At 36.1% G+C, this 72,089-nt stretch overlaps 3 protein-coding genes across 9 annotated transcripts; all 3 read left to right on the top strand.

Annotated features, from left to right (window-relative positions):
- Nucleotides 1–1,157: 1,157 nt before the first annotated feature.
- On the top strand, nt 1,158–3,698 carry LOC132303995 (geraniol 8-hydroxylase-like). Its single transcript, XM_059801471.1, has 2 exons — nt 1,158–2,304; nt 2,778–3,698. Exons 1-2 carry the CDS (start codon nt 1,312–1,314, stop codon nt 3,399–3,401), a joined length of 1,617 nt encoding a protein of 538 aa, XP_059657454.1. The 5' UTR covers nt 1,158–1,311; the 3' UTR covers nt 3,402–3,698.
- Nucleotides 3,699–46,852: 43,154 nt separating this feature from the next.
- LOC132303994 (uncharacterized) lies at nt 46,853–51,183 on the top strand. Of its 7 annotated transcripts, XM_059801470.1 has the most exons (4): nt 46,855–48,141; nt 48,401–49,004; nt 49,777–49,935; nt 50,044–50,675. In XM_059801470.1, the coding sequence occupies exons 2-4, from the start codon at nt 48,450–48,452 to the stop codon at nt 50,056–50,058; spliced, it is 729 nt and encodes a 242-aa protein (XP_059657453.1). In that variant the 5' UTR covers nt 46,855–48,141; nt 48,401–48,449; the 3' UTR covers nt 50,059–50,675. The 7 variants fall into 7 exon arrangements, 4 of the variants coding, with proteins under 4 accessions (XP_059657453.1, XP_059657451.1, XP_059657450.1 ...); XR_009481467.1 differs by lacking the exons at nt 49,777–49,935; nt 50,044–50,675 and having other exon boundaries at nt 46,853–47,701; nt 48,063–48,141; nt 48,401–49,764; XM_059801468.1 differs by having other exon boundaries at nt 46,855–47,028; nt 49,777–50,675.
- Nucleotides 51,184–52,731: 1,548 nt separating this feature from the next.
- Nucleotides 52,732–55,456, top strand: LOC132303993 (flavonoid 3'-monooxygenase CYP75B137-like). Its single transcript, XM_059801466.1, has 2 exons — nt 52,732–53,856; nt 54,613–55,456. The coding sequence occupies exons 1-2, from the start codon at nt 52,864–52,866 to the stop codon at nt 55,234–55,236; spliced, it is 1,617 nt and encodes a 538-aa protein (XP_059657449.1). The 5' UTR covers nt 52,732–52,863; the 3' UTR covers nt 55,237–55,456.
- Nucleotides 55,457–72,089: the final 16,633 nt, after the last annotated feature.

Below are 72,089 nucleotides of genomic sequence, written 5' to 3'. Positions count from 1 at the left end.
CTCAAAACCTCCCGACTCGCCCAAGTTGCAGTCCTACCTAACTGTAACGAGTGAGGACTTGTCCATTTATCCAAAAATTCAAGTTATTGAGTAGGGTTGTATACCTACTCACTTTTCTATCTGGATCCAATGTGAGATAAATGACCCTTATTACATTCTCTCTTACATAAATTCGTAATGTCTTTATTGCGGCTCGAGTCACTTTGCCTACCTCGGTGAGTCACTCGGACGCCTTCTGGATTGGGCGCTTAACGTGGTGGTATCAGATGAAGGAGGTCTGGCTCTAATACTAATTATAATGATCAAACATTTATTTATTTATTTAAAAATTTAAATTATTAAATAAAATTATATATTTATTTATTTATACTCAATCACCTCTTCATTCAAATTTAATGGAGGACAAGTCACTTTATTACACTAACCAAATGGACAAAGAGTTAAAATTTTATTTCTCTGCTTTACAACTACGCATGTCATCTATTGTCAAGATGTCATTCAATTCCTGACCACGTGCGTAACCTTATGTGCAAAAAGTCAAAGATTTTTTTTGTTTTTTTTTCCTGCCATACAGTCAAATAATCTGTTTTTTTGCATTCATACCCCCCTCAGAGACACGTACTGCCATCTTTTCAATCACAGCACCTTCAAATACTTCTTTCAAATTAATTGTCTCCGATACTCAAAAGCTCTAAAAAAGACAAAACTAAAACCACCTTTAGATAGCTGCTTTATCTTTTTGATTGCAAATAGGAACGCTTCATTGCAATCCTTGGCAGCTGTACTAACTTACAATTTACAAACACCTAAAGTTGAAAATCTGTTATACAACAGCATCACAGGACACATCATTAATGCATGCAAGTACTCCTTTATTATTGATTAGCAGCGTTCTCAATTTCTATAAAGAAAAACAACTACATCCACAATTTTTCAATTATCAAAAACTAATAACAGTGGCATTTAATTTATTTATGATAACAATTAAACTGACAAACCTTAAAAGTTGTTGTCCCACACCCATACTTACTCATGTTATCTTATACATGTAAATTATTCAACCATTTGCCCGATTGTCAATATATCATTCAATTCCTGACCATAAGTTTAGCTTTCAAGTGCCTAGCCTTATCTGAAACTTTGTTAAAATATCTAGGATTTTTTTTTCTGTGTGTCAATCTTCAATTATTAGATCCTTTCTTATCTAAATTAACACTACCATTTAGTTCAATGCCTATAGTATGCTCTTCTATGCAGAAAATTTTAAACTAGTTTCTATAATCTAATTTTTGAAATCAATAGTCTGCGAACATGAATTCTGATCTTCTAAACGAGACTGCACATACAAGTTATGAACAATGGACATGGTGGTGGAAGGGCAGCAACAAAAAAGATGAGCTTGCTCGATCAATTCTCACTGTTTCAGGGGTGATTTTAGCGATCTTCTGGTACCTATGGACATCTGTGAAGTCAAGAAAAGGAGTGGCTCCATTGCCACCAGGGCCTCGTGGCTTGCCAGTTGTTGGGTACCTCCCATTTCTAGGCACCAACCTGCACGTCACATTTGCAGAATTGGCTCATCGTTATGGTCCAATCTACAAGCTCTGGCTCGGAAAAAAACTCTGTATAGTTCTGAGCTCACCCTCCCTTGCAAAAGAGGTGGTTCGCGACCAGGACATAAGTTTTGCTAATCGTGATGCGACCATTGCAGCATTGGTTTCCTCATTTGGGGGGCTTGATATCGCATGGAGCCCACATGGCTCCTACTGGCGCAGTATGCGCAAAGCGTTTGTGCGAGAGATGCTGAGTAAGACCAATCTTGAGGCTTGTTACAATCTTCGAAAAGAAGAGGTTAGGAAGACAATTAGAGATGTGTATGCCAAGATTGGCAAGCCTTTGGATATTGGAAAAATAATTTTTTCGACAGAATCAAATGTTGTGATGAGCATGTTGTGGGGTGGCACACTAGAAGGGGAGAAGAATAGTAGTGTTCAAGATGAGTTTCAGGAGGTGATCGAAAAACTCATTGGACTAGCGGAAAAACCAAACATATCTGACTTTTTTCCGATGCTGGCAAAGTATGATATACAGGGTGTGGAGCGACAAGCAAAGAGGCTCGTAGCATGGGTGGAACGAATACTAGATGCTGTCATAGCTGAACGGATGAGATTGGACAGTTGCGAGGGAGCAGGTGTGTCCGAGGACAAAGAAAGGAAGGATTTTCTTCACATTCTTTTGGCACTGAAGGAGAAGGAAGATACTGCAAGTCCACTCACCTTGACACAAATCAAGGCCATATTGATGGTAATTTCTTTTGCCAACATTTATGATACTGCATGTTTAGCAGATATTTAGGCACATCCTTACAACGCAGTAGGTCTCACCTAGATTTTATACTTCTATAGTTCATCTTATGGGTTTCTTCATTTATTTTTAGTTTCATTTAGTTCTAGTCATTCATTCTAGATTTTATATTGGATGGTTAAATCTAAGCTTTTAACCAATGAAACAGACTTGCTATGCACTTGATTTAGATGGTATCCATCACATGATTGGTCCTAATTGTAGAGTTAATACCAGAAGATTTTATCAATCACTTTATCCTATAATCGAATTACCTTCATAGAGAACTAGGCCTATTCATTGCACTTGATTGTGCTCTGATGCCATACTAAACAAATAGATCAAAAAAATGCGTCATATCCTATAGTAGAATCAGTTTATGCAAACTTATGATATTGAGAATTGAACTTATGCTAGCAAAATGTTTGTAACAGGACATTGTGGCTGGTGGGACTGACACAACAGCAACCATGGCTGAGTGGGTGATGGCAGAGCTCATGTACAATCCAGGAGTAATGAAAAATGTCCAAGAAGAATTAGCAGAAGTTGTTGGAATGAACAATGCTGAAGAGTCCCATCTGCCCAAATTACAGTATTTGGATGCAGTTGTGAAGGAAACATTCCGGTTACACCCTCCACTCCCTCTCTTACTCCCAAAGTCTCCGAGTAAATCTTGCACAGTAGGTGGCTACACCATACCAAAGAACACTAAGGTCTTTCTTAATGTTTGGGCATTGCATAGGGACCCTCAGGTTTGGGATGATCCATCTGAGTTCAAGCCTGAGAGGTTCTTGAGTGAACCGGGCAAATGGGATTACAATGGCAACAATCTTCAGTATCTTCCATTTGGATCTGGAAGGAGGATGTGTGCGGGCTTACCTCTAGCAGAGAGAATGCTTATGTACATATTGGCTTCGCTCTTGCACTCATTCGAGTGGCAAATGCCAAAGGGCGAAGTGCTTGATCTCTCAGAGAAATTTGGGATTGTTATGAAGAAAACAACTTCACTGATTGCTATTCCCACCCAAAGGTTAGCTAGCTTGGAGCTGTATGCATGATACAAAGTACTTCAGAAAAGAAAAAGAGGCTACAATGACAATAGTGTGGACAGATTCCTCACTTGGTGTCAAATAAGGTGCTTCTTACAGCTGTTAGTTGTGAACTCTATAAATTTTCCTTCCATAGCTAATTCCAATTTAGAAATATTGCTTAGTTTGCATTTTATGAATGAAAATAAGTGATGCATCAGTTTGGATTTCAGCACAAGTTGTATGAACGTTTAGTGTACCCCTTGCTGAAATTCTTAATGGAACATACTGTATCAAATTATTTTCATGGAGCACATCTTGTATACATATATAATATTTTCAAAAATTTAAGCAAATACACACACTCATTATATATTTTTGCTCTCACTTGGGCTCGAATACTCAACCTCTCAAAAAGAGAGGAGAGCATATACCATCTAGCTGGAGCCTATTGTCATGAATAGATATAACCGTAGATTTAGTATAAGTTGATAATGAGAGTTGATCAATTTGAACTCCTGCAAACAGGCTAGCACTACACCAAAATACTGATGTGGTGGCAAAATTTAAACAGCAATTTTTAAAAAATGCTGCTATTGATATGTTTGTAACAGTATTTTTTAATAAATATTGCACGTGACTGCTGTAGAAACATGGGCCCATTTTTTTTATTTTTTATTTTTTATTTCTTATTTGTCCATCGGTTCCCCCTTTCTCTCTCTACCGCCACTCCTAGTCGCTCATCACTTTCTCTCTCTACCCCCGCTCCTCTCTCTCTAGCTCCTCCACTCTGGCTTCTCGCTCGTCGCTCTTGGCTCGTCTCGTAACAATATTTTTTAATAAATATCGGACGATTCCTATTTACCAGAAAAGAAGAAAGAGAGGCTAGAATGGTACTTGGGAACGCTATTAATTTCTTGGCAAAAAGCCCCCTAAATTGTACAATAGTTGTATAATGCCTAAAAATTATTTTTGGAAGCAAGTTACCTCCCTTAACTATTAAAAGCAAATAAAATACTCCCTTTAAAGCTACAATTACTAATTTATCCTTAATTATTAATTTATTATAAAAAAATATAAAATTCTTGAATGTGAAATACCAATAATACTATAACGACCCTAAACAGATATCAATTATAAAAATAAAAAAAATCAGCATGACCTTTGCTAAAAAGGGACCTACAACAACATGCTTTAATAATAATAAAAATATGCAATGGCTTTTCTTGACCCTTCAAGACTAATCCAACCTATCCCAACACACAATACAAAAAAATATAATACATTTCCCAAAACAACATCAACAACCTCCTCAAGATGGTCCACCATCATTATCCCATTTAATACAAAATAATTACATAGTCTTGCTTCCCTCCAAAGTACCAACAAGAGTTATAGTTTACAATACATGACCATGGCTTGCAAAATGTGTACACTTCACTATGGTTTTGAGACTTTACAAAAGTGTAGCAAAATATAAAAGATAACAAAAAATAAAAAATAAATAAAAAAAATATATTCATAGTCCTCTTTAAGTTTGTGATGGTTCAGTGTCCACAACTTCTTTCCCGAATCTTGAAAAAAAATGTTAAATATAATGGGATGAGTAAATTGCTTAGTAGGTGGTGCCTAAGACACACCTCTTGTGGCCCCGTGAATCGAAATAATGAATAGGAACAGAGAATAGGGGCCATGCTATGCTGGAAAAGAATACAACATAAATTCCAATTTCAAATAAACAATGCCATGCCATGATATGCAATGTCATGTATATCGCTCCCCATTTTCAAAATTCAAATCCATCACTTTTCAAGCTGTTAATATAACCTGTCCTTTGGTGACTCCGCAGCAACATGAGAGAAGGATTGGCTACTGTCCCTGACCCTTGGTACCCCCGTGGCGTCATTTGGGGCCCAGCTAGTACAACCACGCTAGGGCGATCTCCTTAGTTCCCTCTAGGTTATATTAACACACCGGCCCTTTGGTGACTCCGCGACGATCGATTTTCTCAAAAACCCGTTTTACCAAAACTTTCCTCAAAAATCCATTTTTCATCATTTTCAAATCACTTTACCCTTTTTCATGCTCCATGCCTTGAATGCATATACATGTTTTGTCAATATTATGAGAATGGGGAAATTAATATCACACAATTAACACGCTTTCTCATAACAATTTCTAACAATTTTGTAATGTTTCCGATTTTTGCCATTTTTTATTTTCTGGAATTTTCTGTTTTTGCGAGGGCATTTTTGTCTTTTTTTGTTTTGCGTATCGGACACCATGGGGTGTGCCAGGTGTGTCCGGGAGCTGGTTGAGGTATTTCATGGAGTTCAGGAATCTTTGAAATGCAAGTGTTGCCATTTACGTATTTTTCCCTTTTTCAGGCCGGACGGTCTCGGTTAGGACCCGCTATTGGGATTCTTGTGTACAGAGATTTTATTTTGGGTCCATTGCATTCCATGCATATTTTTATGGTTGTGTGTCATTTTGTGTGGTTGTAAAATAAGTAGCATATATATATATATGAATTTGTCGTAAAAATTAATGTTAAAAGAAAATCTTTTTGGAGGGGGGCCCACCATCACCCATTTTAGTGTCATGAGACCATGTTTGGTCTCATTTTTCATTCTCTCTCCCGTAAGCCCTCTCTCACTCTCTCATTTCTTGGTTTTTCTTTTTCTTTCCTTCACTAAATTCAATCCTTGATTACTCCCTCAATTTTGTGAGTTTTTGGGTGCCGTTTATAGCAAATTGGAGAGCTTGTTGAGATCTGCATATTGATGCAAGCAATTTCTTATTTGGCCAACCATTGAATTTTTGAAATTAGGGCTTGAAAATTGGGGGTTTTGCATCCTAAGAGGTAGGGAGTGTTCTAATACATGATTTCTTATACTTTTGTGAGTTTTATAACTTGAATTGATGTCTAGCAAATTCAATTAGTTTTAATTTTTGTAAAAATTACTTAAATAATAGGTATGGAATATATGTGACTAATTGGTAGTTGTTTTATAGTGTTTAAATATGCTTACATGAAGTTGAATCCATATCTTATATGCTTGTTATGCAAAGTTAATGTTAAATAAGAACTTTAGTTATGTAGCTTAGAAATTTGCTTTATATAGCATGTTTGAGAGTTTTATGGTGGAATTGATGAATTGAAGAATGAAACATTTCATGCATTCATTGGGATAGAAAAATGGGAAAAATGTTTTTAAAATAAGTGAAATTGTTTTGGAAAAAGTTTTCTTAAAGTGTTTGTGAAAACCCGGACGCCTAGGAGGCGCCTAGTGGTCCGTGGTGTTAATGTAGTCTAGAGGGGAGTATGGTTGAGCTAACTGGGTTGGATGTGACGCCTTGAGGTGCCTTGTGGTCGTGGATGATTAGTCAATCCTCCTTTCGTGACGCCTTGGAGGTGCCTTGGGTCAGATTACGCTAACGGTTTGGAAGTTGAAACGGAAATGTTTCGGATATGGGGAGCGACATTTGCATGACATTGCACTTCATTAGAGTATATGGTGTGTATGTGTTTGGATGACAATTGTTATATACTTGTCGTTGTAGTTGTTGCCATGCACCTTCTATGTTATAATCCCGTTTTCTTTCACCTATTCCTTACGTGGATTCACGGAGTCATAAGAAGTGTGTCTTAGACACTTCCTACTGAGCGTTTAGCTCACACCATTATTTTAACATTTTCAGGTTCGTGAAAAGAAGTGGCGGGCGACAATCTACCACAGTCTTAGCTTGAATTAGAAGAATGTATCTTTTTGCTACCTTTTGTATTAGGCCTCATTTTGTAAAGTGTTGACCCAAAATGTATCATTTTGCAGCATGTGAAATATTTAGATTCATTTTGTATATGACCATTAGGGAAATGTAATGAAGTTTAATTACACTAAATCATTTAGTGTATTTTATGTAACGTGTTGTAAATTATGTTAACGTTGTTGTTATTATTGTATTAAATGTTGAAATATATTTAAATATGTACGTGAGTATGGTGGTGTTGGGTGGTTGGTTACCAATGTTGGTGAATCTCGGGCAGTGAACATTTTGAGTATGGATAACCTAGAACCAGTCGACGTGAAATTCCCACACGTTGACCAGTATCTTGCAGAGAGTTTTCTAATGTACACGTCTCAAACCAGTTGACGTATAACTCCCCATACATCGACCGGTTCCTGTGTAGTAAATGTATGTGACTTATTTTTTTTTTTCCATTTTGCCCTTAACCACTCACTCAAATGTATTGTCACACATTATAAGGCCCAGTAAAATACAATAATTATATTTTAACCATAGAAAAGACTATATTGCCCCGAACTTTATCTTCTTCTTCTTTTTTTTTTTTTTTTAATGTGATACGAGTAAATGACTATTGTGCCCCTTTGAGTTTCAAACCATTTGAATTGTAGCAAATTATCACGTTGTCCTTTTTGGACTTTAAAATACACATTTAACGTGAAAGGACCATATTACCCTTGGATGATTTTGGGTCAGGTAAGGACCAGTTTAATGATCCGGATCCAGTAGATTTGGGTCGTTACAAATTTGGTATCAGAGCTTTAGGTTCGAAAACCTAAGGACGACAGGTAGGGCTGACCTAAGTAGGACTTGAGTTGATTTGGAAGTTTTGACTGTTAAAGTGTTTAATGTTTTGAGAAGCTTGCTTATTTACTACTTGTTTATATGTTTACAGTTTTGAAAGTATGCCTATTTGCTATGTGCTTACATGATTAAATGTTAAAAGCTGTGTTACATGGCCATGCATGTGATATAGTTATATAATCTAACTATGAAAATGAAATGTAAATGTATTTGAAAACATGTTATGCATGATAAGATGACAACGTGATAAGATGGCAAGCTGTGAGCACGGATTGTGCAAGTGTGTATTATATGAAATGATGATGAGGATGGAATGGATGTTTAATTTCACATAATAATTTAATGGACTTATTGTTTAAACTTATGTGATAGACAAAGTCGTGTCAAAGGTTATGCTTCGGTTATTGTGTATATCTATTTACCTTATAAAAGTGTACTCTATTTGTATTTTTAATGTACACTTTTTTGCAATAATAATATATTCTAGATTTTAATATTTTATAAGCATCGTTTCAGTTTTAAGTTGTTTGAAACTTTACAACTGTTAATTTTATTTGTATTTTTTATATACAATTTTTGGTAATAATAATAATATATACTCGATTTAAATATTTTATAAGTGTCGTTTTAGTTTTAAGTTGTTTGTTTGAAAATTGAAAATTCACGACTATAGAACTTTGCTGGTTAGAACTTATATAATGTCAATTTTACATTCATATTTTTTATAAATCTGTATATATCTTATATAAATGATATCTAAGTTGAACTCATGTTGCAAACTATATCTCCCTTTTTACTTGTCTATGTAAAAAGATCTTGTCTCATGTTTTTTTCTAATGTTCAAACTACAACTTTGAAACATGAGAGTAATAATTTGGTTCATGTGATCAGCCTTATTTTTTGGAAGGTATGTTTCTTGCAATGTTTTTAATAAAGAAATCTGTTTCTCCTGTGTTACTAGAATTTTACGTTGTGAGTTTCAAATAATTTTTGATAATACACAATATATATTAGCATTATTCATCTTAAGAAAATAGATAACACTATTGAGTCACAAATGAAGATGAGTTTCTTTAATTTTTTATTTATTTATTATTTCTTACTTTTATTGCACATAAAATTCATATGGCAGTTTTTTTATTTCTTCTTCAAATTTTAAAGTGCTCACATTATAGAAGGAGACACAATATTAGAGCATGAGAACTTTAAAGTATTAAAACAAAGAAACAATTGTGTAATGTTTATTGTTCTACTATTTTTATAATTTTTTAGTTATTTTATGTTGTAAATCCTATGAGAATAAATTATAAATCTTTTATGAATTATTAATTATATATTTTCATTTGCATTTTAAAATTCGTTCTTTTCTGTTTCGAAAGTGAACGGTGAATCATTTTTCTCTCATTGCCAATCCTAATGATCAGTATCAATGTTGCATAAATTTTTAATATTCATACACATTTAAACTATTAATTTTTATTTTTATTTTTTTATAAATCTATAGCTTTATTGGATTTATAAAATTTATATACATTTTAAAGTAGATCTTTAAATTTATCTTTAAATTTAAAAATTATTTATTTGTATTTTTATGTTTTAAGAGTTACATTTTTAAAATTAAGTTATTGGTGGTCTATTACAACTACTAACTAACTATTATTTAAGAGTTGTGTCTTTTTAGATATCTTTCTAATGGTTATCAATCAATCATTCTTTCAGAATTAATATGATTATTTAGAATTTAAAGCAGTTATTTTAATAAATAATTGTTTTGTGACTTTTCATGTTTTAAGAGTCACCAATAATTTGGGTATTAACTGCTACAAGAGTTATGTGTTTTCGAATATTAAGAGTTGTGTGCTTTCAAATATCTTAATATTGAAGAGTGGTGACTTTTAAAAATTTATTCCTAATTAGTATTTAAGTACAATTGTTATTTTTATTTCTTAATAGTTAGATACTAACGACTATTTAAGAGTTGTGCATTCAGAACACTAAATTTGTTACTATTGAGGAGTTGTGCCTTTTATAAATATCTTTTTAATTAATATTTAATTAAATCATTCGTTCCAACATCTCTTAATACAATCTACTATAGTTGTTGAACCCTAGGCATTTGGGTGCAAAATTAATAAACCTATCTCTCAAGTTTGGTTTTCTTTTTTAAATTTTTATTTCCTTTTCTAAAGATAAGTATTAAAAGGATTTTATAAATTTGTAAATTTGACCCACTTATAAATTATATATTTTAAAGAATGGCTTATTATTGTGATATGTTATTTAATCAAAATTTTAAATTTGTTTTTTTAGATCATCATCAAATCTTATGTTATTATTAGTCCACTAGACCTCGACTTGCAAATCCTCATTGGTTAGGAAAAACATCTCCACTTCAGGTATCATTCTTTATTGCAATTTTCCTTTGCTTGTTCTGTTTCAAATTAATAAATTGATTGTGTTGTTTTAGATGTGTGTAGCATTTTTACTCTTATTCTCCAAAGCTTCATTTTTTTTTTTTTTTTTCATTTTAATTTCTTATTGTTAAGGAAAAATCTCTATATTTTTTTTTTTTCCCTTTGTCGCGTATCAACCATAACTCTCTATCTCTTCAAAGTTTCAATGTTTAATATTCTATATATAATATTTTTAACAATCAAGTGGAGTAACATTGAGTTTGACCTTATAATCCAAATAGTTGTCCTTTTACTAGATTTTAATGTCTTTGTAATTTTATAAAGTTGATTCTAATATATATATATATCATAATTTTTTATTTTTGAAGGCAATTTTTTACACTTTTCTTTGATATGTATAAGCAAACAAAAACAAACTTTCTTTTAACTCTTCAAAGTGATTTTTTTTAACTAAATTTTGAAGGTTGTTATGATTTCATAAATTTAATAATAATGTGATATATATATATATATATATATATATATATATATATATATATAATATTTCATAATATTTACAAAATTTTATTTACGTGCATTTGCACGTGTCATGCCTTTTTGTTTTTATGATCAGAAATTCTTTCTTGATTTCCATTTCAAATTGTTCTCTGGACTTTTTATCAATATGAGGTGATCGCCTTTTCTAGGAAGGCGAGGATAAGGAACTTTCTGAAAGCCTTGGCGAACCACTATTTGCTTCCAGCTCTGTACATGCTATCCCCACTAGGGTTAAAAGCATGAATGGTAATGGAATTACTAACGGATCCTTCTGTCAGGGCCGGTGCTCATTTGCGCGTGTGTGAACCAACCCAATAAACAAGGAAAGGATGCCTCTCGGGGCATCTGAGAATGCTTCGAGCACATTATTCGTGGGAGTGCTATATTCCTTGTTTAGGTCTTGATAATGTTTACAAAATTTTATTTACGTGCATTTGCATGTGACTTTTTCTAGTATATATAAGTATGTCTTGGGTGTATACCTATATTCTTATGGGTATATACGGTCGAGCATGGGATGGTCGTATAAGTTTTGACCTGAGTAGGCAAGGCGCTCGGTTGCTCTAGGGTTGTTTGGGTGTCAGTTCTTATTGAACGAGTGGCTTGAATTTCTAGCTCGTGGATTGAACTATTCAATGTGTGGTCATCCTGATCCTCTTGTTGCATTTTGTGCTGTGCTTAGAGCACTATCCTAGAGCGGGTTCATATTTCATGGCATGGTGCCTTTGTTGCGTGTAAGTTTTATGTATCGGTAGATGGGTTTCTGTGACCGCGGAGGTCAGGTGTGCTAGTGAGGGTTTCGAAGGAGAAATGTATGACATTAAAAGGTTGGTGTTTGTGACTTAGGTCCCTGTTTGGTACGGAGGTTCTTTTTGAACCAGTAGTGGTTGGTGTGACAGAGGTTGTTGAGTCACGAAAGTCGTTTATGGGCTGTAGATGTATATTGCGGGCGTTCTGATATGGTCTAAGGAAGTGTGTTGGTTATTGTTGGTTGAGAGGTGACTCCCATTTCGGGAAATTTCAGGGTGTGCCTCAAGTAATCGACTCTCGGTGAGTCAATTGCATGGCTCGGTCGATGAGTGGGGTCCTGGGCTGGCACGACTGTCTAAAAGGTCTCAAGGTGAGGTATAGTGGTTAGTTTTAGCTGTGTAGTGTAGGATTGTAAGATAAGGTAGGTAGTATGGGGTCATTGGAGTACTGGGTCATTTGCGGATGAAATGAAAGAGGATAGGTACTGTGTATTTAATGGATTGTGTAATACCCCTAATTTCAAAAGGATAGTCCTGGTATTTAATTTATTCTTTTAATTGGTTTTTCAATTATTTAATTGGTTAAGTTGCGTTTTATTTATTTAATGGTGTTTTTATTTGAATTTAAATTGTGAATTAATTTTAACTTGTTTGTTTTAATTGTTGCTTTGACTTATTTGACCTCCTTGAATTATTTTTATTATATGAATTTCTTATTTTTATTTGTTTATTTATTTCATTTTGTTTATTTTATGTAATTTAATGTATGAAATTATTTAATTAGAGATAAATGTTTTCTAAACTTCACGTTACAGTAGGGTTGGTTGCATATTTGGTATACACATAGGTAGCCGACATGATTTTAACCTAGGATTACTTATGGGCCGAATTATACATGGATTAGGGTTTATAGTAAGGTTATAAATAGGCTTATACGGTGGTTTAGGGTTTAAGAAAAATAAACCTATACACGTCTGTGGAAATAGCAGAGAAAGGAACAGAGGAAATTTTCAGTAGGAATTGCCGGGAATCTTCGAAGACGGCGTAGAGATTTTGAACAAAAGTCTCAAAGGCAAGTTCTGTCTTAACCCTCTCCCTTAGACTTCGTGTTCTTTGTATGCTTAAATAGTTTCAGGATGATTTATATGTTTAAAATAAAAAAACGTTATTTGTTTTCTTGATTAAAAGTTTAATTGTAATAAAAGCTGATATACATGTGTTAAACTCTCTGTTTAATCCATACTAGTGATATAATAAGGACTAAAACAAGGGTTGGAACATACTGGGATTTAGCTACAATTTCTAAGAACCTTGGCAGAAAAGTACCGGAGGTGAAAACGACGCCGGAAAAACAAAGCACGGAGAAGAGGAGGGAGAGAGCCGGCTCCTTTTTGGATTGGAGCCGGCTCCTTTTGGATTGGAGGCTGCTCCAAAGCACTTGGAGGCGGCTCCAAGTTTTTTTGGAGCCTGCTCCATGTTTGCATTCTTCAGTTTTTTACGTTTTGTTTTGTTTAGTTTCAGTTTGCAATGAGAAAGCTTCGTGGTGATGGTTGTTGAAGTTTTCTATGAGAGATTAAAATACTGTAATGGAGGTATTAGAGGTTGTTCAAAGTAGGATTAAAGTCTCAAGGGATGGAATAATACAGATTTAATCACTGAACTTTAATCGGTTAAACTAACTGGAAATTGTATGTGCCTTGCAGAACTGTTTGGTTTTGGATGGAATATTTTCTTAATTATTTTATAAGTTTCTGTGAGGGCTGTTCACTGCTAATTTTTGTATTCAAAGAATAGAAATAGATGCTAGGAATCTAGGTTATCTTAAGCTTAAGTGGTGATTAAATTCCTAGAATGCAGTGCATTAATCTGTTGAGCGGAAATTTATAAGTATGAGAAGTTACTGATATTTCTGTTGCATGTCATGGAGTTGAACGAGACAAAATCTATTTAGGCTCTGTTAATTAAGAATACTGGGAAGTAAATTTTGTATTTACAAACACAGCTTCACGAGGTCAAGTATTAATTCTTGTGATGTGTTTTTACGAGATGGTTTCTATGTAACGGTGTTATATAAGCATGTAAATATTATATTTATTATGTTTTCATACTTATCATGGAATGGTTGAAATTGATATTTATTTTTGTCAATGCTCCATCAACTGCTGGATTTATTTAGAAATTGATATTTATTTTTGTCAATGCTTCATCAACTGCTGGATTTATTTAAGCATAATTGATAATGTATTCTAAAATGCTTAGTATGGAATTGTTGATATTGTTATTTAATTGTCAATGTCTTATCAACTGTTGGATGGATGGAATTGTATGCACCGGTATGGGACGGTGTCATACTAGGTTGGGACAGCACAAGTTGCTAAAGTCCTACCTATCTTGGAGTAAGGGTACGGGTTATTAAATCAAACCCTCCTTACATTTATGAGTCAGTACGGTTGAATGCACCGAATGACTTACTGGATTTCTTGTGGATGGTTCGGAACGGAGTTTAGATATATTTTTATGATACCGTGTCATGAGCTTGAGTCTCAGTGTCGACGGTTAGGGTGCGTATATGCAATTGGATGTGTAGCTAACTGTGAGGGTTAAGGTATACCCTGTTTAGGTTTAGGTACTCATGCCTACTCAGGTGCGTATTGTGTGATGTTTTCTATCCAGGTTGAGACCCTCTTCATAGTCTAGCGAGAATCCAGTAGTGTGGATATATTTATGTATGGAGTATTAGTTATTATTGAACTATTTAGTATGTACATGCGTATCGAATCTTTGCTTGGATTGTAGTAGGATAGAACTTATTCGTGGGCCTGACCCACTTCTATTTTTTAGGTGTACGTCAGTTCCAGGTTTGAGCTTATTCGTGCTAAGCAGAGACGATCTTCCACTCTACCAGCGATGTAGGACTTCTTTCCAGATAATAGATTTGGGTTTTATCTTCAGCTTTACTTTCATTTCAGTTTGGGATTTTATTAGGGGTCCACTGGAGATGGATTCCCGAGTTGTTTAAATTATGGAGTTTTGGATTACCAGATTTAAGTATTTAATTATTAAAGAATTTTATATTTTAGTTTCTTCCAGCTTTTAAAACTTAATTCTTATTTCTTTTGTAATCTGTGTTCGTTATAACGTATTAATTGTTTGATATCCCTCGGGTTTGGGCCTGGGCATGATCAACCCGTGTCTCAGATCCGAGGGGTATCACACTTTGGTCCCTGTTTGGTACGGAGGTTCTTTTTGAACCAGTAGTGGTTGGTGTGATAGTGGTTGTTGAGTCATGAAAGTCGTTTATGGGCTGTAGATGTGTATTGCGGGCGTTCTGATATGGTCTAAGGAAGTGTGTTGGTTATTGTTGGTTGAGAGGTGACTCCCATTTCGGGAAATTTCAGGGTGTGCCTCAAGTAATCGACTCTCGGTGAGTCAATTGCATGGCTCGGTCGATGAGTGGGGTCCTGGGCTGGCACGGCTGTCTAAAAGGTCTCAAAGTGAGGTATAGTGGTTAGTTTTAGCTGTTTAGTGTAGGATTGTAAGATAAGGTAAGTAGTATGGGGTCATTAAAGTACTGAGTTATTTGCGGATGAAATAAAAAAGGATAGGTACTGTGTATTTAATGGATTGTGTTTTTGAAATTGAAAGCTGTGGACTAGAGTTGAATTTTATGTTATATCTGGGGTACAAGGAAGTAGTACATGTTGTTTAAGGATCCGAAAGGATAGACAGATGATTAGAATGGTTGGAATGAGGGTGATCTTGTAGATCTAGTTGGTAGCCCTATTTGACTTTTGTCGGGGCCAAGGGTGTTCTGAGGAACGGGAATAATGAGAAGTAATGATGTTGAACTTAAGGTATGAAGTTTTCTTGTTTAGGCATGTAGATCGTCTTAGGAAGAGTGGTTTGAGTGGCCAGTTAAGCGTTGGTGATTGATTGCATTATAGATGGTTTTAAGGAGACGGATGGGTGTTGAGCATTTTGGGTTTTATGCTCATTTTTGTTTTGAGGATTTGTCGGCATGGCATTGCCGTATGGAGGTTCTTTTCTGGTGGTAAATAGTGGCCGTTGTAAGGGAGTATCGAAAGTGATGCTTATTCTTTTGTTTTGACGGTGTTATCTTAAATGTGTAGGGAGAAGAATTGCTTGGTAGTGACTTGATGGTTCAGTGGGATGATAGGTTTGAACTGTTATTTAAAATGAGTGACAGTGAAGGTGCAATGGCGTGATGTTTAGTATTGATGAGCATAATGGTTTAGGGTATGATCCGAGGATGGATTAGAGATTGTAAGTTGTTTGTTATGTGTTGTTAGGTAGATGATAGGGTTGTGCACTAGTCGAGGCGATTGTAGACTGTTTAGCTATTTAGAGCCAGCGAGGATGATGTTGCCAGATAGGCACCTTTTTTTCTTTTGACGAGTCAGTGGGTTATTGTGACTGAGGTCGTGGGTCTGGTGTGCACGATGGTTGAGGCAGTATCATCTGGGAAGGTAGTGATGGAATAGGTGGTAAAGGGTCATTTTGTGGCATAGGGGTCGTCATTTAAGAGTGATAGGTTCCAAGTAGAACGGGACGCGGTGTTTGAAGGGCTATGATTGTTCCTAATGTTGGTATATTTTGAGCATTGATGCTCTTGTCTGATGGTTGTGTTGTGAGTTGTATCATCGCACTCAACCAATGGGTAGTGTGGATCTGATTGGCTTGGGTTAGCATGGGTATCGCGGTGTATCGTATGCGAGGTTTCTGTGTCGATAGTGTGTGAAGGTCCATTAGTGGCGAGGTTACCTGGAATCGAGGTCGTAGTCCAGTACGTGTTTCTTGTTGGTTATTCTCTTGGTGTGTAGGGAGTTCATTTCATTTCAGGTGAGACTGGGTGTCTATGGTTGGACGATTAGTGTGTAGCACGCGACAAGGTGTTAGGTGCATTTGGGTACGAGTCGTCGGCCTTTTGTGAGAGCGAGGTTCGTTACACTTTTCATTGTTTTAGTCCTGGCAAGGAAGTTAGTTGTCGTGAGTCTTGTTCTCCATTTAGGAGTTGTGCGCGTCTGTAGGTGGACAGACCTGTGTGTGTAGTTTGTTATGTTATTAGAGTTCATTAGTTGAGTTTTGGTTGATTTGGTCGACTCACTCCCACGGAGGGAGATAAAGTCATTGGTTTTTAGTAATGCTTGTTTTGAGAATGGTTTTGATGGCACGAGTTACCAAATAGGGGTTGTGTTTTCGGTGTTTGGTATTGTCGGTGATGGCTAGAGGTGTAACGTGAGACGTAAACTTGAGGATGTTTAGGTGATGTGAGTCATGTACTCGGGTGTTTTGTTGATGTTTGATTCGGATAGTGTCTTGAGGACAAGTGTTGGTATTGTTTGAGTATTAAGTAGCTAGAAAATGATTAAGGGATTCCATTGAAGAATAATGGGGATGATTGACTTTGGTTTTGAGGTTTTAGGCATGGAATGGTTGTACTGTGTGTTTTGAAGAGGTGAGAATTGAGTTGAGTAATGTCATCGAGTTGTTTACCTGGTATGGGTACTATGAGATCATTAGAGAGTTTTTATGCTGCTCGATGATTGCGATTTTTGGTGCTGTGTCATTTCTAGCTTGCTAGGGTTATACGATTAAAGTATTATTAGGGTTTTTAGAGTGAGTATGTGACTGTATAGCCATTATGGTTACGTAGAGTGATAGATGGTGGGTGAATCCCACGGTTGTTTGAGGACTGTGTGAGACTGTGTTTGAGGTTTGGACCTGAGGATAAGAACGACATCTGTGTTGAGACCGGATCAAGGATGAGAATGGTCTGGCCAACCATTTCTCCTAAATTAATCCTTCTTCTGCACGATGTCGGGTCAAAGGTCAATGATTATTTCAACTTGTCACGGATAGTGAGCGTATGGTACTGAACGTTGTGTCAGTGTGGATTTAGGAAGTTGTTTCGGGTGGCGAGGTATGTTAGGTAGGACCAAGTGTCCATTCTGTTTGATTATTAAGGATCTCATTTTTAGGATTTGTGTCCTGGGTACAAGATAGTGCGTTTTATTGATATGGTGATTAATGTTTATGCAGTTGTTGGGAGAATTGTTGTTTGGTCATCTTGAGGTTGATAAGTAAAGTGATCGTTGTATAGTGTGATTGGTAGTCGTTGGTGCGATGGTGTAGCTATGTGGTGGATAGTTAGTGCTTAGTCTGGCAGGGACGTGTAGATTTGAGTTGAGCTAGATTGTGAGATGGACGGGGTTCCTTATTTGGGGTTTTTTGTGTCCTTTGAAGAACGAGTTGGATAGGATGTTGCCATGTTCAGGGGTCTTGTGACCATTCTTCTTTCGGCTCTGAAACCTCGTGTAGCATTATAGAGTGGACCAATGCCCGTTTTTGAGTCGGGTATAGCGTAGGGCGTACTAGCCGATCTGGTGTTAAGAGGTTGTGAGTGATGAGTACCTTCATAGGGTGGTGAGCATTGGGTTTTTCTGGCGACAGTGTGTGGTTGCATGTTGACGTCTGGTGTTAAAGGCAATAAGGTTGTTGAGTACTTAGTTGTTCAAGCCCCTTTGTGGGGGTCGTTTTTTCCTTTAATCAAAATGAGATGTTTTATTGTGTGGTTTAGGAAAAGCCTTTTTGAAATAATTATCAAAGAGTCAAATTTAAATTTATAAAAACCACTACTACTATAATGAAGTATATAGTGAGTAGGGATCGAACCCAAGAGACCTTTGGCTTGGATTTAAATAAGACAATTGGTTTTAACAAGTGATTACCATAAGAGAGAGAGAGAATAAAAGAAATGGTTGGTTGATTAAGCTAGTGAAAAATTAAATTAAAATGCAATGAAAATAAACTAAGTTGGAGTTAAGGGTTTAAGAGATGGAAGAGAATTCTTAGGGTTTGTTGGAATCACCATTAAGCTCATGCAATTAACCACTTGCTTTCCATTAATAGGGAAAACATTATTACAATTTAAATGTAGCTTCAATAACTAAAACAACTTTCAATCAAGTATGTATGAATTATCAAATGTAAGTATGAATTGTCTACCAAATGACATGTAAACTAGGGTGTAGAACAACCCATCAGGCCTAAGCATACTCCATCAAACTAACCACAATTGCATCTAATGAGAGCATACATTAATCAAAAGGATAGTGGAATTTGCATATAATAAGTGTGGATTATCAATTCATGCATAGATTGTCTACCTAATGACAAGTAAATTAATTTGTAGCACAACCCATCAAGATAACTATAACCCATCAAATTAATCAGCAATCCCATCTAATAAAACTCATGCCATGGCCATCACTAAACCTAAATAACAATGGAATCTAGTGTTGAGTATAATCCTCTAATCACACATAGACATGCAATTACACAGAGAATTAATGAAAGAATTAATCTTTAACATCTAATCAAGAGCATAACCCTAGATTAATTACACATAGACATATAATCAACATATAGAGTTAATGGAAGAATTAAACCAACACAAGTCACGATTTGTCAAATCAAGCATGTAAATAGAAATCACAAGGCCATAACATCAACTACAATAATATATTAATCTCCCCAAAAATAGAAATACAAGGGTTTAGAAATACATAAACTTAGGGCTAAACCAAGCCCTAAGTGGAGATCTAGCCCATCATGGTTGTGGTAGTCAAGGTGTTAACAAGATCCTCCTCCATGCTTTGCTCCTTCTTCTTCTTCCTTGAAACTCTATAGAGATGAGTGTGTGGATGTTCTTCCCAAACCTTGTGCCTCCACTCTTCCCTCTCTTCTAACCCTCACCTCGTTTTCCAGAGAGAACGTGATATCTTACAGAAAAATAAAATGTAATAATCAAATAATAAAATTAACTCCCCAACTAATGGGTCATTATTTCCCTTAAGTACAAACCCTATTGGGGGCCAATAGTTCACAAAATAAGCCCCAACAAGAAAATACCATAGCCAAGTAAATAATAAATCCCGCAATGCTGCCAGGGGCATGGGGATCGATCCCCCAGCCTTGGGGATCGATCCCCAAGGGGTATTTTTTTGTACCTTGCTGCCAATAGTGGGGGATCGATCCCCCAGTACTAAAAATCTCTTTTAAGCCCCGTTTAACTTCATTTTGGCCCCAGGCTAATCGGTTTACTTTTTGATCGTTGGGAACATCATCAAAGGCTCGGAAAAAGGTAGAATTGACCGCTTTTGAAGGATAAGCGCACTATACGAACAATGGGCCGTGGTCTTTTTTTGCCATTTTCTAATCTTTTTCTGATTGTTTTTGCTTGATTCTGAAAATTGCGGTAATGGACCGATTTAAACCTGTTTGAACTTTATTACCCTGAAATACACATAAACATAAATTATGACTAAAACATGAAAGTAAGATAGATGTAAGGAATAAAATAGCGTAACTTAGGTGTTGAAATGTGCAACATTTAGCACTTATCACACCCCCAAACTTAGATATTGCTAGTCCCTAGTAATGAACTACAGTATGAAAATGCAATAAACATAAATACAACTATGAACTAATAAAGCAAATAAAGATAACACCACTTTCGTAGGGATCACGGTTGCATTTAACATATGCAAAAAGCCTTTAAACCCCTAGGTTACCCCTAGTGGACGAGTGAAGTCTCGTGAGGATTTCCAGAAATGGTACCCACAAATATCAACAACTCTTTTTTAATTTAGAAATAACGACACATAACAAACAAGTGTTAAAAGTAGACTATTTCAAGTATGCAAATTTCTGTCATTTCTAAGCTATTCTCAACATTTCAACATCATGTAATAAAAAATGGTCCTCCATACATTGTAATACCCCGATATTTTAAATGATTTATTATATTGTGATTAATTATTTTTATTTTATTTTTAAATGATTTATTTGATTTAATTTGAATTAATTGCGTTTATTTTAATTTTTAATTGATTTGTTTAAATTGAGTGCTAGATTAATTGTATAATTTTAATTAAGTTAAATTTCGTGATTATGTATGATGATTGATTGTTTTTGTACTTAATTATTGATTGAATTGTTGGCGTGTTGATTTGATTGGTATGGTGTGACTTAGTTGTAAATTCTTATTTATTTATATACTTCATGTAAGTAGTTATTTTAATTTAAGTAGTTATTTAATTATTTTATTTATTTAAATTAATTGGATTGGGCTTAAGGAAAGTTGGACCAAAGGATATGGTTTTGGGCTTGAATGAAGCCCTATTGGGTTAATTAATAAAGGCCCATGATTTTGTGATTATATAAATAATCATTTTTGTATAATTATAAATATATATTTAATTATATATAAATATAATTAATTAATAAGTGTTATGGAAGAATATATATATATATATATATATATAGATATATATATATGGATATATATAGGTATATATGATTTAATTAATTATGAAAGGTAATATGCATATATATATATATATTACATAAAATATGTGTGTCTAGATATATATATATTAGTTAATAATTATTAGTTTCCCTTTTATTTAGTAGTCATTATTGGAATAGGATTAGGTATTGTGTATAAATAAACACTTAAGGTTTTATCGATAAAAGTTTTGTCACGTTAAAAAAAAATAAGAGAGAAACAGAAAGCGAAGAAGAGAGGGCTAACAAGGAGGAGGCCGGATCTAAGAAAGAGGATGCCGGAATTGGAAGAGACAAACAAGGCTTGAAGCGTCAGTTTCGTTTAGAAACCTTCAGGCGAGTTCTTCTCTAACTTTCCTCTTAGAACTCATAAGGATTTCACCTTGAATATCAATGTTTAGATTAATTTTATTTGCTTAGAAATTATGGTTGGAACGAATTAATCAAAAAGTATTAAGTTAATTTTATTTGATTAAATCAGGATTAAATCGGAGTATTAAAAGCATATTCTATTATTATTATATTTTTAGAATTGTTAGATTTTAATCAGATATATAGGTTGTATATCTTTAAAATCAGCTGTTATAATTGATATGTGATATAAAATGATTAATTAGGGTTTTTGGAATTTTCTAGGATTTTCTGGAATTTTTCTATATTTTTTGAAATTTATTTGATTATGTTCCTATATTTATTTGGATAATTATACATACATATATATATATATATATATATATATATATACGATTTATATATATACTGGAGGCGGCATATGTATTACGGCGCATCAAAGAGAGGGTTGTATTCCAGTGCGGCGCGGTTTATGGTATAAGGGTGAGTGCGCTGATCTAGGCCATATGATTTATTTAAATATATATGGATTGATTCGGTGTGATGCGGGTGCATGGAGGCTCAATGTGCCACAAATTTGAACCTTAGATGTGGCTGATTGAAGGGAGAATTGATGTAATACGGCGCTAGTGCATGGAGGAGTATAGAGATGCGGTGAGATGATCCTGTGTGATGCGTGCATAAGGACAAGCATGCATCCAGTGAATGGAAGCATGCCACATCAGCCAAAAAGGAGGATTAGGCGCGTGGTACCACGTGAAGCGCGCGTGGGGGTGCGTGTTGACACATGGCAGCTTGTGATGGCGCGTGCAATGGGTGTAGGAGCATGTGGTGGCGCGTGAGGCATTGTTTAAGGTCCCACTGAGGTCCGGTGAATTTATAGAATTGGTTTTAAGCCTGTTGGAATTAAAAACAATCATTAGAGGAGGTGTTCTTGGTGTCCTGAAAGCCATAGAGTGTTACTACAATGATTAGTAGCATTTATTTTGCGTAAATATAATAAATTATTATATTATTATGGAATGTGGGGTATATATGTATATATATATATATATATATATATATATATATATATATATATATATATATATATATATATATAGGATTTAAATAATCAAGGATTAATAGGGAAAATTTATACACATATATATTATATATATGTCTGTTAATTAAGATTATTAGTATTAATTTTTTTATTTAATATATCTTGATAGACTGGTTGTTAAATTAGGGATGTGCTTATAGTCTGCATGAGATATCTATGTATAAATTAGTTATCGTTGAGTTTACAATTTGTACATGGATGAGTTGCCATAGGCATAAATACAATGCCAAAGTATTTGTATGAATAAAATACATACATAGGAAACATGAATGAGTTGTTAGTTGATTAGTATAAGTAAATATACTTAAGGAAGCATGGTTGAGTTGCCAATATATAAATAAATATATTTTTAATGGTATGGTTGAATTGCCAATGTATAAATATTGCCAATGTATAAATAGATATAGTCATAATGGCATGGTTGAATTGCTAAAGCATAATTAAATTGTTATGTGTATTAAATGATTAAAATTCATCTATGGATACTATATGTATAAGTTGAATTATGATTAGATATTCTTAAATTAGAATAATCTAGTAGTTACATGATAATGTATTATTTTATATATATTAATAAAATAATATTGGTAGAGACATGGGTGATTTGTCAAAGCCTAGGTATTAGTTGTATGATTTAAATAGTTCAATTCATTATTGGCTTTTGGATTAAATATAATTTTCCTTGGATTATATTTTATTATTTAAATTATTAAATAATTATTTTAAAATGGAGATAAGGTTAAAGGGGTTTCTCTTTAAAAGAGAATGAGTTTTGGATTAGTTTAGGTATGATTATATTCAATCAGGGTTTAATGGTTTTAAAAATTAGTGAAATTATTAATGGATGTGAAGGTTATACTGTATATAATTATTTAAACATATGCGTATCATTGTTAATTAAACTTAAAACTTTATTAGGGTTGATTTTGATCAGAGATGATCTACTTATTAGTTTTCAGAGGTATGGTAGAGAGAACTTGCTCGTAGGGTTTAACCCACGATTTATTTTTCAGGTTATTAGAAGTTCTAGTCTCGAGGTTGAGGATCCGCAGCTGGGAGACTGTCATTCATCTATTCAACTTGTGTACTTTTATAGTTGGTTGAATTATTGGATAATGTTTTAAGGGGTCCTTGTTACGAGATTCCCGAGTTGTAATTATTAGAGAATTATTAATTAATAAAATATTCATTTATTAGTTTTCTTCAGCGGATTATTTATTCTTTATTATTTATCTTTGTATTCTGTGCTTGTTTAAATACTTTAATTGTTTTGATATCCCCTGGTTTTGTGCGCGGACTTGATCAACCCGTGTTCCGAAATCAGGGGGTATCACACACATCAAGCAAGTTAATCATGCAAATTAAATCAATTCTATCATCCTTTTTGAGTGAACCGACATCAAAATGTGTTGCTATCATAACAAATCAAAGTAATGGCATAGCCTTACCCTCAAACTAGCATACAGATATAGTACCAGACATCAAGACATTGAATGAACCTTGTTATCCAATCAAACATTTTTATTTTTATTTTTTATAATTGATTACATATATATATATGTTATTATTATTATTTTTTTTATGTATGACCATGTTCAATGTCCAAGTTCCTTAAGCTCTCTAATCATCCCATGTAATAAGCGTTGAGCCAACGACTCCCAAACCAGATGGTCTTAGGGCGTTAAGTGTAAAGACACTCCTGAGGACTTAATGACTCAGAATTGTTAAGCTACGAACTCAAACTAATCATACATCTTATATTCTTTCCTTGTCTTCTGTTTTAATCAGTTGACATATTGAAAGAATGTAGTTTTTTTTTTTTTTTTTGGTTCCTCACCTTTGGAGAGTGCTTTTATTTCTTTTCTTTGCAAGGTCATTTTATCAAGAATGAAAACTTTCAAAACATACTAGCTCAATTGGGATAAACCAAGACAATAATCAATTAAACATGTACTCCACAAATTGAATGCTAGTGTGCGCAAGTACAAGTGTAGAATTCTAAAATCAACTCTCAAAACATTTTCAACCAACAAGATGATGTGTACCATAAGAGCAAACATGATATCAAAAATTAAAAATTTACTCCTAAATGGCATCCTAGAGCATACAAGAAGTATTAGACTCTAACAACTTGTTTTTCAAAGGCACCATGCTTCAAAAGTTTTAAATCATTGCCAAACACATCTCAAATCTCATCATGCATTTAAAGCTCAACTTAAAATAGAGTGAATCATGATGACCATACCCCCAAACTTAAACTGTATATTGTCCTCAATGTGTAATGAGAACAATGAAAAATGATTGAAAGAGTATACCGTGATGGTAAAGACTATAAAGTTCGGCAATGATCTAGTAGGAAAGATAGCTCCTGTGACGACCCGAACCCAGAGATCCGAACCATTAGCAGGGTCCTTGCTCGAACCCGAGGTCTCCAAGATTATACTCGACCTTTCTAAAGTCAAAATGCTGACATTATACTTGAATTACATCTTTAGAAAGTCTCCAACCCAATTCCATCATTGGACATAACAGATTCCGGGAGAAGGGGTGAAAAGTGACCAACTACTTCATTTCGGTCAACCGAAGTGGAGCTTTGGTCGGCTGAAATGAGCTCACTGCTTCGGTCGACCGAAGTGATGTTTCGGTCAGCCTAAATGAAGATCCTGAGAGCTACCAATTGGTTCTGTCGACTGAACCCCATTTCGGTCAACCGAAATGACTCTGCCGAGCCTAAAACCTGCATTATGGAGGCTGCACATGTGGAGCTATGAAAGGATTTGAATGAAAACTTTAAAATGATCCAAACTTGAAACAAACCATCAATTATGAGACATTCAACAATCGTAAACTAACGCCATCATTTAATCATCTTACAACATCACATATTACAATTTCACGGAGATAATCACTATGATTACATTAGTTTCGTTCTTATGTTACAAGGCCATGACCGGTGACTTAATTACATTTCCGGGACAATAGATATATAAAAGTATGGCCTAAGAACAAAATAACAAAATGAAGGCTTCCAATACTCCGTCAGTTTTGTGGTGGATTGTCATCCGCCAACTCTTTGCCATGACCTGAAAAATGTTAAGTATGTAGGGTGAGCAATTTGCTCAGCAGGTGGTACTTAAGACACACTTCTTGTGTCCCCGTGAATCCATACAAAGAATAGAGCGATGAGAATGCGGATCATACAATGTCGGGATAAAAACCACATAATGATCAATCACAAGTATACACAATATGATGCCATAGGAGTGCAATGCAAGTCGATGTCGCTCCCCAATTTCATTTAAAAAACTGTCAGTTTCAAACTGTTAATATAACCAACCTTTGGTGACCCTGCAGCGACATGAGAGAAGGATTGGCTAATGTCCTTGACCCTTGGTACCCCCGCGGCGTCATTATGGGGCCTAGCTAGCTCAACCACGCTAGGGCAGTCTCCCTAGTTTTCTCTAGGCTATATTAACCTTCCGGCCCTTTGGTACCCCCTCGGCGACCGGGTTTTCATAAAACCATTTCATCAAAGCTCTTTCCCGAAATTCCCCTATTTCATTTCAAAACAATTCCCTTCATGCAATCCCATGATGTGCATATATATGTTCCGTGTTTTCAATGACATAAAATCTAGATATTTATACCACACAATTTAGCATATTTCATATTCATCATCTCTAGTAATTTATCAACACAATAAACATAACAACACAACATCTAAGCATGCTTTTCTCACAAAACAACTCATACACATAATCATGGATTTTCTAAACAACATTACATCATCTTAAAAACAATTAACTTTCAAATCAAGTATACTTGCAACAATAAATAAGGTATAATTCACCAAAGAGCAAGAAAAACATGAATTAAGAAGCCCCTACTTGAAATTGAGCAAAACCCTTGAAATGGGTCTCCAAATTTCTAATGCACAAGGGAGTACCAAAACTGAAATTGTTGGTACTAACGCGTAGAGCTCGTCGTACTCTTCGTTTTGCCTCAAACGGAAATTGTTGGTACTAACGCGTAGAGCTCGTCGTACTCTTCGTTTTGCCTCAAACGGAACTCAAAAACTCCAAGGATTGAAAGAGTAATCTTGATTCAAAGTTTGCTTAAGAGAAGGAAAGAAAAATGCAAAAGAAAGAGGGTAGAGAGAGACTTATGGGAGAGAGAGTGAAAATGAGGTCAAGATGTGGTCTCTAGACCACTTAGTGCTTAGTGGTGGGTCCCTCCAATATCTTTTCTTTTCTCTTTTTCTTTATTCCTCCATTACGCACCATATAAACATATATGCACTACATACAAATACCACTAAATCCACATAAATTAAAATGCACAAAAATGCAAATGGACCTAACCACAATCCCACACGCAGCATTTGAAAAGTCATAAGTACCATTGCACCAACGAAATTCCAAAAAAAAAATGAAAAATGCTGAAAATCGGAAACATCACAATCTCCCCAACTTAAAAGGATTTCGTCCCCGAAATCAAGCCATACTTGGGGAAAAAAACAAGTCTGGGTACTTGGAGCGAACCTGCTATTCAAGCTCCCAAGTAGCCTCCTCAACTCCGTGGTGTTTCTAAAGAACTTTCACTAACTGTGCTGTTTTGCCCCTTAACACCTTTTGCCATGTATCAAGGATCTGCACTGGTCCCTTTTCATAGGAGACATCCTCATCAATGTCCACATCAACCCAATCCAAAACATGAGATGGATCCGGTTCATACTTCCGTAGCATCGATACATGAAAAACATTATGAACCCTGTCTATCTGTGGTGGCAGAGTAAGTTTGTAAGCAACCTCTCCTATATGGTCCAAAATCTCAAATGGTCCAATGAATCATGGCGACAACTTGCCACTCTTCCCGAACCTCATCAAACCCTTCCGTGGAGAAACTACAGAACATGGTCTCCCACCTCAAAAGATAGCGGTCGTCTCCGCCTATCCACATAGCTCTTGTGTCGGCTCTGAGATGTGAGCAATCTCTGTCTGATCAATTTAATCTTCTCAGTAGTCTCAAGTACAAGGTCGGGTCCTAAGGCAGCTGTCTCGCCTACCTCAGTCCAACAAACTGGAGATCTACAGGGTCTTCTATACAACGCCTCAAATGGAGCCATCTCGATACTCGTCTGATAACTATTGTTGTAGGCAAACTCAATAAGCGGTAGATGATCTTCCCAACTACCACCTAAGTCAAGCACACATGCCCGAAGAATATCCTCCAAGATCTGGATAGTACGCTCCGACTGGCCGTCCGTCCGTCTGTGGATGGAATGTTGTACTAAGATGTAATGCTGAACCGAACGCTGCTTGAAGTCCTTCCCAGAACTTCGAAGTGAATTTGGCATCCCTATCTAAAACAATGGTTACCGGGACTCCATGTAAGCTTACAATCTCCTTCACATAAAGATTACCAAGTGCATTTGCATCATCTGTTGCCTTAATATGCAAAAAGTAAGCCATCTTGGTCAGTCTATTAATGATGACCCATACAGCCTCGTTACCTCTCTGTGACCTTGGAAGTCCTGCCACAAAATCCATAGCAATATGTTCCCATTTCCATTGCGCTACAAGCAATGGTTACAATAAACCCACCGGCCTCTGATGCTTGGCCTTCACATGTTGATAGGTAAAGCATCTAGCCACAAACTGTGCAACATCCTTCTTCATCCCGTTCCACTAATACTGACGCCTCAAATTGTGATACATCTTAGTACCACCTGGATGAACTACAAAGCGGGAAGTGTGAAACTCCTATAAGACGTCCTCTCGACTAACTGTGGGAACCGCCAACAATCCCCTAAACCGTAGACCCCCATCTGCATGCAAGGCCCAATCTTTCACTGCCTCACCACTGGAGATTAAAGCGTGAATGGCATCTAAATCCAAGTCCTGTCTCTGTGACTTAATCACTCTTACAACAAGAGTAGGCTGAGCCATAAGACTAAACAAGAATGCCGATTCATTGCAACCATCGTCATCAACACAATACAATCCTATCTCCGCCAGATCATTAAGCATCTTCCATTTCCGTATAGCTAATCCGGTCAAAGTTCCACAAGATTTCTGGCTTAAAACATCTGCTACCACATTTGCCTTGCCCGGATGATACTGCAAATCAAAATTGTAATCTTCCAATAATTCAACCCATCGCCTTTGTCTGTTATTCAAGTCCTTTTGGGAGAAAAGGTACTTGAGACTTTTGTGATCCGAGAATACCTCGAATCTCTCACCATACAAATAGTGTCTTCAACACTTCAGCGCAAACACGACTGCCACCAACTCCAGATCATGAGTAGGGTAATTGTACTCATAAATCTTTAACTATCGAGACCCATAAGCCACTACTCTACCATCCTGCATCGACACACATCCCAACCCATTACGTAAAGCATCACAATATATCACATAACTCAAGCCACGCTCAGGTATCACCAACACTGGAGCTGTAGTCAATCTTGTCTTCAGCTCTTGAAAAGATGACTCACAGGCTTCATTACATGCAAACTTGATTTCTTTTCGGGTCAATCGAGTCATAGAAGCTGCCAAACGGGAGAAATCTTTCACAAATCTCCGATAGTAACCCGCCTGACCAAGGAAACTCCGGATCTCGAAAACATTCTTGGGTTGCTCCCAATTCAAAACTGCCTCAATCTTTGATAGATCTACTGACACTCCACCTTTCGATACAACGTGTTCCAAAAACTTCACCTCTTGTAGCCAAAACTCATACTTCTCATATTTGGCATACAATCGGTGTTCTCGCAAAATCTGTAAAATAGTACTCAAATGGATCTTGTACTCCTCCCGAGTCAGTGAATACATAAAAATGTCATCCATGAAAACTACCACAAACTGGTCCAAGTAATCGTGAAAGATGCGGTTCATCAAGTCCATGAATGCTGCTGGCGCATTAGTCAGGCCAAAAGGCATGACAAGGAACTTATAGTGTCCATATCGCGTACGGAACGCTGTCTTCGGGATATCCTCATCCCTGATAATAGCCAGACCTCAAATCAATCTTTGAGAAACAACTGGCTCCCCTTAACTGGTCAAACAAATCGTCTATCCTTGGCAAGGGATACTTGTTCTTGATGGTGGCATGATTCAACTTCGGGTAATCAATGCACAACCTCAACGAACCATCTTTCTATTTAGCGAACAAGTTCAGTGCGCCAAATCATCAAGTCGTTTCTTCAACTCTTCCAACTCAACTGGTGCCATACGATACGGTGCCATAGAAATCACGAACCACCTCCGGATAGTCTTCTCCCACAACATCATCTTCTTTGGCTAGAAAACTAGCCAAGAAATAATCTCCATGACTTCGTTCACGAATTCTATACAATGATAAATGTTAGGAATCACTTCGATCTCCCATGAAAAAGAAACAATCTCCCTCAGGAGTGCAAACTGTAACTCTACCTCTGTAACAGTCAATCATAGCATGAAATGAAGCTAACCAATCCATCCTAAGAATGACATCAAAGTTAGTCATCTCCAGGAGGATAAGGTCAAACACAAAGGTCCGTCCAACTATCACAATGGAACAATCCCGCACAACTCGGCTTAAAGACACTAAAACCCCAACTGGCGTATCAACACATAATGTCTGATCCATGAAACTAACTTCTAACCCCGATGCAAGTACAAATGATGATGATATGAAGGAATGAGATGCACCAGAGTCAAAAAGAATACGAGCCTAAGAACTAAACACTGGAAAGATACCTCGGAGAACTGACGGTCCAGAAGATGCGTCAGCCGGTGCAAGTGTAAAGACACGGCCCTGCGGTGCCTGTGCCTGAGAACTGCTACCCTAAATACCGGACTGTTGCACCGACACAGTAGGAGCATCTCTCCTAACTGGTCATGAACCCTGAGAAGACATAGCAGGTTGTGGTGGTGGCGGCGGTCTGAAACTGGACTGAACTGTAGCTGACTGTGACGGCCTCTGACGTGACCCTCTGCCACTACCAGTACCTGCTCCCTAACTAGCACAATCTCGAATCAAGTGACCCTGCTGGCCACACCCATAACAAGCCTTTGGAGCTGAAGAAATTGAAGACGATCTCATGGGATAACTGGACTTGTAATGCCCTGGCTGCTGACACTGAAAACATACGACTCCACTCTTGTCAGACCCAGCTGGTAAAGGAGTGGTAGAAGCAGATTGTGCGGACTGCTGCCCATGAAACTGAAACGAACAACCCTTGTTTTTCTTCTAAGAAGATCCTTCTGAAGATGGCCCTACACCTCTCTTTTGCTTCCACTGTTCCCTTCTTGCATCTTAAGCATTAAAGCCCTCTCTACTGCTTCAGAATAAACCTTGATAAACTGTGCCGTTATCAACGGCCTCATTCTGTCATGAAGACCGGAAATAAACTTCCAAGTCTTGCCAACTTCATCTTTCACTATTTTCGGAGCAAAGCGAGAAAATGAAGTGAATTTGTTCTCATACTCTGTCACTGACATGTTGCCTTAGATAAGGCCAAGAAACTGGTCTTTTAGCTCCCATCTTTTAGAAATCGGAAAGTACTTCTCGTAAAACAACTCTTTGAACTTATCCTAACTCATTTCTTCCACCTTATACCGACTCGTGACTAACTTCCACTAAAGCTTAGCATCCTTAGCAAACTTGTAAGTTGCTAGGATGATCTTCAAATGATCCTCTGTCACATCCATTAAGATCAACTGAGTCTCAACTTGATCCATGTAATCGTCTGCTACCATTGGATCTGCACCACCCTGAAACATAACTGGCATTAACTAAGAAAATCCCTTAATGATCTTAAGACGCTTTTGAGCTGGCGTTTCCTCAACTTGAACTGTAGGTTGTGGTGCCAGCTGCTGCTGAGCAGCAATGGTGGCCCTCACGGCACTTTGCAACAAACAACTCAACTCTAGTGCCGCAGAACCTTCACCCGCTTCTACGGGTGCTTCGACATTCTCCCTCCTTGTGGGGACAACTCTTAGGGGAATCAAGTCCCTAAGAAGTGTGTCCTCATCATTTAGCTCCTCCGGATTGGAACAACTTCCCTGGGTTCCTCACGCCGTGACATCGTGCTATAAAACGAGAAAATGGTTCAATAACAAGACACTAAGGTCCACTGTGGTTGACTCAACATGAAATGATGCCGCAACGACACTTAGTATGCACAACAATATAAGAAACATTTTAACATAAACATTTAAGCACGTAAGCACAAAAGCAGTTAAGCAAGCTTCTTCAAGTAATAAACAGGTAGCAAATAGTCGCATAAACAATGCAATCAACATCACATGCAATCATATTTAGGCCTCTACCCGTCGTCCTAATGGTTTCAAACCATCGCTTTGATACCATTCCTGTGACGACCCGAACCCGGAGGTCCGAACTGTTAGCAGTGTCCTTGCTCAAACCCGAGGTCTCCTAGATCAAACTCGACCTTTCTAAAGTCAAAATGCTGTCATTATACTTGAATTACATCTTTAGAAAGTCTCCAACCCAATTCTATCATTGGACATAATAGATTCCAGGAGAAGGGGTGAAAAGTGACCAACTCCTTTATTTCGGTCGACCGAAGTGGAGCTTCGGTCGGCCGAAATGAGCTCACTGCTTCGGTCCACCGAAGTGATGTTTCGGTCGGCCGAAATGAAGATCCTGAGAGCTACCAATTGGTTCGGTCGACTGAACCCCATTTCGGTCGACCGAAACGACTTTGCCGAGCCTAAAACCTGCATTATGGAGGCTGCACATGTCGAGCTATGAAAGGATTTAAATGAAAACTTTAAAATGATCCAAACTTGAAAAAAACCATCAATTATGAGACATTCAACAATCGTAAACTAATACGCCATCATTTAATCATCTTACAACATCACATATTACAATTTCACGGAGATAATCACTATGATTACATTAGTTTCATTCTTATGTTACAAGGCCATGACCGGTGACTTAATTACATTTCCGGGACAATAGATATATAAAAGTATGGCCTAAGAACAAAATAGCAAAATGAAGGCTTCCAATACTCCGTCAGTTTTATGGTGGATTGTCATCCGCCAACTCTTTGCCATGACCTGAAAAATGTTAAGTATGTAGGGTAAGCAATTTGCTCAGCAGGTGGCACTTAAGACACACTTCTTGTGTCCCCGTGAATCCATACAAAGAATAGAGCAATGGGAATGGGGATCATACAATGTCGGGATAAAAACCACAAAATGATCAATCACAAGTATACACAATATGATGCAATGGGAGTGCAATGCATGTCGATGTCGCTTCCCAATTTCATTTCAAAAACCGTCACTTTCAAACTGTTAATATAACCCGCCCTTTGGTGACCCTGCAACGACACAAGAGAAGGATTGGCTAGTGTCCCTGACCCTTAGTACCCCCGCGGCGTCATTATGGGGCCCAACTAGCACAACCATGCTAGGGCAGTCTCCCTAGTTCCCTCTAGGCTATATTAACCTTCCGGCCCTTTGGTACCCCCGCGGCGACCGAGTTTTTATAAAACCATTTCATCAAAGCTCTTTCCCGATATTCTCCTTTTTCATTTTAAAACAATTCCCTTCATGCAACCCCATGATGTGCATATATATGTTCCGTGCTTTCAATAACATAAAATTTAGAGATTTACACCACACAATTTAGCATGCTTCATATTCATCATCTCTAGTAATTTATCAAGGGAGTACCAAATTTAGAGATTTACACCACACAAATAGGTCTCCAAATTTGAATGCACAAGGGAGTACCAAAACTGAAATTGTTGATACTCATGCATAGAGCTCGCCGTGCTCTCCGTTTTGCCTCAAACGGCACTCAAAAACTCCATGGATTGAAATAGTAATCTTGATTCAAAGTTTGCTTGAGAGAAGGAAAGAAAAATGCAAAAGAAAGAGGGTAGAGAGAGACTTACGGGAGAAAGAGTGAAAATGAGGTCAAGATGTGGTCTCTAGACCACTTAGTGCTTAGTGGTGGGTCCTCCAATATCTTTTCTTTTCTCTTTTTCTTTATTCCTCCATTACACACCATATAAACATAGATGCACTACATACAAATACCACTAAATCCACATAAATTAAAATGCACAAAAATGCAAATGGATCCAACCACAATCCCACATGCAGCATGTGAAAAGATGAAAATACCCTTGTACCAACGAAATTCCAGAAAAAAATGAAAAATGCTCAAAATCGGAAACATCACAGCTCCCCCAAACTTGGATGCAAAAATCTAACTGTAAAACCATACTAGCAAACTCACATCAAATATCACATGTGATAAGCAATGCATACAGTCCAACAATATGACACAATGCAAAGAGATATGAGATGAAACCTTGTATAAAAGATTAAAACATGCATAACCAAGCATAAGGGCATACCGGTAACATATATATATATATATATATATTGTGTTGTTTTTTTTTGTTTTTTGTTTTTGTTTATATATATATATGTGTGTGTGTGTGTGTGTTTTTGTGTGTGTTTTTTTTATTTTTTTATTTTTTATTATTTTTTTAAAGAAACAAAGAAAAAGAACATGTATGTACAACCTACAAAATAAAAAATGGGTTAAGTTTAACGTCTCTAGTAAGACGGAATGCTACTTAAAATTTTTTTTTTATTTAAATTTTTAAAAAAATATATATATATTTTTTATTTATGTAAAATAAAATAAATAAAATGTAAACAACCATAAGTGTAGAAAGCATCCATAAAACACATGGATTTGAGCAATAGAAAAAACACGAGTCATTTCTTAAGAGTGAAATAGATGGAAATTAATACATGCTTTGTAGTAAACAGTTTTGAGACTGGTGACCCATTTGGTAATGGACTGCAAATTCAACCAAATTCAACAATCCAAACTTCCCTTATCACCGATTCAACTTTAAATAATTAACCAAATCAAGCACCCATGCACACTCCAAATTCAACAACAACTACAACCCAATATCCAATTCGGCCACTGTGACACTTTCTTTTATTTATTTTATTTTATTTATTTTTTCAAAATCATCAATGCAACATTTTTTTTTCTTTTTTAATCATCTAGTCAACTCCAAGACAAATCCCCACTATTACAACCAAATAATTAGCAACTCAGTTCATATCATTACATCACAAACCCACAAAATGCACAACCACATACCATATTTAAGCAACCCACAAACAAAGAAGAAAACTGATCTCAAAGTTGTGCTATTTCCACATTCATTTACCATGGCACATTGAAGGTAGTGTGAAAAAAAAAAAAAAAAAAAAAAAAAAAAAAAAAAACCACCTAAAGCCAAGCCATTGAACTAGCCATAACAACCCGAAGTTAAAGCATGGATATCTAGTCTTTAACACAACTCAAAAATCCATGTTGGCATATGATAAATAAGAGAGTAGAAAACCCAAGTTATTCCTAACCTGATGCGATTCTTGTGCGTGACCTATCAAGAATCTCATATAGCCATGAGATCACCATAACCACGCATCAAAATAATGGAGCCAGCAAAAATTAGTTTTCTTTTTTTTTATTTTTTTATTTTTAGGATATTTTTTTGTTATTATTATTATTATTATTATTATTATTTTTTGGTAATGACGAGCTCGCCGGAAGGAACCCAGCCAAAATTGCTGGAGAACGGCAAATCAAAATCGCCGGAGAATGAGACAGATGAGAGAGACCCGAGACTGAGAAAGAATAGCTCTGCTTTTTGGCCAAGAGCTTGCCAGAAATAAAGAGCGAAGCACAGTCCGAGTCTTAATCCGTGGCCGGAGAAAAACCCTGCCGGAATTAGAGAAGAATAGCGAAATCGCTGAAGAGATCCAGCCGAGATCAAAGAAGAATGACCCAGCTGGCGCAGTGAATCACAACTCGCCGGAAGAAACGACGATTCACAACTCGCCGGAAGAACCCGCAACTTCGCCCTTTATAGCGTTTTAAACGGCGCCGCAGCAGAGGCGAAGTAAACGGTGAAGAAAACAGTGGCGCCGAAATTTGATCAAGCCCCTTTGTGGGGGTCGTTTTTTCCTTGAATCAAAATGAGATGTTTTAACGTGTGGTTTAGGGTGTGGTTTAGGAAAAGACTTTTTGAAATAATTATTAAAGAGGCAAATTTAAATTTATAAAAATCACTACTACTATAATGAAGTATATAGTGAGTAGGGATCGAACCCAAGAGACATTTGACTTGGATTCAAATAAGACAATTGGTTTTAACAAGTGATTACCATAAGAGAGAGAGAATAAAAGAGATGGCTGGTTGATTAAGATAGTGAACAATTAAATTAAAATGCAATGAAAATAAACTAAGTTGGAGTTAGGGGTTTAAGAGATAGAAGAGAATTCTTAGAATTTGTTGGAATCAACACTAAGCTCATGCAATTAACCACTTGTTTTCCATTAATGGGGAGAACATTATTACAATTTAAATATAGCTTCAATCACTAAAACAACTTGCAATCAAGTATGTATGAATTATCAAATGTAAATATGAATTGTCTACCTAATGACATGTAAACTAGGATGTAGAACAACCCATCAAGCTTAAGCATAATCCATCAAACTAACCACAATTGCATATAATGAGAGCATACATTAATCAAGAGGATAATGGAATTTGCATATAATAAGTGTGGATTATCAATTCATGCATAGATTGTCTACATAATGACAAGTAAATTAATTTATAGCACAACCTATCAAGATAAAGTATAACGCATCAAATTAATCAGCAATCTCATCTAATAGACCATGCCATGGCCATCACTAAACCTAAATAACAATGGAATCTAGTGTTGAGTATAATCCTCTAATCACACATAGACATGCAATTACATAGAGAACATCACTAAACCCAAATAACAATGGAATTTAGTGTTGAGTATAATCCTCTAATCACACATAGATATGCAATTACATAGAGAATTAATGAAAGAATTAATCTTTAACATCTAATCAAGAGCATAACCCTAGATTAATTACACAGACATATAATCAACATATAGAGTTAATGGAAGAATTAAACCAACACAAGTCATGATTTGTCAAATCAAGCATGTAAATAGGAATCACAAGGCCATAACATCAACTACAACAATATATTAATCTCCCCAAAAATAGAAATACATAAACTTAGGGCTCAACCAAGCCCTAAGTGGAGATCTAGCCCATCATGGTTGTGGTGGTCAAGGTGTCAACAAGATCCTCCTTCATGCTTTGCTCCTTCTTCTTCTACCTTGAAGCTCTAGAGAGATGAGTGTGTAGATGTTCTTCCTAAACCTTGTGCCTCCACTCTTCCCTCTCTTCTAACCCTCGCCTTGTTCTCCAGAGAGAACGTGATATCTTACAGAAAAATAAAATGTAATAATCAAATAATAAAATTAACTCCTTAACTAATGGGTCCTTATTTCCCTTAAGTACAAACCCTATTGGAGGCCAATAGTTCACAAAATAAGCCCCAACAAGAAAATCTCGTAGCCAAGTAAATAATAAATCCCGCAATGCTGCCAGGGGCCTGGGGATCGATCCCCAAAGGGTATTTTTTTACACCTTGCTACCAATAGTGGGGGATCGATCCCCCAGTGCTAGAAATATCTTTTAAGCCCCGTTTAACTCCATTTTGGCCCCAGGCTAATCGGTTTGTTTCTTGATCATTGGGAACATCATCAAAAGCTTGAAAAAAGGTAGAATTGACCGCTTTTGAAGGATAAGCACACTATATGAACAATGGGCTGTGGTCTCTTTTTGCCATTTTCTAAGCTTTTTCCGATTGTTTTTGCTTGACTCTGAAAATTGCGATAATGGACCGATTTAAACCTGTTTGAACTTATTACCCTAAAATACACATAAACATAAATTATGACTAAAATATGAAAGTAAGATAGATGTAAGGAATAAAATATCCTAACTTAGGTGCTGAAATGTGCAACATTTAAGCACTTATCATTAGTCTTGCGGTTTGGTGAGGTGTTTCTCGGGAAGGTGTGTGGCTGTGGGCATCCTTCTTTAAGGAGGGTAGAATGTGATGTTTCTGATTTTTGCCATTTTTTATTTTCTGGAATTTTCTGTTTTTGCGACGTCATTTTTGTCTTTTCTCGTTTTGCGTATCAGACACCGTGAGGTGTGTCGAGTATGTCCGAGAGCTGGTTGAGGTATTTGATGGAGTTCAGGACTCTTTGAAATGCAATGGTTGCTATTTCGGCATTTTTTCATTTTTTGGGCGGGACGGTCTCGGTTGGACCCGCTATTGGGATTCTTGTGTACGGAGATTTTATTTTGGGTCCATTGCATTATATGCATATTTATTTTATGCATATTTTTATGGTTATGTGTTATTTTGTGTGGTTGTAAAATAAGTAGCATATATATATATGAATTTGTGGTAGAAATTAATGTTAAAAGAAAAATCTTTTTGGGGGGGGGGGGGGGGGGGACCTATCATCGCCCATTTTAGTGTCATGAAACCATGTTTGGTCTCATTTTTCATTATCTCTCCTGTAATCCCTCTCTTATTCTCTCATTTCTTGGTTTTTCTTTTTCTTTCCCTCATTAAATTCAATCCTTGATTACTCCTTCAATTTTGTGAGTTTTTGGGTGCCGTTTGTGGTAAATTGGAGAGCTCGTTGAGATCTACACATTGATGCAAGCAATTTCTTGTTTGGCCAACCATTGAATTTTCAAAATTAGGGCTTGGAAATGGGGGGTTTTGCATCCTAAGAGGTAGGCGTGTTCTAATGCATGATTTCTTGTACTTTTGTGAGTTTTATAACTTGAATTGATGTTTAGCATGTTGAATTAGTATAAATTCTTATAAAAAATGCTTAAATGATAGGTATGGAATATATGTGACTAATTGTTAGTTGTTTTATAGTGTTTAAATATGCTTACATGAAGTTGAATCCATGTCTTATATGCTAGTGATGCAAAGTTAATGTTAAATGAGAACTTTAGTTTGTAGTTTAGAAATTTGCTTTATATAGTATGTGTGAGAGTTTTATGGTACAATTGATGAATTGAAGTATGAAACATTTCATGCATTCATTGGGATAGAAAAATGGGAAAAATATTTTTAAAACAAGTGAAATTGTTTTGGGAAAAGTTTTCTTAAAGTGTTTGCGAAAACCCGGACGCTTAGGAGGCGCCTAGTGGTCCATGGTGTTAGTGTAGTCTAGAGGGGAGTATGGTTGAGCTAACTTGGCCGGATGCAACGCCTTGGAGGTGCCTTGTGGTCGTGGATGGTTAGCCAATCCTCATTTCGTGACGTTTTGGAGGTGCCTTGGGTCAGATTACACTAACGGTTTGGAAGTTGAAACGGAAATGTTTCAGATATGAGGAGCTACATTTGCATGACATTACACTTCATTAGAGTATATGGTGTGTATGTGTTTGGATGACAATCGTTATACACTTGTCGTTGTAGTTGTTGTCATGCACCTCCTATGTTATGATCCCGTTTTCTTTCACCTATTCTTTACGTGGATTCACGGGGTCATAAGAAATATGTCTTAGACAATTCCTATTGAGCGTTTAGCTCACCCCATTATTTTAACATTTTCAGGTTCGGGAAAAGAAGTGGCGGGCGACAAGCCACCACAGTCTTAGCTTGGATTAGAAGAAAGTATCTTTTTGTTACCTTTTGTATTAGACCTCATTTTGTAAAGTGTTGACCCAAAATGTATCATTTTGCAGCATGTGAAATATTTAGATTCATTTTGTATATGGCCATTGGGGAAATGTAATTAAGTTTAATTACACTAAATCATTTAGTGTATTTTATGTAACGTGTTGTAAATTATGTTAACGTTGTTGTTATTATTATATTAGATGTTGAAATGTATTTAAATATGTACGTAGGTATGGTGGTATTGGGTTGTTGGTTACCAATGTTGGTGTATCTCGAGCAGTGAACATTTTGAGTGTGGAAAACCCAGAACCAGTCGACGTGAAATTCCCACACGTCGACCGAATGACCTGAACCAGTTGATGTGAAATTCCCACACGTCGACCGGTATCTTGGCAGAGAGTTTTCCACTATACACGTCTCAAACCAGTTGACATATAACTCCCATACATCGACCAGTTCCTGTGTAGTAAATGTATGTGACTTATTTTTTTTTCCCATTTTGCCCTTGACCACTCACTCAAATGTATTGTCAAACATTATAAGGCCCAGTAAAATACAATAGTTATATTTTAACCATAGAAAAGATTACATTGCCTCGAACTTTTTTTTTTTTTTTTTTTTTAATGTGATACAAGTAAATGACTATTGTGCCCCTTTGAGTTTCAAACCATTTGAATTGTGGCAAATTATCACGTTGTCCTTTTTGGACTTTAAAATACACATTTAACGTGAAAGGACCATATTACCCTTGGATGATTTTGGGTCAGGTAAGGACCCGTTTAATGATTCGGATCTAGTAGATTTAGGTCGTTACAAATTTAACGAACACAATAGGTATAGAAAATCAACAATTAGGCATACTTTCCATATAAATCAACAAATATACATAATTACATGCTTCATATACACAATTAAATCATTTAAGAGATAATCAATTCAAATTAATCATGTTTAACAATTAAAGTTGAAAAACTCACAAAGGTGCAAGAAAGTGAGGATTAGAGACCCCTACCTCAAGGAGAGTGAAAAACTCCTAAAATGGGTCTCAAAACTGGAATCCTTAGAGTGCACTAAAGCTGTATGGATGTGAAGATCTCGTCGTGCTCTTCAAATTACCGCAAATGGCTTCCAAAAATACTAAGAGTGTAGGGAAAAATCAAGAATTGAATCTTGAAACCAAAAGAAAGAAAAAAGAAAAGTCTAGAATGGGGGAGAGAGAGAGAGACTTACGGGAGTGAGAGAGGAATGAAGCCCAAGTGCTCTCTAATGCTCTTAATTGGCTAAGGTGGGTCCCACCACTTTCTTTTATTTTTCTTTTTCCTTTTCTTTTAATTTTTATCCTCATTTTACACCATATAAAAATATATACACATTTAATACTTTACAACCATATAAAATACATTAATAAAAATGCATGTGATGCAAATGGACCAACTAAAATTCTTATACTCAACAGTTTTGGTAGCGGGTTTCATACGAGACCGTCCGATCTAAAAAATGAAAAATGCGAAAATGATCAACCTTGCATTTCCAAGAGTCCTAAACTCAATAGAATGCTCCAAATAACTCACTGACACACCCACAGTATCCGGTACGCACAATGTGAAAAGACAAAAATACTCTTTCATCAACAAAATTTCATGAAAAATGAAAAATGCAAAAAAAATAGGAACATCACAAATGCCCTTATTTTTTTATTTTTTTATTTTATTCCTCTTCATTCTCTCTCTACCTCTTCTCCTTCACCCACCCGGACCCATTATCGTCAACCATCCACATAGTCATAACCCTCGACGCCACCTACCTGCACGGCTCCATCGCCGGAGTCTTCTCCGTCCTCCAACACGCCACCTGCCCGGAGAACATTGTCTTTCACTTCCTCAACAATACTTCCAACATTAGTGTTGTTTTAGACAATAAAATCTCCTTCAGAAGCTTCATGTTCTGTGGATAATTTGTAATATTGCTGCTGTGAAGTTTGAGTTTGAAAGCAGAGTAAAAGAAATTAAAGATTTTATTATTATTATTTTTTATCTTTTTGGACAGTCGTATTGTATTATGAAGCACTCTAGTACTTCTGGGTATTCATAACATGTTTCTGAAACAGTTGCATTAGAAGGTAAATAGAAAACTGCATATATGTGTGGTTAAAATTATTGGATATTCTAATATTTCAGATTTTTGGCCCAATGGCAACACCTTTAATTGTTAGCCCTCTCTTCCTTCCCGCCTTCATATTCATATAGAGAGAATTCAATTTTTCCAATATTATCTGGTGACATCTCAAACTGCCCTACTGGGATCTCTATCCATTGTCCCCTTCCCTTGGCTTTTCCTTGAAGCTTTCTTTGTGTTCCTGCTTTTTTTCCATCTGGGAGAACAAGTCTGATGTTCACTGGAACTTCCCACCCATCACCAGGATCATTCAAGTCTAATTAAGCTTTCTTTGTGTTCTTGGTTTTTCCATCTGCGCGGAATTGGAAGACAATGTTCTCCAGGCAGGTGGCGTGTTGGAGGATGGAGAAGACTCCAGCGATGGAGACGTGGAGGTAGGTGGCGTCGAGGGTCATGGCTACGTGGATGGTCGACGATAATGGGTTTGGGTGGGTGAAGGAGAAGAGGTAGAGAGAGAATGAAGAGGTGTAGAGAGAATGAAGTGGAAAAAAAATAAAATAATAATATAAGGGTATTATTAGTATTTCATAAATTTTATATTTTTAATAATAAATTAATAATTAAGAGTAAATTAATAATTGTATCACTTAGGCGGTCTGAAAGTTGCCTCCAATGACTTTAAGGGAGTATTTTGCTTGTTTTTAATAATTGAGGGGGACAACTTACTTCAAAAAATAATTCAGGTATTGTGCAACTATTGTATTATTTCTTTCCATAGCTAATTCCAACATAGAATTATTGCCTTGATGTGAAATTTATAAATGAAAATAAATGGTGAATCAGTTTGGATGCAATACAAGTTGTATGAATTTATGGTGTACCACTTGCTCGAATTCTTAATAGAACAAACTGTATCAAATGATTTTCATAGAGCACATCATGTATAGATATATACATATATATATTTTTAGAAGTTTTAAGCAAATACACATACCCACTATATATTCTTGTCCCCCGCAAGGACTCAAACACTCAATCTCCTCGAACCTATACCATCTAAGCTAGAGCCTATTGTCCAACATATATATAAACCTATACCATCTAAGCTAGAGCCTATTGTCCTACATATCTATATATATTCATATTCGTAGAAGCGTAGATTTAATAGAAGTTCATAAAATACTACTTGTGGGGATAGTTGATCAATATGAACTGGCAGGCCTGCAAACAGGCAGGTCCTTCTCGAAGTTGGGCATGGCGCCCAATATGATATTTAAAGGATGGGAACAACTAAGGGAGGGAAAAACACAAATGTTGTGTTTGGGAGTATCCAACAGGTGCCTTGCAGCTTCAATTGGAGATATTTGAATTTAAAGCTTGAACTAAATTATCTTTAGTTTTAAATCCAAACCGGCTCCGCCCACCATACATATAGGATTTTTTTATATTTTATATATGTATATATGGAATTTTTTATGTAATGCCCCCTAAAATTATTAATTTTTAAAATTATCTCTTATTTTTCTAATTTTTTTTCTTCCTAATTTACTCTTCAAATTCCTTAAAAACTGTTAAATTTTCCTTATTAAATTAGTTTTTAATTATTTCTTTTTTAAGTTGTCATTTTTTTTTTCCCTTAACATTGTGCCCCTAAACTAAAATCCTGGCTCCGCCTGCCTATATATAGCTTAATTCCATTCATAAAATCATTTGTGAGATTTTAATAGTTTTGTTTATACCAGAAGGTGTACATGGGCATATATGTATATATGCTTTCCTTAACTGCAAAGCAATTTCTACGTGAAAGATGTCTCTGTCCAAACTTTTTGTTGACTACTAGGACTTTGTGCAGAATAAAAATTTGTGCATATTTTTACCGCATAATTACATTGGATTTCATAATGCAAAAATTATGACTGCACAGTCTATAGCTAAAATCATATAAATGCTATACTTGCATTTGGTTTGATCCAAAGATGTTTGGCATTTTTTGAAAGGACATTTGCGTATTATATGGTAATTGAATGAGTACACTGTTTCATATAGTATACAAATGAGTCAACTTTTTCTTTATTTTTTCCGTGTTTGTTCATCCTTTAATTGAATCCACTTTGTCCGCTTTGCGTTGGCCACAAGTTATCACTTGCCCGAAAGAATTTTGCTAGATGAGTCCATTTTTCCCTTTAACTTTCAACTGGATTTTTGTTTCTATCTACACTTGATTGAGAGATAATACATTTAGTATTTGAATAATTTATGTTATTAATTGCTCTACTTTTTTTTGTGTCTTTGGTGGTGTTTGTGGAGGAAGCAAAATAGAAGATTCTTTGAAAGAGAGGAATCTTCCATCACTATTCTAAAATTTTCTGTTATTAGCTCTCTTTGTTTTTAGAGTTCGGACAGACTCTCCTCTTCTGTTGAGAAGACTGTTGAGTTGGCTCCACTGAGGCCTTATGATACCCAGGTTTTTGTGGCTTTGTTAAGGGCGCTTTCCCAAAGCTTTTTTAATGAATTGCTTATTTATCTAAAAAAAAAAAAAAAAGAAAAAAAAAAAATTGCTCTACTTTTTTGTACGTATATTTTCCATATTGTCCTATCAACTTCTTGTGCCATATGGAAAGCATTCCGAATATTTTTCGTAAGTCTCATCTCTCTGTTCTGTCACTGGTACTGATGCTGGTACATTATCTCTAGAGCAATATATACCAGTACATATCTATAACCAGACATCTCAATTTTTTTCTCAATTTTATTTTATTTTATTTTTTTGTAATGTATACATATGTTTGTATATCTGTATTTGTAATAATGATGTTTTACGCAAAATGTACCGGCATTTCTTTGTTGTTTTGGATTCTTTGTAATAATCTGGTGGTCTGAATCTAGTCTTATGTTGAAGGTGGATTAAGATTTTGTAGGTTATGGTTGATCCCTCAACCTCCAAATTACTGGGATTGGGGTTTAATAAAGATGAAAGCCAGTTTATTTCGATTACGATTGGAAAACTAAAAGTTAATGCCAATAGCTTTCTGAAAACTGCTGTATGAAAACACAGTTTTTAAAAAATAACATATATATAAAAACATTTTTTTAGAGACTTATCTTTTAGTTCTTGTTTTAGGATTTTACTCAAAACTCTTTTTTGAAACTAAACCAGACAGGCTTAGAGCTATACTCCCTTTGAAATGTTGGAAGTTACTGTAACGACCCTAGCTGATGCCAAAATTTAAAAAAAATTCGGCATAACCTCCCCTAAAAATGGACCTTCAACAACCTGTCCCAAAACACAAAACACATAAAATCATCCAGCATCCCATTCATCCGTTCATTATTCCTCAACATAGTTCCTTTCATGGTGGAATATCCACACACCAATTAATCTAAATTATCATAATTATAGTCTCAAAACACAAGATTAATATTTAAAATCCCTGTCTTACAACGTTATATGATATAATTGCATGGAAACATATACCATAATTCCACTAGTTTCATTTACATCAAACAAAAGATAAGTTCGTTCTTAAGTTACAAGGCCATGAATATTAACTTAGTTACATTTCCACAACTACGAATATACATAGAACGGTCAAAATACAAAATAGCAAACAACCTTCTAACAATTTTCAAGCTTGAGGTGGATTGTCGTCCACTAGTTCATTTCCAAGACCTGAAAAAAATAATATAAATAGTAGGGTGAGCATAAAGCTCAGCAGGTGACACTTAAGACACACATCTTGTGTCCTTGTGAATCCAAACAAAGCATAGGCCAATGGGAAATGGGGATCATACAATGTCGGGAAATAATACAGCATAACGATTCAATGTCAAGTATATCTAATGCAATGTTATGAGATGCAATGCATGCTAGTGTCGCTCCCCATTTTCATAATCCAAAACATCATTTCCAAACTGTTAATACAGCCCGCCCTTTGATAGCCCCGCCGCGACACGAGAGGAGGATTGGCTAGTGTTCCTGACCTTTGGTAACCCCGCGGCGTCATTATGGGGCCCAGTTAGCTCAATTACGCTAGGGCAACTCCCTAATCCCCTCTATGCTATATTAACCTCCGGCCCGTTGGTAACCCCGCAGCGACCGGGTTTCGCATAAAACCATTTCATCAAAAAACTTCCCTGAAATTTTCCATATTTATTTCAAGAACAATATCTCCCATTTCATGCAAACCTAATGGTATGTGCATGTATATATGTTCCATACATTTAATGTCATGGCATTTAAAATTCTACACCATAAAATTAAACATTCAACATGTTCAACATCTCCCAAGTAATTATTAACACATTAAGATATAACAAAATACATTTAAGCATACTTTACACATAAAATAACTCACATTCAAATACATGAATTTCTCTAGACAACATTTAAAATAATCATTGATATAATTAACTTCTAATTAAGCATGCTTGGCACAACAAATGATTATAACTTACAATGGAACAAGAAGGTAGTGGATTAAGGTGTCCCTACCTCAAATTGAGCAAAATTCCTATAAATGGGTTCTTAAATTTGAGCTCCCAAAGAGGACCAAAAGCTGGAATTTCTGGTATTAGCACGTAGAGCTCGTCGTGCTCGTCGTTTTGCCTCAAACGGCACCTAAATCCGCCAAGAATTGAGAGAGAAATCAAGGATTGAAGTTGAAAAAGAAAAAAGAAAAGAAAAAGACAGAAGCAGCGAGAGAGAGAGACTTAAGCTGTCAAATTGGAAACTAAATGGGTTTGTAATGATCCTTATATCTCAAGTGGGCCCCACAGTTGAAAAAGTCATTATACTAATTATATATATATAGATAAAGTCAAAAACTTTACAGTTACCACCTCGTTATTACATAAAAACAATTTCGAAATGCTCGGCCAAAGTATCATTTTCCATATTTTAAATCATACATGGTCATGTAATGATCTTTTAAAATTCTGTTGAAGCAAGGAATTAACAAAGCACTTTTTTTGGGGCCTGTTGATGTCAAGGCACTTTTTTTTGATTTGTTGTTTGATTCTTTCTTCTTTTACTTTTTCTTTTTTCTAATATGATCCCCATTTCTCTACTTTTTCATCAAAGCTGTAATCTAGCTTTACCAATTTTATAAACAACAAAATCAAAATTATTTTCCCTAACAGTGTTTGAATTCCTGTATTACATGATCAAATTTACCTAAATGTTGAGATTAGGAGTATCTTTAAAAAATTTCGTTGCATGTCTGGAATTAAAAAAACTCTAAATCCAAGTTCTCTCATCATTAAACAAAGAATTAGTAAAGCTTAGTTCAATACGTAAGACGAGAAATTTTTTAGTAAAGCTTAAGATTTCTTGCACTTCATTCCCACCTACCTAAGAAATTCTTTACTTGAGATGACCTTGGAACAGAATCCCATGCAAAGAAGCTTAAGATTTCTTGCAAGGTGTTGGGATACGGTGCTATACACGTGTGCTGTGAGCCGTCTAATTAAGTACAACACTTGCTATATTGCAGAGGATCCGGCCCGTTGTTCTTTTATTCTTTTCTTTGTTAGTTCTTGTCAATCATTCTCATTTACTTTTCTTTATGATTAGGATCTCTCTCCCTATAAATCTAAATGTTTCATTCATCTCTCTTTCACTTGCAATCTCTCAATCTCTGCTTTCTCTTACTCTGTCCTCTTCTCTGACGGTCTCACCATTTGCAATCCCTTCCCTTAAGCAGTAACTGAATCATCTTTTCTCTGGTGCATTTGGATTTGAGATAGCTTACTTGTTCCATCCAGACAAGTTAGTCATAAGCTAGAGGTACGTTTTTGGTTATGTGTCTTTACTTTTTCCAACAACAATCTTAACTCTCTGTATTTCTCTATTGCTCCCATTCGATTTGTATTATCCTTTGTATTGCATCGTTTCCGTTTTATATCATTTTTACCCGTGTCTCTCCAATTTCTCATTTTGTCTCTCTTAGCTTTTCTATTAATTTAATTAGGCAATTTTTACATGCATCTGAGTTTATCTTCTGTATTGCATTATTAGTCTCTTTTCAAAGAGAAAAAAAAAGAAAAAAAAGTCAGCTATCTTCATTTCGTAACAGGAATTTGGTTATTAAGTTACTCATTTTTTTTAAAACTTAAATAAGATATGTGATTTCATTCTCTTATCAAGTTTTGGCTAACTCCTCCATTTTATTTATTTATTTTTGGCTTCTTATAATATGTTTTCTATTTGCACTAACTGCTCTTTTTTTTTATTTTTTTATTTTTATTTTTTTTTAACCTGAGGTGTTCGGGATGGCACAATCTTTAGGACCCCTCAACAGCCTGACTAATTCCAGAGGAATCAGAAGGGCGCCCCCACCTGGACCGAGTTATTTGCCCTAACGGTTGATCAAAGCTATTATCTAGCTTTACCAATTTCATTAACAAAATCAAAATTATATTTCCAAGAAATACATGATCAAATACATCTAAAAGTTGAGGTTAGAGGATTTTTATTTTTATTTTTTAATTTTTTTTTTTTTTAGAGAAAAAATTTCATACCTGGTAGTCGGTAGTTAAAAAACAGTAAGTTTAAGTTATGTATCATGTCATAAAGACTTCCAAAATAAAGATTTTATTTTTTTAGTACAAATTCTCAAAGCTTTAAAGACTGAAAATTTTATGTACTGCAGTTTATAAATAAATAAATAAATTTATTTGCATGTGCGCTTGTGTTTGTATTAAATATTAATAGAAATGTTTCCTTTAAAGTTGTTCAACTCAGTCCTCAATTTGTAATCAAGGGCTTTGCTAAGAACAAATTGGTGTGTTGTTTTAATGTTTGTTTTTGGGCATCACTAGGATTGATGCAGATCTGGGTTTGTTTCGGCTTGTAATGGGCTCCTGGCCCATTATATCATTGGGGAACGCCCTGTCACATGTATATTCTTTCATCTTTATATATACAGTATTTGTCACTTATTTATCCCCAAAAAAAATGTATATATATATATATGTATAGAGAGAGAGGGGTGTGAGTTTCTTGTAAAGAAAAAATAAATAAATAAAGTCTTCAACTTGTATGGAGTTATCGGATTACTAATAACTCTCCATTGCTCGAGTTAAAATTATTATTATTTTTTCCTCTTTTATTTTTCTCTCCTGTTTTTTAAAAAGCGTAATTTTAATTTCTCTTGCAGGTAGGTTCTGTTTCTACTCTCAATACAAATTTTCTTTGAATCACAGAAAATGGAGATGGAGATTAGACACTTCAGCCACAAGCACGGATTGACTTTTACAATACATAAGGAATCCAAGTTTGTCAAGATTTGCAAAGGGTGCAAGATGCTCCTCTTGGATGATTTCTATAATTGCGAAAATGCTATGCCCACTTGCAATTTTGACATACATATTAGATGTGCTTCACTGCGGCCCACTGTTAAATTTGAACTTCACCAGCACCCTCTTGTTTTCCTCATCAAAAAACATCAAATTAGATTCAATGAGTGCAGCGTTCATGGAGTTTGTTCTGGACATGAACTCAGTTTCCCTTACTTCCGTTGTGTGCCATGCCAAATCCATATAGACTTGTTCAATGTTCCGACGTTACCACCTACATTCAAACATAGCAATCACAAACATTCACTCACCCTCACTCATTCTCCCATCAAAGACCATTCAGACGACCATGATGACTCTGAATATTACTGTGACGTTTGCGAGGATAGAAGACTGCTAAAAAAGCCAACTTATTATTGTGAGGAATGTCATTATATTGCTGAACTTTCTTGCGCTTTCAAAGAGGTACAACTGAATTTTCAGCTATTAGATTTGACCAAGATAGCTTACTATATTATTTTACATCAGTTATTGTACTCCAATTTTTTCTCTACGCATAACTTCCGCCCGCCCCGGGGGGTCCATACCCAGCGTTGTATTTGGAGCAGCTGGATTTATGTGATCTTAAAATTAAATTTATGGTAATGGTAAATTTTATTTAGAAATATCGTGAAAATTAATTTGATTTCATGGTATTCCAAAATTACCAAGTAGATCTTGCAATATGTCCCACTCTGCTCTTCTTTTAGTTTTCTAAATTCCAAATGCATAAATCCCAATCCAAAAAAAAAAAAAAGAAATTGATTCCACTGTTATTCTCTTCCATTGTTTATTTATTTATTTATTTTTATCGTTTTTTACATGATTAAATTGTAGAATACTTCTACAATTTGTTTTTCATTTTTTTTTTTCTTAAATTCATTGTTGACGAAAACTAGAAATTTACATAATAATCCCTAATGTGCCAAATAAATAAAATGATTTACAACAGCTACTCAACCTGTATACTACAAAATATTAACAAGATGTATATTCGACATCTTTTTGACAAAGATTTCTATGTTGAGTAAAACGTCTCCGAGTGATGGGCCATCCAATTTTAGGCAAAAATACTGATTATATACTTCAAAAATGCTTTTTGTGAATGACAAATCATTAAATAGTAGCACATTATGTAAATTTATTGACATTCATCATCACAAAGGATGGTTTCATGTGTCTTACGTAAATTTTTTAGCTTTTGGTTCATTGTCAGATTCTTCCTTTACTAGAGAGAGAGTGGTCCAATGAAGAGATTGTAGTGCTTCAAGAAAAGCTAAATGCACTGACCGTGAAATTTGAGGTGCTAATAAAAGATTTGGATGAACTTAAGCAGATATTAGTGACGACCAAATTGGTAAGTTGTTATGTACTAGGTTGTATCACGAAAAACTTATCATGTACGTCTATTATTAGGCATATGGGGTGTGATTAATGGAAGTGGAGATTAAAAATACATCAACAGATAAGAAGGCATTAAGTGCTGCAAGAGATGACCCTGCCATTGTTGACCAGATGAAGAGCTCATAATGCTTCAAGCAAAGGCAGATGCACTGGGAAAAAAATTAGAGACTGTAACAACAAAACTTGACGAATTTAGGAAAAGACCTGCGCAACATATTGGTGACTACCAAATTGGCAAGTTGTTCTACATGTACTCGGTTGTGTTTGGAAAAATTACCTTGTTCATTGTTGGGCATGTGCAGTGTGATTCATATGTAACATGATTATTTGAGAATCATCCTTGGCAAGTGGACTTAATGATAAGAATTATGCAGGGTTAATGGAAGTGAAGACTTGAAATGCATCAATGGATATACAGATCTTTTCAACTATCGCTTCAAGTCATTCAGTCATTGCCAACCCAGATGAAGAGATTGTAATGTTTCAAGTAGAGTTATATGCACTGACAACGGAATTAGAGACACTAACAACAAAGTTGGATGAACTTAAGAAGGGATATATTAGGTTAAATTAGGAAAAAGTTGTCATGTTTGTTAGTCCTGTTTTTAACATTATATATTATTATATGACTTAAGAGATTCCTATGCAAAAAAGAACTATAGAATTGAATTAATTGTCTTTATTCTATTGGTGTTGAAGAAGACTGCAATGTGGAAAGCATGAAAAAGGAAGAAGAAGATGAGGGTAGTGATGGTACATTCCCCAGCCTCGCTGAGCTAGATGGAAAAATAGAGGCAACAACAGCGAAGTTAGAGGCGCTAACAGCAGAATTAGAGGCGCTCAAGAAGAAACGTGCACGTCGTGTCTCACGTCTCGCGCACAAATGAGGAGTCTTTTTGGCTGAATTTCAGCTTGGTGTAGCCACTGTGATGTTAGCTATGGGGCACATTGGAAAATAGGTTAACAAGTTAGGTACTTCAACAAATCAGCTTGTTGATATTTGATACTCAGCAAATTACCATATCAGAAGTAGGGCTTTGTGGACCTATAGCGCCATCTTGACTTGGGTATTGCGAATTTGTATTTAGATGATCCTTGTTTGAAATTCATGGTTGAAAGGTTGTATATATGTTATAACCAAATGTATCTTTTCCTATTTGTTTTGTGTTTATTCTTTTGAAACGAATATGATGCATCTTTCAAAGGCTTAAAGCTAAAACTTCGTTAAAACTTCTCTTGCATACCACACAACTGCCAGACTATTCTTAAAATTTTATTTGACAATATACAACTGCCAGACTACTCTTACCCTCCCTGTTTACATTACATGCCCAGATTTGACTGACAATAATCAATATACGCTAATTTCGGCAATGTTAATTGCTTATGCTTCATCATCAACCATCTCTATCTTCATTGTCGTCGTTGCCTTCAACTTCATCGATCCCAATTTCGTCCCGTGTTATCTTCATTCTTTCTTATAGAATGTCTTGGTGACTCTTAATTGTGTATTAATTTCATTTGAAATGGCAAATGATTTGGTACAAGATTGATTGAAATGATATTGGTTTGGTACAATATCATTAAGTAAATAAAAAAGTTAAGAGTCCTAAATAATGAAGTTGCCTATTTTAAAAGTTCATTTCTTTGAAAAGAGGAGGTTAGGAAGAAAATTAGAGATGCCTATCCAAAGATTGGCAAGCATTTGGATATTGGAAAAATAATTTTTTGGACAGGACTAAATATTGTGGTGAGCATATTGTAGGGTGGCACACTAGAAAGGGGAGAAGAATATCTGTCATAATTAGGAAGAAAATTATAAATCAAAGCAATAAACATTTCGTTAAGATATTTTTTTTTCTAGTTGGTACTCACACAGTTATCTCTTCTCAGACTTGAACCACTGACATCTCTTTGAAAATTAAAAAACTGATACCGTTAGGTTACTTGCTCGTTGGTCACATTTCATTAAGATAAATCAATAACAATTGCACGCTCTAAAAGTTTGAATTGATAGAGAAGATGTAATATATATATATATATATATATATATATATTCAAATGTTTCCTTCTAATTTAGCGGTATCAGTTTCTTAATTCTAGAAAGGAGGTTAGAGATTCAAACATCAGAAGAGACTAGTGTGTGAGTGCCAAATAGGATAAAAAAAAAAAATAAATAAAAAATAAAAAATAAAAAATGTTCCCTTGTTGTGTGTCTCCCTTCACATGAAGGCGGGAGGTGTACACACTACCCTTCCACTCTAATATTATGTTAAAATTCTAGACGTTCAAATTTTGTATGAATTAAGTTTGTTAGTTGTGAGCCACATTAGGCCAAGGCATGAGACAACTACGTTAGTGCATCAACTTTTAATTAAATTAAAATAATTAAAAATACATTTTAAAAACCCTCAATTCTAAAAATGATCGAAACAGTCCTTGGAATCCGCGTGGCACGCAAAACAAAGCCTCTATTACATGTTGACTATTTGACTTTTGCTATGTGGGCGTTATTGATAATACGGTGTTTCCATGTGGGCTAAAATATGTTTGACACCTGCAAAGTCTAAAGACCTTTTTTCTGATATTCAGCAACTCATGTTATCTTCTACGTGTCAATTTTTGAACCATTTGTCTGATTTGTCAAGATATTATTCCATTTTTTAACCATTTGTTTGATTTGTCAAGATATCATTCAATTCATGACCATAAGTTTAACTTTCAAGTGGGTCCAACCTTCAATTATTTGATCGTTTCTTCTCCAATATTCTAATTCAACACTACAGTATAGTACACTACTTATTATAGTATGCTCTTTTATGTAGAAATTTTGAAGCTGTAGTTTCTATAATCTAATTCCTGAAATTCATAGTTTGTGAACATGTATTCAGATCTTCTATACGAGACTGCACATACCATTTATGAACAATGGGCATGGTGGTGGGAAGGCAGCAACAAAAGAGATGAGCTTGATAGAGCAATTCTCGCCGTTTCAATGGTGATACTAGCAATCTTCTGGTACATATGGACATCTATGAAGTCAAGAACAGGAATGGCTCCATTGCCACCTGGTCCTCATGGCTTGCCAATAGTTGGGTACCTCCCATTTCTAGGAACCAACTTACACATAACATTTGCAGAATTGGCTCGTCGCTATGGTCCAATCTACAAGCTCTGGCTCGGAAAAAAACTCTGCATAGTTCTGAGCTCACCCTCCCTTGCAAAAGAGGTGGTTCGCGACCAGGACACAAGTTTTGCTAATCGTGATGCGACCATTGCAGCATTGGCTGTCTCATATGGTGGGCTTGACATAGCATGGAGCTCTTATGGCTCCTACTGGCGCACTATGCGCAAAGTGTTTGTGCGAGAGATGCTGAGTAATACCAATCTTGAGGCTTGTTACGATCTTCGACAAGAGGAGGTTAGGAAGACAATTAGAGATGTGTATGCCAATATTGGCAAGCCTATGGATATTGGAAAAATAATTTTTCTGACAGAACTAAATGCTGTGATGAGCATGTTATGGGGTGGCACAATAGAAGGGGAGAAGAATAGTAGTGTCGGAGATGAGTTTCAGGAGGTAATCGAAAAAATCATTGAAATAATTGCAAAACCAAACATATCTGACTTTTTCCCAATGCTTGCAAGGTTTGATATACAGGGCGTGGAGCGACAAGCAAAGAAGCTCCTAGTATGGGTAGATCGAATCCTAGATGCTGTCATAGATGAACGGATGAGATTGGACGGTGGCGAGGGATTGGGGATGTCCAAGGATAAAGAAAGGAAGGATTTTCTGCAAATCTGTTTGGAGCTGAAGGAGCAGGAAGATACTGCAAGTCCAATTACCTTGACACAAATCAAGGCCATGTTGATGGTAAATTCTTTGCCAACTTTATGTCTTAGCAGATGTTTAGAAGCATCCTTAAAACTCAATAGGCCTCACCTAGATTTCATTTTGCTACAATTCATCTAATGGATTTCTTTAGCAGATCAAGGGTCCAAAAAAATTAGCACTTCATTTGTGATTTTAGTTTTTTATTCTAATCAAATTCTTTGCCTGTGGAGGAGAAATGAGAATGCTTTAGAGAAGACTGTGATACAGTCTTTGATTTAGAGAACAAATCATTTCTCTTTACGGAGAAGGCAAATTGGATGGTTAAATTTTAAGTTTTTAACAAATGAAACGGACTTTCTATGCACTTGTTTGAGAGGGTACCCATCAGATGATCGGTCCTAATTGTTACTTTCTTTATCATGTAATAGAATCACCTCAACAGAGAATTAGCTTACTTTTTTTTTTTTTTGAGAGGTGTTGGTGAGACATCCATTGCACTTAATTGTACTCTTATGCAATACTACACTATTATCTCAAAACCAAGTCCTAAGTTTCAACTTTGGGTTTTAGGTTTTGGTCCTTCATATAAAACACATGTAACACACATTGATTAATCCTTTTACAAATTAAATTAATTACTCCAACGGAACAAGCACACGTGCAAACAAATTTTTGTGCGACTGTTATTTGATTAAAAAAAAATAATAAAATACATCGTAATGTAGACTGGAATCAGTTTTTCAAACTTGATGAATATTGAGAATTGAACTTGTGCTACCAAAATGTTTGTAACAGGACATTGTGGTCGGTGGGACAGACACGACAGCAACCATGGCTCAGTGGGTGATGGCAGAACTCATGCGCCATCCGGGAGTAATGAAAAAGGTCCAAGAAGAGTTAGCAGAAGTTGTTGGAATGAACATTGTTGACGAGTCCCATATCCCCAAATTACAGTATTTGGATGCAGTTGTGAAGGAAACATTCCGGTTACACCCTGCACTCCCTCTGTTGGTCCCAAAGTCTCCAAGTCAATCTTGCACTGTAGGTGGTTACACCATACCAAAGAACACTAAGGTCTTTCTTAATGTTTGGGCAATTCATAGGGACCCTGAGCTTTGGGATGATCCATCTGAGTTCAAGCCTGAGAGATTCTTGAGTGAACCGGGCAAATGGGATTATTATGGCAACAATCTTCAGTATCTTCCATTTGGATCCGGAAGAAGGATTTGCGCGGGGTTACCTCTAGCAGAGAGAATGCTTATGTATATTTTGGCCTCTCTCTTGCATTCATTCGAGTGGCAAATGCCGAAGGGCGAAGAGCTCGATCTTTCAGAGAAATTTGGGATTGTTATGAAGAAAACAACTTCACTGATTGCTATTCCCTCCCAAAGGTTTGCTAGCCTTGACCTCTATGCATGATTCAAAGTACTTCAAAAAATAAAAAGAGGCTAGAATGACAATGGTGTGTCCCTTTATGAGCTCACTTAGTGTCAAATAAGATACTTAATAGAATTATTGCCTTGGTTTGAAATTTATAAATGAAAATAAGTGGTGAATCAGTTTGGATGCAACACAAGTTGAAATAATGTCTACTGTAGCACTTGCTCGAATCCTTAATAGAACAAACTATATTATATGATTTTCATGGAGCATATCATCTGTAAATATATTCATGTGTGTATAAACATAGATTTGGTATACGTTGATATATTACTTGGGCGAGAGTTGATCAATATTAATTAACATCCCTGCAAACAGGCAGGTCCTTCTCGAAGTTGGGCATTGCTCGAAGGATTGGATTGCTTTCGAAGCAATTAACCGGCTTCAGATCAAAGTTTGATGACACTGTTGGCATTATAGGGTAGTCCTCCTGGCATGGTATGTGTGATGGAATACCATGATGTACCGCATAACACATGTCCTTTTCTCAATCGGACGATTCCAATTTACCAAAAAATCATTAATGAACGTTGTATAAAAAAACGTACATGCATTTGATTAAGAATTACTTTAGGTTTCTGAATTATGTTTGTCCCTCTCAGTGTTGGGATTTATATGCCCTGGCATAGCAAATTCCTATCTGGATTATAGTAACATATATTCCTGACATATCTGAAATATTTATGATTTATATAATTGGTGAATTCAATGTATTATGTTTCGATTCACTATGAAATTGATAGTGTCCATGTAATTACAAAAAATATTTATATATATGTATGTGATGGCAATCAATGCATGATATATAAATAGTAATTATAAATTGTTCATAATCGGTAATTATGGATGGTCTTATAATTAATTAAGACTTGAACTGGATCCGCGTTAGGTTGAGATATATTGCGAGAGCCGTCGTATGCAATTACTCCCTATCACCGTCATGACATTTGACTCTTAAGCATGAGAAAAGTATAGACTCTTTTATTAATTTATAATTACTTTGATTTGTTCAGCAGATTCTTCGGGATCCTTAGACTGACACTTTGGGTAGTTATGTAATTAATAGTTAGAGGGTTATATTTTCAATATTTGCATCATTGCTACTTATATTTATTTTGTATTGATTATGGTTGATCACAAAGTAAATTCGAAGGCCTTCGTGTGTTTTTAGACAAAATGATTTATTATATATTTATTTATTTAAATTATTATTTTTGTCAAACAAATGTTTTATTGTGATCGAGCCAGAAATAATCAGAGGTACCAAAATAGATATATTAATTAAGTAGTCGGATTGATGGCTTTATTTATCCGATAACTAATTATGCATAGATGGGTCAAAGTGCAATATTGACTTAGAGGTTATTTATTATTTAATTGGAATTCAATTAATTTCTTTTAGTGGAGTAGAAATTAATTTATGAATTAATTGAATTGGGTCCATGGACCGGGCCAATTATTAATTCATTGTAGCCAATAAAATAATAGGCCCAATGGATTCTCATTCATAGCCCAACTTGATATTGGAATCATATTAGATTTGAGACATATGAATTAGAGATGGAGAAGGATTTGTTGTTTCCTTTTCTTTATTTTTATGTTGCCTATAAATATACATGGTCTATGTATATTTTAGGGGGTGATTTTTAATGAGAAGGAAAAAAGAATTTATTTTCTCTCTCTAGAAAATTAGGGTTTATGTTCTCATCTAATGGAGGCTCCCACAAGCCTAGTTTTTCAAGGTCATTCATGGAGGCTTATGAGTGATTCCTAAAGGCAAAACAATTACCAAGAAGATGGAGATCCAAGAAGAAGGCATCTTGCTAAGGGATCTACAATAAGTGAGAACATTCACTTTAGAGGAAAGTTTTAAAGGTTTACTCAGACCTTTAATGTAAGTATTCAATCTGTTAATTGAATGATACATCATATTTTTATTTTTGCGTAAAACTTGTCTCTATGTGATGAATCAAGATCTATGAATCAAAATCCCTCGAAAAGTTTTTTAAACTTGCACGTTTCCCAACAGTGGTATCAGAGCAAGGTTTGATTCATTACTAGAGATCATGATTTTATGAAAATTATCATTCATGGATCCAAAATTATATTCATATATATTTTTATTGATGTATGTTGATGTATGATTTAATATGTTGATATATATTGATACATAATGATGTATGAATAATTGTGAATGAATGATGATGTATGGTTGGGCCATGGATGAAGTTTATAGGAATATTGAATGTAATTTTATCTTTGGATGAATGTAATTAAGGCTTTGATTTAGCCGTTTGAAAGTTCAATGATGTAATTTATTTTTCCCATTGTATTTCAAGTTGTAAATATTTTTAAAGCCATGTAATATTTATCAAAGGATGCTATGAAGCTTCAAGAAGGTCCAAAAGGGTTAAATTATGCTTCAGTAATTTTCTGGAATTTTTTGAGGCTTAATTTAATTTTCTGGGAATTTTTCTGATTTTTCTGGAATTTTTCGGAGTTTTTCCGGTGGCCGGAGCATCGCCGGCGGCGAGAAGAGGCGTCGGAGGAGGCTGGAATCAGATGTGGTGCATAGGAGGTGAGCCTGGCGCGTGAGGAACACGCGCCAGGAGGTGACATATGCTGGCGCGTGCATTGCACGCGCCAGCCAAGGTTGTATGGCCTCCACGCGCGTGCCAGCGCGTGGGGGCGCGTCCCACGCGCCCCAGGCGCGTGTGAGCGCGTGTGGGGCCCTCCAGGCGCATTCCAAGCGGTGTTTTGCTTCTCCTGGTGCGAACCAGCCTTATGTGGGTGTTTGCAAGCCGATGGATGATCTTCCCGCGATACTTAGAGTAGTTAAATGTTAAAAGCTGATTCCATTGGCCATTTTATTTGCTTTATCTGTCATTTATTTATTTATGCGATGTACGAAATGATGGAATATATAATTGTTAATTAATTATTATTCATGCATTGGATCCATGATATTTATTTAAATGGCTTGATTTATATTAATTAAGTTATGAAAATTAATTGGATCTGATTACTAATTAATTTGAGGGCACTTATTGGGAAACGCAAAATTATTTTTTGTAAATTATTTTTAAAGTGTGCTTCAAATTAAATATTAGTGAATCGTTTAAAGTCCAAATATTTTCTAAATTTAATTGGATTAAAATCAAGACGTTTTGTATGCATTATATCATGTAAATGAATAAAATGAAAACCCTAATTATGGATGATTAAAAATTGAGTGGGAGCGGGGATTTTTATACATTGTCCCATGGCCTTCGTTATTAACACCATTGTAATTAGGTCTTCAAAAATAAGGCCCCACGCATGATTTGAAGAGTCTTAATATTACAAGAATGGTTACCTCATAAAAATAATAATATTAAATGTTCATTGTAATTAGATCTTTAAAAATAAGGCCCTACGCATGATTTAAAGAGTCTAGATTATAATGACAAGATATTTAATGTTTTATTTTTCATTAGAGTATTAATAACGTTATACACTCAATCTAAAATCAATAGTGTTAGCTCCCCAACGGAGTGGTCTATACTAGGTGATTTTAGAAAGGCTAAACATAATCGGAAATCATTTCATATAGATAGACAAGGCATTGTCTTAAGAGATATGAAAATGATGGGATTTGCCTGCCAATAGCAATAATGAACTTCGCCAACCGAATAAATTATTGGCGTATTGGTTATTCAATTTTTCATGCAGTGGTTAAGGGACCCACATATTATTATTTTAATGGAAGTGCTCGCCTAATAGCAAATGAATCTCAATAATAGTAATAATGAACTCCTCCAACAGGATAAGTTATTGACATATTGATTGGTTGATTTATTATGCTAAAGAGTTGAGGGACCCGCATTAATTAAAAGGGATTGTTCACCAATAATGATAATGATCTCTTGTTCGATTGAGATTTATTGTATTATGTGGTTAACAAGCTCATTTTAATTTTAACTATGCATGACATTATTAATAATTCACCTTGCATATTGTATGAATGCATTTATATTCAGATTAATTATGTCTAATCCAGTTTATCTGCTTGCTTACATATTCAATGTAACTGGATCTCATAAATATTGACTGAGAAAGGAACTTAGATATTTTATTCACAATGTAAGGGTATAAATGTATTTACTACTTCTAAACCTAATCCTTTTACTTTAAGATACCCAAGAGAACATTAATGCTTTGAATAAGTGAAATAAGGCAAATGAGATGACTTGGTGCAATATTCTAGAGTTTACCTCGAATACGCTCCAAAGCTAACATTTACATTATTTTATTTTCTTCAAGCATCATGTTAAAATTTAATAAGATGTTTTGGTGAGATTAGATAGAGAGTATGCCAAAGTACTATGTCAGACTTGAATAGCATCAAGATAGCCTAAGGAACTCCAGTATGAAATCGAATTTTGAAAAATGATTGTTTATTATTTAAAAATTAGCTGGAGATCAATAAGGCTGACTTGGGTGGTAAGTTTCAAGTTGACATGATTATTGCCTTGTTACCAAACTCGTTCGACTATGTTAGAGTGAACTAAATAAGGAATCAGTTTAAGTTCACACTCGCTGATATTCTTATAGAATTGGTAACAGATGAAGGGATAATCAAGAGTATGGGCGTTCCTATCAATCTAACCTAGTCTATACCATCTTCTTCTAGGCCCAAGTGGACGGGCAAAGCAAAGAAGAAGGATGATAATAGGACTAGACTAGCACAAAACATGGGTATTCAAAAAGGTTAAAGGGAATAAGGCAGTGTATGTTGAGGGTGAAGAAAACTGTTTCTTTTGTCGCTAACTAAAACACTAAAGGACGAACTGTTTAAGCAATGACGTGGCATAGAAAAATATATATTTAATCATTGAGCCATGTTATGTGGTTGCGTCTATTAATTCCTGATGGATAGATTCTGGAGCCACTAAACATGTTTGCAATTTATTGTAAGGATTTCAGGAATCCAGAAGCCTTGATGATATGGATATATATTTATCTTTTGACCTGATGCCAAGGTTGTAGTTAAGTCAGTGGGAGTATTACATCTGAAATTAGAGAGTATGAGGATATTAGTATTAGAGAACTATCTTTATGCACAGAAGTGAAACGCAATCTCATTCTTATTTCACTTTTGGTTTATAAAAACTGTGTTGTTATTTTGTAAAACTGGTTTTATAAAATTGAATAGATATGCGATTGCTTCTGGTGCATTGAAAGATGGTTAATATACTATAATCACAAACTCTTAAGATTTGCAGGATGTAGAAACTAATGTTGCATCTTCTAGATTGAATGTTAAGAGAAAAATTGTTATTCCTGACTCATTGTATTTTTAATGTCTATTTTTGGGTTGTTATCAATCAAAATAAGATTTAAAGATTGGTCAAAGAAGGTTAATTACCTAGTGAGGCAGGGGAGCCTAAACCAAACTTGTAAACCCTATTTTGAAGGATAGATAACTCTTAGGGCTTAATCAGCCAGATGAAATAGACATAAAGGACAATTGGAGTCAGTACACACTGACACGTGTGGTCTTATGAACATCCAAGCAAGATTACTCACGTTTTGGATAAGTTTATCTGATGCAACACAAGTATTAAACTCTTAGTATTTTCTGAGAAGGTTAAGACTGATGTGGAACACATATTAGGTAAACTTATCAAGACACTTCGATCTGATCGAGGATATGAGTATTTATTGGGATAGTGCAAAGACTATATGGTCAATGAGGGTATTATGTACCAGTTTTTCGCAATTGATGCTAAATGTATTTAGGTGTCAAATAGGAATAACAGAATTCCACTTAATATGGTTAGATCTATGATCAGCTATGCTACATTATCTCTTTCATTTAAGAGTTTAGCGTTAATGACATCGATGCGCATTATGAACTGCATTCCATCTTAGTCTGTCTCAAGGATACCGTTGAGCTGTGTTTTTTACTAAATATTAGTTTGAATCATATGCACATATGGGGTAGTCTTGCACATGTGCGCTTGATATGGACAAGTAAGTTGGAAGCAGATCATAGGCATGCTAGATTTGATAGCTACTCTAAATGTCACTGGGATGGATTATTTTATGATCTCAAAGATAAAAGTTGATTGTTTTCACTCACTGTTTATCTATAGGAGAATCATATTATGAATCACATACCTAGTAGCATAATGTTAGAGAATTTGGTATGAGTACCAGATGTACCACATGTGAACACACTTATTATAGAGATTGAGAATAATATATGAATTCCCTATTGATGCGTTAGCATCATCTACTACACAGATTCTTGCATCGGTACATTGATGTAGTGGGAGGATTATCATCCAATTCGACAGAATCATGTTTTTAGGTGAGACCATTATGGACATCCCTGTTAAACATAAGTTGGACCCAGTAAGCTACACGGAAGCGTGAACCGATGTGGATACAGATCGTTTTGGTGAGTTACTATGAAATCAGAGTTGGAATCTATGTATTCTAATAAATTCTGGGATCTTGTAGAACTTTCTAGTAGGGTGATTCCTATGGAAGGTAAGTTAATCTACAAAAAGATACCAGAAGATTTCTTAGTGAATAAATCATGAGTGTACAAGGGAATGTCATTATTTTTCTAATTCTATATATATTGATGACATCCTACTCATTTTGAATGATGTGGAAGTTTTGTCATCAATAAAGAGGTAGTTGTTCAATTACTTTTAAATGAAGGATTTTCAGGATGTAAGCTAGATTCCTAGGATCAAGCTTTTGCAAGATCAGGTTAAAAGGAAAATAGGCTTATCTTAATAATCCTACATTGATAAAGTTTTGACCAGGTTTGGTATGCATAACTCAAAGAATTAGTTCTTATTTTATTGATATGGATGGCTCTCTCTAGTAAGTAGTTTTTCAAGACTATCAAAGGAGATTGAGCAAATGAGACTGGAACAATATGTTTCGGCATATGAGAGTCTCATATATACCATGGTTTATACCAAACAGGACATCCGCTACATAGTAGGGATAGTCAGTAGAGATCAGTCCAATACTGGACTTGACAACTGGTTTATTGTGAAAAATATCATTAAGTACCTAAGGAGAACCAATGATATCATATTCATTTATGGATGTGATGATATGGTCCTAGTCAGGTATGCTAGTTCTGATTTTCAATCAGAAGTAGATACTATGAGGTTCATGACTTAGTGTATGTTCACTTAATGGAAGGGAGATCAGTTGGTAGATTGTTAAGCGGATTTCAACTGTTGACTCAAACTTGTAGGTGGAATATATTGCAGCCTTAAAGGCGGCAAAGGAAGCCTATTAGTTTGATCTCACTGATTTAGAGGTTATGGAGTATACTAGCCTGCCTATTGAGCTATGTTGTGACAATAGTGCAGAAGTAGTCCAAACCAATGACCCAAGGTTCCATAGAGGAACAAGATACACTGAGAGGAAGTATCATATTCTACATGATATTGTCCGGCAAGAAAATGCACTTGTAGTTAGAACATTGCATTGGATCACAACTTTGTTGATCCATTATCAAAGGTGTCATTGATCAATAATTTTGATCATCATCTGGATAATATTGGAGTTAGGTGCAATTTGAATTGGCTATGAGGGCAAGTGGGAGCTGTTGGGATTTATATGCCCTGGCATAGCAAATTCCTATCTGGATTATAGTGACATATATTCCTGACATATCTGAAATATTTATGATTTATATAATTGGTGAATTCAATGTATTATGTTTCGATTCACTATGAAATTGATAGTGTCCATGTAATTACAAGAAATATTTATATATATGTATGTGATGGCAATCAATGCATGATATATAAATAGTAATTATAAATTGTTCATAGTCGGTAATTATGGATGGACTCATAATTAATTAAGACTTGAACTGGATCCGCGTTAGGTTGAGATATATTGCGAGAGCCGTCGTATGCAATTACTCCCTATCACCGTCATGGCATTTGACTCTTAAGCATGAGAAAAGTATAGACTCTTTTATTAATTTATAATTACTTTGATTTGTTCGGCGGATTCTTCGAGATCCTTAGACCGACACTTTGTGTAGTTATGTAATTAATAGTTAGAGGGTTATATTTTCAATATTTGCATCATTGCTACTTGTATTTATTTTGTATTGATTATGGTTGATCACAAAGTAAATTCGAAGGCCTTCGTGTGTTTTTAGACAAAATGATTTATTATATATTTATTTATTTAAATTATTATTTTTGTCAAACAAATGTTTTATTGTGATCGAGCCAGAAATTATCAGAGGTACCAAAATAGATATATTAATTAAGTAGTCGGATTGATGGCTTTATTTATCCGATAACTAATTATGCATAGATGGGTCAAAGTGTAATATTGACTTAGAGGTTATTTATTATTTAATTGGAGTTCAATTAATTTCTTTTAGTGGAGTAGAAATTAATTTATGAATTAATTGAATTGGGTCCATGGACCGGGCCAATTATTAATTCATTGTAGCCAATAAAATAATAGGCCCAATGGATTCTCATTCATAGCCCAACTTGATATTAGAATCATATTAGATTTGAGACATATGAATTAGAGATGGAGAAGGATTTGTTGTTTCCTTTTCTTTATTTTTATGTTGCCTATAAATATACATGGTCTATGTATATTTTAGGGGGTGATTTTTAATGAGAAGGAAAAAAGAATTTATTTTCTCTCTCTAGAAAATTAGGGTTTATGTTCTCATCTAATGGAGGCTCCCACAAGCCTAGTTTTCCAAGGTCATTCATGGAGGCTTATGAGTGATTCCTAAAGGCAAAACAATTACCAAGAAGATGGAGATCCAAGAAGAAAGCATATTGCTAAGGGATCTACAATAAGTGAGAACATTCACTTTAGAGGAAAGTTTTAAAGGTTTACTTAGACCTTTGATGTAAGTATTCAATCTGTTAATTGAATGATACATCATATTTTTATTTTTGTGTAAAACTTGTCTCTATGTGATGAATCAAGATCTATGAATCAAAATCCCTCGAAAAGTTTTTAAAACTTGCACGTTTCCCAACACTCAGACCATACAACGAGTGTGTATTCTCCCTTGCTCTGGTACTCCAATCAAGAAGAAAATTATGTAAATATGGAAGAAAGTTCGAAATCAAAACAATAATCAACAAAGTTCGAAATCAAAACAATAATCAGTATCAAGTAGCAGGGGAATGTAGAAGGTAGTACCCTGACTCTAATAGCAACCGACTACTCTAAAAGTTTAAAATATGTACAAATTAACTGTGTTTTGCAAAGTTGTGAGCCATATTAGGCCTAGGCTCGAGACAACTATAATAATGCATCAAATGGAGTTATAGAATGGAGTCTGAATCCTCTGTAGGGGGACGGCCAGGATCATTTCACACGTGTGAATGATCCTTACGTGCCCTACTGTTATAGCACCATGCTATAATAGTAGGGGTCCTAATTTGAACGGAGTATCCTCTGTAGTATAGAATGTAAATAAATAGGCAATGACATTTACAAATGGTACCAGATTGTTAGTGAAAGAACTTCTTAACTAAGGTGGATCTTGGAATTCAAGCAAGCTAGCAGCAGTCGCTCCCGAGGCAACCTTGTACCTTGTCGGATTTCCCAACCTAGACCTACTCGAAGGATTAGCAAACATGGAATTCAGATGTGTGGAGGAAAAAATCCCCCTACCAATAAATATGAGCCATGTCATTAAATGAGTCATAACCTATTTCTCCTGGGCCACATGAGTTTTAAGCCCAGCCTAACGAACCCCCAAAAAACCATCATCAACCTAACACCAGATTAACTCTATCCATCCTCAGTCAAATATGCAGCTAGGATAAAGATTATCCATGATTCGGATCAAGTCAATTACGTTATCAACGGAGCCTTACAAGGAAGAATCTATATGAAGCAAGTACCCTTATAGAAGAAAAGCTTTACATGGAGGAATTTTGTATGAAGAAAGAATCTTATACAGAAGAAACGCCTTACATGGAACATAATAACGAAGGATAAAGGTGAATAAAACGTGAGGGGCAAGCAAGACGATTCTTACCATAATTTATCATTAAATCTTGTATAAATAAAGGCATGAGTTTTCAATAAAGATCATCGACAAATTCTCTGAATATCTATTGCTTATTGTTTTTATTATTTTATTGAGTGTTTTGCTTTTATTCTTCAATTTATTATAATTGATGAATTTTTGCACTTTCACTTTGGCGCCGTCTGTGGGAAATATATAGAAATATACCCCCACTAGTGATTAATTACTTGTTTTATGCGACTGCGTTCTGGAATGTCAACTGGAGGTGTTGCAGACAATCAACAGATGGAACTAATGCAGAAGATGCGAGAAGAATTCCTTCAACAATTCGAGACGCTCAGACAGGTGAATGAAGCCAGCACGACTCAGATCACCTTGCTACAGCAGCGAAATGATTATCTCTAGACAGCTATGGAGAAAATCACTGCCCAACAACCACTAGTCAAAGCCACCTTGCCGAACAGGACCTCGGGAGTCCTTTTCAACCATGCTGTGCCTACTGATGCCGGGGTCGAAGGAGTCCCTGCCAATCGCACAGTATCACCAGAAGCCGAGGTCAATGACAGAACAAGGGCAGAGGAACGAAGTGGAAGCTTCAGACAGCCATCCTGTAACGACTCGAACAATTACCAAAATAATAATAAAAATCTATAAAAATTTCGGCATGACTTCCACAGAAAATGTCCCTCAACAACCTGTAGAAATACAAAAATAAATGCAATGGCCTCACTAGGCCTTAAATCTAACTTATCATGTCCCAATGCACAATTCAAATATTATACTACATTCCCAAAATGGTTACATATATACAAAAGTCCCGTTCCTCTATCTCATCCAAACATGGAACCCACTTAAGTTATATCAAATTACAGTCCATAAAATGTAACTAGAATTAAAAGTCCATAACTTACAACATTATACTAATTAAACTAAAGTGTCACAAGGTAGTTAATATTACATTTACAAAATATTAGAGTCTAATACAAAAGATAACAAAATAGAATGGGTCTTCAAGCTCATCTAAACCTGTGGTGGACCGTCGTCCGCCACCTCTTTTCTATATCCTAAAAAAATGTTAAAAATAAGGGAGTGAGCATAAGCTCAGTAGGAAGTGTCTAAGACACACTTCTTATGTCCCCGTGAATCCATACAATGAATAAATAAAAAGTGAACGGGATCATGCCATCGGAAAACACCCATTCTTAACCGCAATAACAAGTATATAACAAATATCAACCAATCACAAATTTACCACGATATCATGAAGTGCAATGTTATGCAAATGTCACTCCCCATTTTCGAAACAATTCCGTTTCAACAACCAAACCGTTAGTGTAGTCCGACCCAACGCACCTCCATGGCGTCACGAAAGGAAGGTTGGTTAACTATCCACGACCACAAGGCACCTCTAAGGCGTCGCATCCGGCCTAGTTAACTCAACTACATTCCCCTCTAGACTACACCAACATCACGGACCACTAGGCGCCTCCTAGGCGTCCGGTTTTCGCAACACTTTTAGGAAATATTTTCCCCAAAACAATTTTATTTGTTCTAACAATTATTTTCCCCCATTTCTCTTTCCCAATGGATGCATGAATACTTCATGCTTCAAATCATTAATTTAACTATATGTTTTCACACATTTCCATTTACATTATCATCACAATTTAATGAAAATTTCTAAACATTCCTTTCCTTTATTTATGTATAACCATAGCATCCATTTTTCTTCAAGACAATAATTAAATAAATAATCATGGAAACATACAACACATCAAACACTAAGCATGCTCATTTACCGTAATAAAAATAGACATGTATATGAACTCAAATAACACAAGGAGCACAATTATCATTGTAATTACAAAGAACTACAACAATAACAAGCTAAGTAATTAAAATTTAGCATGCTTAGAATCAAATTTAAGGGGAAAAATTCACCAAAGGCCAAGAAATTGTAGATTAGAAGACCCCTACCTCAAATTGATGAAAACCCCCAATTTGATCCCAAGAACCCTAGAATTTTGAACTCCCTAGAGAGCACTAAAGTTGAAATTGCTGGTACCCACGCATAGATCTCGCCGTGCTCTCCGACTTTGCTTCACAAGGTTCTATCAAATTCCAATTGAGTGAAGCTAGATCAAGTCTTGAACTTGCAAAAAGAAAAAAGAAAAAGAAACTGCCTAGGTAAGAATGATGCAGCAGAGAGAGATAGAGAAGCTAATGATTTGTGAAATGGCCTTATGGCCTTTTTGATGTTTTAATATAGTGGTGGGGCCCACTTGTTTTATTTCCTTTTCTTTTAACATTAATTATATATATATACATATATATCACAACATTACATTCTCCCCAACTTTAAAAGATTTCGTCCCTGAAATCAGGCCATACCTGAGGGAGAAAACAACTCTGGATACTTGGAGCGAATCTCCTGTTCGAGCTCCCAAGTAGCCTCCTCAACTCCATGATGCTTCCAAAGAACCTTTACCAACGATATCGTCTTTTTCCTCAACACCTTCTGTTGTGTGTCAAGAATCTGAACTGGTCCCTCTTCATAGGAAACATCCTCATCAATGTCCACATCAACCCAACTCAAAATATGAGACGGATCTGGCTCGTACTTCTGTAGCATCGACACATGAAAGACATTATGAACCCTGTCCATCTGTGGTGGCAATGCTAGTCTGTAGACAACCTCTCCTACGCGGTCCAAGATCTCAAAAGGTCCAATAAATCGTGGCGACAACTTGCCACTCTTCCCAAACCTTATCAACCCCTTCTTTAGAGAAACCCGAAGAAAAACATGGTCTCCCACCTCAAAGGATAGCGGTCGTCTCCGCCTATCTGCATAACTCTTTTATCGGCTCTGAGCTGTAAGCAATCTCTGTCTGATCAGCTTAATCTTCTTGGTAGTCTCGAGTACAATGTCGGGTCCTAAGGCGGTTGTCTCGCCCACCTCAGTCCAACAGATAGGAGACCTACAAGGTCTACCATACAACGCCTCAAATGGAGCCATCTGAATACTCGCCTGATAACTATTGTTGTAGGCAAACTCAATAAGTGGAAGGTGATCCTCCCAACTACCACCCAAGTCAAGTACATAGGCTCGAAGCATATCCTCCAAGATCTGAATGGTACGCTCCGACTGGCCGTCCGTCTGTGGATGAAATGCAGTACTAAGGTGCAACGCTGAGCCAAATGCTGCTTGAAGTCCTTCCCAAAACTTTGAGGTGAACTTAGCATCCCTATCCGATACAATAGCCACTGGAAATCCATGCAATCTCACAATCTCTTTCATATAAAGTACACCGAGTGTCTCTGCGTCATCTGTTGCCTTAATAGGCAAGAAGTAAGCCGTCTTGGTCAATCTATCGATAATGACCCATACGGCTTCATTTCCCCTCTGTGACCTAGGAAGATCTGTCACAAAATCCATTACAATCTCCTCCCATTTCCACTGCACTACCGGCAACGGCTGTAATAAACCAGCTGGTTTCTGGTGCTCGGCCTTCACCTGCTGACAGGTAAGGCACTTAGCTACAAACTGTGCAACATCATTCTTCATTCCATTCCACCAATACTAACGTCTCAAATTGTGATACATTTTGGTACCACCCGGATGAACTGCAAAGTGGGAAGTGTGAAACTCCCGTAAGACGTCCTTACGACAAACTGTGGGAACAACCAACAAACCCCTAAACCATAGACCTCCATCTACATGTAAGGTCCAATCCTTCACGGTCTTGCCATTGGAAATCAGAATGTAAATGGCATCCAAATCTGAATCATGTCTCTGTGACTCAATCACCCGTCTAACAAGAGTGGTTAAGCCACGAGACTAAACAAGAATGCTGACTCACTGCCATCATCATCATCATCAAAACAATACAATCCCATTTCAGCCAAATTTTCCAGCATTTTCCATTTCCGAATGGCTAAACTAGCCAAAGTCCCACGAGATTTCCGGCTTAAAGCATTAGCTACCACATTTGCCTTGCCAGGATGATACTGCAAATCAAAGTTATAGTCTTCTAAGAATTCAACCCATTGCCTCTGTCTGTTGTTCAAGTCCTTTTGGGAGAAAAGGTACTTGAGACTCTTGTGGTCCGAGAACACCTCAAATCTCTCACCATACAAATAGTGTCTCCAACACTTCAAAGCAAATACAACTGCCGCTAACTCTAAGTCATGAGTAGGGTAGTTAAGCTCGTGAGTCTTCAACTGTCGAGACCCATAAGCCACTACTCTATCATCTTGCATCAGTACACAACCCAAACCATCACGTGAGGCGTCACAATAGATCACATAACCCAAGCCATGCTCAGGTATCACCAATACCGGAGCCGTAGTTAACCTTGTTTTCAACTCTTGAAAAGATGATTCACATGCTTCATTCCATGCAAACTTGATCCCTTTCCTAGTAAATTTGGTCATAAGAGCTGCCAAACGGGAAAAATCTTTCACAAATCTTTGATAATAACTCGCTAGGCCAAGGAAACTCTGGATCTCAAAGACATTCTTGGGTTGCTCCCAACTTAAAACTGCCTTTATTTTTGAAAGATCAACTGAAACCCTACCTTCCGAGACAACATGTCCCAAAAATTTCACCTCTTGCAGCCAAAACTCATACTTTTCATACTTGGCGTACAAACGGTGCTCCCGTAGAATCTGCAACACTATACTCAAATGGACCTCGTGCTCCTCCCGAGTCTGTGAATACATAAGAATATCATCCACGAAAACTACCACAAACTGATCCAAGTAATCGTGGAAGATACGGTTCATTAAATCCATGAATGCCGCCGGCGCATTGGTTAAACCAAAAGGCATAACAAGAAACTTGTAATGTCCATACCGCGTACTAAACGCGGTCTTTGGAATATCCTCCTCTCTAACCCGTAACTGATAATAGCCTGACCTCAAGTCAATCTTCGAAAAACAACTGGCTCCCCTCAACTGATCAAATAAATCATCTATCCTTAGTAAAGGATACTTGTTCTTGATGGTGGCATGATTCAACTTTCGGTAATCAATGCACAACCTCAAAGAACCATCTTTCTTCTTAGCAAACAAGACCGGTGCACCCCACGGTGACACACTCGGTCGGATAAAGCCTTTCATCCTCAAATCATCAAGTTGCTTCTTCAATTCTTCTAATTCAATGGGTGCCATACGATAAGGTACCATAGAGATTGGCGCGGTACCAGGCATCAAATCAATAGCAAATTCCACCTCTCGGTGTGGAGGCAACTCAGTCAAGTCCTCCAGAAACACATCCAGAAAATCACGCACAACTGCTGGATAATCAACCCCATAAAACTTAAAGTCATCATCGGCGAAAAGACTAGCCAAGAAGAATGTCTGCCGATCTCGACCCCTAACACCATAAAATGAATGAGTGAGAGGATCACACCGATCTCCCACAAAACAGAAACAATCCCCATCCGGGGTACACACTGAAACTCTACCCTTGAAACAATCAATGACAGCTCTGAAGGATGACAACCAGTCCATCCCAAGAATGACGTCAAATCCCGTCATCTCGAGAAGGATGAGATCGAACTCAAGAACACGTCCAGCAATTGTGATGGAACAACTCCTACAAACTCTACTAAGAGCAACTGAACCCCCGATAGGCGTGTCAACACAAAGTGGTCTGTCTAACTGACTGACCTCTAAACCCAATGCCCGTGCAAATGATGAAGCAATGAATGAATAAAAAGCACCGGAATCAAACAATACACAAGCCCAAGAATGGGATACAAGAAACATACCCCTGACAATTGAAGGATTGGATGGTGATTCGGCTGGAGTGAGTGCAAACTATGCGACCCTGGGTCTTCTGCCCCTGGGAACTGCTTGCCTGATAGCCAGACTGCTGAGTAGGTGCACTCGAAGAAGCTCCCCTACCAGGTCGAGAACTCTGGGCTGACATAGCTGGCTGAGACGGCTAAGGTGGTGGTGGTGGTCGAAACCCTGACTGAACTGTGGCAGACTACATCTGCCTCTGCTGTGAACCTCCACCTCTGCCCAAACCACTGCCCCGCTGTGGACAATCTTTCACCCTATGGCCCTGCTGGCCACACCCGAAACATCCACCAGAAGCCACCTGAATCTGAGTACACTGGGTCTTGTGATGCCCTGGCTGCCCATACTTGAAACAAATCATCTGAGCTACCTGTGTCTGAGTGCATTGGGACTTGTAATGTCCCAACTGCCCGCATCTGAAACAAGTAACATTCGGTCTAGAAGACCCCATGGACACTGAAGTTGTGGGTGCAGATCTGACTGGCTGCTGTCCCCTGAACCCTGACTGCTCATGCTTCTGCTTCTTACTTGATTGACCTTCGGAGAAAGTACTCATACCCCTATTGTGCTTGTAGGACTCCCTGATAGCCTTGTTGTCCTTACTCTCAGCCTCAACCACTAAAGCCTTTCGCACTACTTTTGCATACTCTGTCGGTTCTGAAGCAGCTACAATTGGCCTAATGGTAAGATCAAGGCCATCAACAAATGTCTCTATCTTTCCTTCTTCATCATTAGCAATTCCCGGTGCAAACCTTAAAAGTGATGTAAACTTGTTTTCATACTCTGTAACTGTCATACTTCCTTGCTTTAACCCATCAAACTCCTTCTTTAGTTCCCTCCGCTTAGGCGCTTGAAAGTACTTCTCATAATACAACTTCTTGAATGTAGCATATGTCATAGTATCCAGATTATGGGTGTGAGAAACGGTCTTCCACCAAATCTCAGCATCGCCCATAAAATTGTAAGTAGCCAA

Source organism: Cornus florida, unplaced genomic scaffold, assembly GCF_030987335.1.
Source record: "Cornus florida cultivar Cherokee Brave unplaced genomic scaffold, ASM3098733v1 CherokeeBrave_3.0.0_Hap2_Chr04, whole genome shotgun sequence".
NCBI lineage: Eukaryota > Viridiplantae > Streptophyta > Magnoliopsida > Cornales > Cornaceae > Cornus > Cornus florida.
The sequence above is the reverse complement of the archived record's forward strand: the minus strand, read 5'-3'. Positions and strand labels throughout refer to the sequence as shown.

Bases quoted from the DNA above. Each gene is read 5' to 3' on its own strand.
- LOC132303995 (XM_059801471.1), top strand. From the start codon at position 1,312: ATGAATTCTGATCTTCTAAACGAGACTGCACATACAAGTTATGAACAA. The intron at 2,305-2,777 runs GTAATTTCTTTT...TGTTTGTAACAG, and splicing joins AAATCAAGGCCATATTGATG to GACATTGTGGCTGGTGGGAC.
- LOC132303994 (XM_059801468.1), top strand. From the start codon at position 48,450: ATGGAGATGGAGATTAGACACTTCAGCCACAAGCACGGATTGACTTTT. The intron at 49,005-49,776 runs GTACAACTGAAT...TAAATTTTTTAG, and splicing joins TTTCTTGCGCTTTCAAAGAG to CTTTTGGTTCATTGTCAGAT.
- LOC132303993 (XM_059801466.1), top strand. From the start codon at position 52,864: ATGTATTCAGATCTTCTATACGAGACTGCACATACCATTTATGAACAA. The intron at 53,857-54,612 runs GTAAATTCTTTG...TGTTTGTAACAG, and splicing joins AAATCAAGGCCATGTTGATG to GACATTGTGGTCGGTGGGAC.